A 57,127-nucleotide genomic window follows, 5' to 3' on the forward strand; every position below is an offset into this window, starting at 1 on the left:
GGGAGGTAAACATACCAGGTAGATGTCCATGCTAGAAGAAACAGAGGCTAAGGAGATAATATTAAGCACTAAAATACTGTAATTATATGTTTGAACAGACGATCCACTGGCACTTGCATCTCTTAGAGCTACTCTTTTGGACTATCTGAAAGTTCAAAGGTGTGACAAGGAACTGGTTCCCTGTAGGGTACTTTTCCTTACCTGCTCTCTTGGCAGGCCACAGTGTCAGCCCAGTCACTGAAAGAGTCTGAGGGAAGAAAAAAGGCAAAAACAACACACAAAAGAGAAAAGGGTGGGGCAGATAAGCAGGCTTTGCTGCTGAGGAAAAGGCAGGTGAGACTGCACCCAGATTTGACTTCTCAAGGTTGTCTTTGGAGCCGTGAAGTACTTGGTTTGTTCTAGCTTGTCTCGAACAAAAACTTAGGCTCTGCAGCAAATTTCTGCAGTCAGAGCTTATTTATGTCAAATCCAGTGACGACAGAATATGTGGGTTTCTAGTTAACACTATCTAAAATTTGAGATATAAATGCACATGTCATAAAATCTTGTGGCATCAACCTCCTTAGGTCCTACTCCTGCAAAATCCCCACCAAATTAGCTGCATAACTTGGTTTGCAGTTGGGGGGGGGGGGGAATGCTCATAGCACACATTCAGAATCCCACTTAAGGTGGGTCTCCAGAGGAGTCCTGCTGGCCCATACTGGGACTATTTATGTCATTACTATTTCCAGCTCCTACCTGTCCTTCAGCTGGAGGTTAGTCCTGCAGAAGCAGAGCCTGCAAAATGGGTGGCATGTCCTTTCTGTGGCCACCATAGTTCAGTGCCTGGAATATTAATGCAACCCGAAATAGTTGGCAGTTTAGATTAATGCGCTGGGCTGTGAACAGTGACGCACAGTCCCGCTGCCACCTCTGCTGCAGGACAGAAACCTCCGGCAGCGAGATCTAAAATCCGCCTGGAGCTGCTCGAGCTCTTTGGGAGACATCCCTGCTCTCACAGCTACCCTGGCACTTCAGCTCCAGGTATGCAGTTCTCGGTACCTACCAGGCAGAGCTGCCAGCCACAGTCTTGCACAGGGGTGGCTGTAGCGGAGTGGAGCAAGAAGCCTGAATGTGGCCTTTGGACCGAATGTTTTCACCCCTGGACAGGGGTTGGGTGGGGAGGGACAGCCACGCAGCTTCTGATAAACAACAGCTCATTTCACAAAACCATCACCACCATTTGCGCTAGTTGATATAGCAGTCTCTGTTAAAAGACAGAAAGATCTCAAGGATATATTTGGAAGGGGGAAAAAAAACTGATTATGTTAACTCCCAGTGTCTTAAGGGCATAATCCTAATATTGGGATATGCAGAGAAGCAAGCAGCCTAATTAGCCCTCGTCGTTTTACAAACTTGCCCTGAAATATCCCAAAAATGTACTCACTAAAATCCTGCTCCTCCCTGCTCTGCTAAAGAATTTTTTTTGTTGGTCCCTCGAGTGGTTGCTTAAGTCAGGTCTCGCTGTAATTACACACCTCGCAGCAGTGCGGGGAGATTTAATTAAGAGAGTCACTGTAGGTGTGCTGTCAGACAGACACAGCCGAGGCCTCTTGGAAAAGGGGCTCGGATGCAGCTGCAGGGGGGCATTTTGACTATGACAATAAAAGTTTGCAGAGGGTTTCGAGATGCTCCTGCAAAAAGCAGCACGGACACACCCAGCCGCCTCTGTTCAGAGCCCCTCCACTCCATCACCCCGGAGGCTGCGCTTTTCCAACCCTCTGCACTCACCAGGAGATGCTCCGCCACACCACAGGATTTCATATTCTCCCCCCCTCCCTTTCAAAAAGTGTGACTCACCAGTTTCAAACGGTGACATTTCATTCCCAAACTATTCCGGGAGCAGCTGGCTCCACGGCACACGGGGATGTGGGGAAAGGAGAGGAGGGAGGGAAGAGCCAGATTGCAAAGCGAAAACCACTCATTCACTCCCCAACACAGGTAGGTTGCTCTTAAATTTCGTAACCACATAATTTGGGACATGCTGGCCAAGTCCATAAGAGGAAAACGATAAACCAAAGCACATTTCAGAAAAAAAAATGTATCTGTCCTCAGGCAGGACAGGCTGGGAGAGCAGCTTGCTCTCAACATCTGAGAGACGTGAGGAAATCCGCTGTCCCCACTTCTCGTCCCGCTCATGAATGTGACCCTGCAGTTCTGGGTTGCTCTTGCAAACGGTTTCCCTGTGATGCAGACCCAAGTTTTAGTCATCAGCAACATCTCATTAACGACAAGCAAATGTATGTGCAGTGGGAAGACGACAACAGGGAGAATGACAAAGAAATCACTGTCAGCTCCCGATCCCGAGAGGAGTTTGGTGTCACGCTGCAGTTCAGCAGAGCTTGTGTCCCTGCTGTGGGGACGTCACTGTCGCAAGCATAACATCCAGCACGTGAGCACGGGGCCGCTGCGGGCACTGGCCTCATGGGCTTGTCGGCACACACATGAAATCACTGTCATTGGTGCGGTGCCAGAGGCAGAAGCATAATCTCTCCTGGCCTCAGACTATAAATCTGTGCATGGCTGGTTGGCGTCACAGCAGCAATCCAGCCCCATTCATTAATGTCTGCAAAATTCCACGGGGAGGGAGCGATCCGTGATGCAACGCCGCAGCCTCCCCGATGGGAGTGTCCGGATGCACGCTGGCAGCGGCAGCTCAGCCTGGCACCGCGACGCTGGCATCGCGGGCGGCACGCAATGCTGCGAGCGCGTGGACGCCGGCCAACGTCACCGCTGCGGACGAGTGCTGCTGTGGGCAGAGCCTCGGGGCGACCGCAGGGACCGGCGCCGGGGGCCGTCTCCCGGGTGCAGCAGGCTGGGGTGGCAGGACAGGCCCCCGGACTTGTCCCGTGGTCACGGATGGTGACAGCGCAGCACCGCACACCGTGCTGTGCCTCGCGCTGCACAAGCTAGTACCAGACCCCCGGGCATGCTCGCGCGGGAGATGTTCGACTACGCTCTCATCCAGCTCCTCCGCTGCCTTTATCAAAGCGAAGGCTGCTCTGCGGCTTCCTCTGCAGATTCCAGCCCGTTCCCATCTTTACCTGGGGAAGTCTTACGGAAATCAGGGCTCATTCAAAGCCGGCTGCTTCGCGTCGGTGTGCAGCAGCAATGACCTTGGCTAGGTAACCGTCTCCTGCATACAAAGATGGATATAAAAGCAGCAATTGCCTTTCTAAAAAGCAGCCAATGTTCTGCTAAGGTAGGAAAAGGCAGTGGTTTGTTAAATAAATGCATCTGTCAGAGCTAGATTTTTTTTTCCAGCTTCCCTAAATGCCCTTCACCAGCGGAGAGGGGGAGGGGACCTGCTCTTTGAAGCTTTTTCCTTATGGGAATAGAAAACACGGAAAGAATTCAATTCTCTGCCACAGCCCAGCACCACTGATAGACGCTTCAAAACCCAAAGCCCAGCAGACGAGCTGGCTGGTGGGTGCGGGTGCCTTGGAGCGTGTATTACCACCAGTTAGCCTTGCTCAATATCCAGCATCATTAAGTGTCCCCCGTAGTGGGAAAGCACAGAAAGAACAGGGGAAGGAATGGAGACGGGGAAGAAAAATAAGGAAATTCTGTGCAGAAGAGAACTGCAGCTACGGAAATCTTTGATCAAAAGCACCATCTAGTGAAAGAGGGGAGCACTGCAACTGAAATCGCTCAGAGAGGCAACTGCATCAACGACAAATGGAATTGGACTTTTACCACAGGTTAGCCTAGTAAAAATATATATATATCACAATATTCATGGCCAGGGCTACATCTGAGTGAACAAGAACATGCTCAGGATCGCCATCCCTCTGGGAATGCTGCTCCAGCAGCGTGTGTCCACCTCCCCCCGGAGAATCGCAGCTACCCTGAAACCAGCAGGGAAGGAGGCACCACAGGAAGAGAATTATTTCCATGTTATAATTTGGGAACTAAGGAAAAGAAAAGGTGAGTGACCAGTCCAAGGTCATGCAGGAAGTCAGAGGCAGATCCGGGAATAGAGCCCGGCAACCCTGGATCCAGGGCTCTGCCTGAACAATAGAGCAGCCACTCTCCCTCTGGTGTCACTTAACTCCTTCCTAGCTCACCAAAAAGCAAAAGCGGGGCAGGCTATACCCTTCCCTGCATGTGTGCTTGCTGCCTTACGGCTCTCAAACACTTTACCAGCTTTTACCACTCTAAAACAAAGAGGGAAGGCAACACGGAAAGACAGGATTTGGATATCCTGAGATCAGCGATGCTGCAGACAGGCAGCACCTCCTCTACACCAGGCCTGAGCTGTCCCCTCAGCAGCTGAGGCCACCACAGTTAGTAGCTTTTTATGGAAACAGCACTTCAGCTTTGCCATGTCTCCATTTCTCTGTGTGACAAAACATCGCTATCTCCCCTCGAGGCATCCGGTTCAGCTAAAAAGGTTGTGGTAGGTTCAGGTTCCAGACCGGACCCTTAGCTGCGGGAGGGGAGGATGTTGGTCCCTCCTCCCCAGCTTTTGGGTCAGCTGCAGAGGTTGGGGACTTGCAGCCAGACCATACAGCAGAAGTGCAGTCTCACTAACTCTACACTGTTTTCATACTGAGCTGGAAAATGCTGCAGTGCAGGGATCAGAGGAGACAATTATTAATTAGAGACGACTTGAACCAAACCACACAGGAATTAACTTAAAAAAAGAAAGAAGATTCAAGTAATGCAAAAACCTGTGAGTCCAGAGACCTGAACCTAGGGAAAAGTTCTCCCAGAGAGAAAAGGGGTGGGAGGCTGATGACCAGGTGTCCAGGAGCAGTTCTCTGACAGGAGTTCACGGTCCCTGCATTGGAGCCCAGATCCAAACCAGAACGACGCCTGGGACAAAAGTCAAGACCATCTTCGTAGGCCTGTTGCCTGGAAAGGAGACAGAGGACTGCTCTGCTTGCAGCTGCAGGGGCTAAGAACAGAAAAAGCCCCAAGATGTACTTTCTCTATTTTCCATCTCAGGTGTCTCTTTCTTCCCCTGCCTCCTAGTCTGTTTTCAGTCCTGTGAACCCAATCCATGCAAGCAGGGAGGGGAGGAGGAGACATCGCACTCTTACATCAGAGGCTGTGAAAAGAAAATCTCTAATCATGCCGCAGCCCTTTGAACATTCACATTTTCTAGCCAAAGGCACTGTGAAATTGGGAGCTTTCAGTTCAAACCAGTTCAAGGATGTCTTCCCTGGGGGAGGTTTTGTTACCCTATGGGGATCTTTGCACAGATCCATATTTCTTCTAGGGACTGTCTTGTGCTCTTAAGGTAAGCTACCAAAGGTTTTCTTAAGAGAGAAGCTACATCTTACAGTCCTTGAAAAAAGGCAACAAATAAAAGCCTGGAAGAACTAGAGCACAAAATTGTTGCCCTAGAGAATAGGGTTAAAAGGCTGTAGATCTGCACTCAGTGATGCTTGCAGCAAAGCAGATGTCACCAAACACAATTGTAAGTACGCCCTTGAGTTTGGAGATTTTTTCCCTCAAAAAACAGAGCTCCTGCGCTTCAGGAGGGCAGCAATAGAACAGCAGGATGTTTGTCAAGGAAGTGCTAAAATGCTAAAAGGATTCCAGCCCTTTGCAGCCCAATGCAGTGAGAAAGAAAAGCTAAGAGGAGAGACTGAGCGCTAATAAAAACAACAGGGGTAGCTTTAAAAGACTGTAACAACATTTACCAGTCAGGCCTGTACGGTCTCCAAAACAAAAGCACTAGATTGAGGATAAACACCTCTCTTGTGTTCCTGCTAACAAAGACATGTCGACATAAATTAGTCACCTAACTGCCTGCAGTGATCTGGGCCATGAAGTCCAACCGTGGGATGAGTGAATCAGGAGGTTTAAATCAAAGGTGAATTTGCTGCTAATTAAACTAACTTAACCTTAGAAAATAGAATCCCACAGCAACAAAATGGAGCCTTAGTTCACTGAATTTTCCCCTCTGATTGCAACTGTAGTTTAACCCTTTGCTATCTGAGTTGCTACTTGTACAGTCACTAAAGGGCACTTGGTTTCAATCAACTTTGCCCCACCTGGAGGACAGTCTGGTGGCACTAACTGGCAGAAGCCAGGTGAATAGGTTAGCAGAAGCCGTGCGAGTTACCAGGGGGGCTTGGATGTGGCTCTCAGGCAGATGCTCGTTGAGTGCCCTGTAAGAGATGGGCTACAGCCCATCCTACCTTGCTTTGGTAAGAAAGACGGTTCGAAATGGTTTTCCAGCTCTGAATTTTAGGAGTTTGTACTGACTACAACTTCCACTGGCATCACCATAACAAAAATCGTCTTTTTCTCCTCTTCGTATTTCAATTTTATTTGTATAAATAACATTATTGATTCTTGCCTTTCGTTTCACTTTGGCCCTGAAGCCAGAAAAAGGCATGGCCATCAGACCTCTCACTGTGATTTTTAGGAAGATTTTCAATCCTTTTCTCCTTTTTCCTGAAATACTGTTCCTTTAGTAAGGACAATTACAAACTAATTAAAATTAATTCATGGCTCCAGTGTATTTTCCTTATTGGAAGAGAGGACCAGAATGCTATTATCATATGTAAACTGTCCTGCAAATAGCTGTCCTGAAAAGCCATCTTTTATCTTGCTGCTGTACATGGGTAAACACACCTGAGATTAACTGCCTTTGTCTCTGGCAACGCTAAAGTATCCCCCACTGCTTCTGTAAACGTATCTTCTGCTCATGCACACAGCAGTGAATAGATGGAAAAGCTCCCGGTGCAGCGATGAAGCCACACGCCCCTCCCCAGTGCAAAAGCTCCTTACAGCACTGAGCCCGTTTGGACTTTGGGCTTTCGGGACCACGGGGACTTCGGCTTACCAGAGGCCTCGCCCGCCAGATCTGTGTGACAGCCTGGCAACCATCTATTGCCCCTTATCAGCGTTCATTACCTCAACAGGATTTAATTACTAGAGACTGCAGAACTTGTAGCACATTTGGGCCTCGTTTCCTCAGAGATAAGCTGAAACGCCCCCATACCACTATTGCAGTCTGTGAGCTTCACTGGAAAAAGCCTGTTAAAAAACTGGGAATCGTATTTCCTTTTATCGCGGCCTTGACTGGGGCTCTGCACGCATCCCTCCTGTTTGCCTTGTGCGGGCAGTCACCGTCCATTGCTCCTCGCGGTCACACACTGCACACGGTCCTGCCCCGCCATGTGCCGTTTCTCCAAACACAACGACAGCAGAAAAACAGAAGGGAATTTAGACCGCAGTAACGAGCGACGCACATGTAAAATCACGAGCACTGCAAACGGGAAAGCGCCTGAGTGCGTCAGGGATCCCAGCTGGAGGCCAAGTTGGTAATTACGCAACAGGGCCCAGGAGAAGCCAGGGGAGCCGCCTGCCCAGCCCCGCTGCTTCGGGGCAGCCACGTTTCTGTGTCTTGGTTCTGACTGGGGAAAACTGGGCCTGGCGGAAGGAGGCCGGGGAAGCCAGGCCAACCCCTAGCCCTTTCCGGCCTCCCCTATCCGAGCCCAGCGGCGTAGGGCGGCAGCCGTGGCGTCCCCAGCCCGGGGCAGGCCGCTCCGCGCTGCTGGGCCCGACGGCAGCGACACGGGCCGGGAAAACAGCGATGGCTCCTCCCGGCCCCGCCGCCTGGGGGAACCCTCCCCCGCGAGCGCCGCTCCCTGCCCGGGCCGTACCCGCGGGCTGACCGGCGAGGCGTAACATCCGGCCGGCACCACGTAGGAGCGGCCTGTCATTGGGCGCTGGCGCCAAGGCCCCGCCCCTACTCCGCGGCGCGTGCGCGGCGGCCGGCGCATTTCCGGCGGTGGCCATGGTGACGGCGGCGGTCAGGTAGGGCCTGGTGGTGCCCCTAGGCCTCGCCCCACGGCGGCCGCAGCCGGCGGCCCCGCGGTGGAGCCGGGCCGGGCGGAGCCGCCGCGGGGGGCGGCTGTGGGTGAGGGCGGCGCGGCCCCGGTGGGGCAGGGGGGCTGGGGGTTCCCTGTCACCATTTCAGCGCTGCTGCAGGTGTTGGAAACGTTGACAAAAACCAGCGAGGTGGGAGCAGCGCTGGTTTCCCCGGGCGCCCCAGGCGATCCCGGCTTGGCGAGCGGCTGCCTGCAGACTGCCGCGCTCTGGCGCCCCGAGCGCTGCCGTTTTCGGATGGCCTCACCCTGGTTATCCTCGCTTGCGCCCCAAACGCGTTTGGAGCGGAGGGGCTGGAAGGAGGTGTCGCTGAATAAAAGCGGCAGGAAGTTTTACGCGAAAGTAGTTTCTGAAAACGTATTTTTCCTCTCTCCTTGGAGCATGGAGCGAGACTGCTATTTTACATGATGATTATATAAAATCTTAAACGTGATGCTCTTAGGTGACTATTCAAATACAGGGGTTTGTTTTCTAGGGCAGAGTTTTATGAAATGCCTGCGAGATGACCAGCTGGTTCAAATTGCACTGGAAAAAGTAAACTCAAAGCACTATAACAGATACTTACATGCATAATAATAATAATAATCCCACCAGCAAATCTCAAGCCCTTGTTCATTGTTGTCAGCTGCATACAATGAAAATTGACCAGCCTCGTGTCCCAACTGCCGCTGGTCCCTAGCACTGCTGTTTCATTCTTCATAACGGAGCTTGCTGTCATTTGGTGGTAGAATCCCAGCTAGGTTCTTTCTCACAAATCCCTTCCCCATTTTCCATTTGAAATAGTTGCATTGTAATGAGAAGCTTTGTCCAGCTATTGAGGTTTTTCTTAGGCGTTTCAGTGATTTCTAATGACCTCAGCCTATTTTTGACATCATTTTTTTGTTCATGAAGTTTGGAATGAATGCTGGTTATGTAAGTGCAAACTAGCATTTCAGTAGTTTAATTGTTTGAATGAGTAATCACTGTAGAGCCTGTCTTGTTTTCTCATTAGATTTTGAATGAGTTTTTTGAAGTTTAACTTACTATTTGTGGACCTTGTGCATCAGATAAATTGTCAGCAAATTTTCTGTTTGCTTATATAAATTATTGATTTAATAGACAATACTATATTACCCTTTTTTTTCCTGCCTTAGATGTCTGTAAGTTTGATTTCAATTTCTTTCCAAAGCAGCTGGGTTGGTAAAACCGTTTAGCTAATATAAAATATAAGTAATGCTCTTTCTTCTCTCTCTCAAAAATGGTTTAGTGAATTTGGTCTGCTGGAGCAAATGCCCATTTCCTCAGTTAATACCAGGTTTTGATGCAGAGTGTGAGAGACTCATCTGTCAGTTGCTCAAAGTTCTGAAGAACCATAAGGAAGGAAATAAAAAAGGCTGCTTTTTTTAATTAGCATGATATCTATTTTAGAATGTGCACTATAAAATCAGAATATGTTCCAAAACTAAGTAAAATCATAATTGAGCAATCACAACTGATTCGTAAGTTGTCTTTTTTTATCCAAAGTGTATAAAGTCTACTTTTGGTCTTTATAGATGCTCTGGATTCAGTACTAGAAATTATTTGGTTAGTACTAGAAATAATCAAACAATCATCAGACATTTTGTATCACTTTGAATCCATGTCTGTCTTTTTAATCTGGAGGGATTAAGTTACCCCCACATTTCAAAGGTCACAGACTCTATTCCTGAGGTTTGTTTTTAGAGGCAGTTCTTGGCACTCTGTGCCAGCATCGGACTGAGTGTAGTTGCTTGGAGTGCTGCCATTTCCTAATTTAAGTGAGGTCTGTCCTGTGCTAAAAGACCAGAGGGAGACACCATCTCACAGAGTCACTGGCAAGTGAGTTCTTTTCAAAGGTAGGATATTGTGCTTTCTTCAGAATAAAGTTGGTAGCTAATAAAGCTTAGAGCTGCTGCGCTTCTGGACAAATGCTTCCTTAGAAAAAGTGATTTTTTCCTTCTCTTTTCCCCCCATCTTCTAAATGACACCTTTTGCTTTCTGAAAATAGCCTACCAGTTGCTGCCATGTGTCATTTAAAGAACAATGTTTTTCTAGGTGGCTGAAGCTAAAGGAGAATAGGTGTTGTTTAGGGAAACTATCATGTTTGTAGTATCTTTTTAGGACTTGAGCTCATCTTTGTTGCCTTTAGTGTGTTCTTGAGCTTATTAACTAAACTCCTTGTTCCTTCTGAAATACTCTCCTGTTTTTTACAGGGTAACATCCAGTTTTTGTTTTAAGGGGATTTTTTTCTTAATGGGCATATGTATAGATATAATTTATTTTATTATTAAGCCTTTTCAAAAAGATTCCAATCACCTGAATTTGCTTACATTATCAGTATTCTCATTTCTGCTCTCTAACACCCTAATCCTGCCTTTTGGGATGGGGAACTGAACATTACAGGTGTTTATCTGAGCCAGTAATGAGCAGTGTCTTCCCTCCCGCAGGTAATTTGGCATCATAAACATTATTTGTCAAGAACAAATAACAGATCCATGCTTTTTTCAGTACGTATAGCCAGGTCTTGGGACAAAGGTGGTAGTGGGGTCTTAGAGCTTTGAGCAGGTTGTCTGAGGATATCCAGTTCATCTTGAATTAGCTGTGGATCTTTTTTGCCCCCTCTTGTTTTTAATGTGCCATGGCCCTATCTGCCCTGAGATGCCTTTAGCTACTTCAGAACTTTATCAGTCTTAAGCTGGGTTTTATGCTTCTGATCTTCTTCTGCCAGCTTTTGTTTTGCGACTTACCATTTTTGTTATTGTTAGTCAAGTCCTTTTTATCAGCGGTCTATTTCATTCTCCTTCAGGTTGCCGCAATTCTTTCCTTTGGCCTTTCCACCAATAAATAACCTTAAAAACTGAACTGAGTATAACTGTCACCCTGTTGTGCCAGTAGCCCAGCATGGGGCTCCATGAAATGGATATTGTTGAACGTATTGCAGTATGCCTTGAGCTGATTTCCCTGCTCTGCTGGCATTCCCTTCCATATTTATTTTATCAATGGCTTTTTATTAAGCTTGTTCAATTTTACAAACTAAAATAAGGACTCATGGGTTTGTGATGTAAGCTGGTCCATGAATCAAATAAAAACTTGTTGCATTAGGTCTGAAGTGCTGCAGCAATTTTTTGATCTTTCCCAAACAGTTTAGTTCAGACAGTTCATCTTTGCTGTTTGTCCTCGTATTTCAAGCTTGACTGAACTGGGATTTTTTTTGTTCTGGGGCTCTTTTTAGTTGGTCATTTCTATACCTTCCTTGGAAGATATCTGTTACTGTATGACCTAAATAAAAAGGACCTGTATGTTTGATCAGTTATCCCTTCTCTCACTCGTTCCCCTCCTTCTATCTCTCCCTTTCTCATATCAAAGGGTGATGATACCTGTTGATTCAAACTCTAGCCTGGAAGCTGCAAAAGCAGGTTTCTCTTGCTGACTGTGCTCATGGCTGGCAGCAACCTTCAGGCAGAGATTGGGTAATTTGCCCTGTTCCCGTATATCATATGAAAGAACAAAAAGAGAAAGAAAAACCATAAAAGGCTTGGAAAGGTTGCCAAATGAAAAAGGATTAAAGGCAGAGCTTCTTTGTTTAGAAAGAAGATGAATAATAAGTAACATGATTAAGGAATAAAATGAATTAGCGTGTTGACAAAGTTAAGCAGGCGTAACTGGTTCATACTGATGAGCAATGGATGCTACATGACAAAAACCACATTTAGCTTTTAGTTGGTAGGCTTGGGGCTCTTTTCCACCAGCCTGTCTGGTGGAAAGTTCAGTGCTTGCAAACTCAACTTTTATTTTGCCAAGGACCTTGAAAGAACCATTCTCTAACCAACGCATGAGAATCACTCCCATCTCCTAGCGTGGTTTTGTTAGAAGAGGGGTCAGAAAAGTTCCCTCTTCACAGTTACTTCTTCATCTGCTTTATACTGTCATCTCCCTTTTACAGGAATTGGAGGCAAAGGTTTTCAGGGCCAGATTTTTAAAATGGCTCAGCTTCAACATGGGCTCATAAATCAAGTGACACCCTACCCATCACCTCTCACTTTGGAAATGATGAAAGGTCCTACATGGGAGCTGAAGAAAAATGGTCTCTAAGACACACTGATCAATATCAGTGCCTGTGGTCCCTGCCACCCACCTCTTGTCTTCTGAATCTCAAGAGATCCTTGAGAGCAAAGAAGGACAACAAAGAGAAGGCAGCTGCTTTATATGACTAGCCCAGCATGAACCAGTAAGGAGCACCTCCTGCTTATCCAGCCTGAAGAAGGCCAGTGGCTTTATGTCTTTCCCTGGAATTATTCTAGGGGTGATATGCACTCTTCTTATATGTTAAGTCAACTATTCAGTCCTCTGCTATAAAGCAGGAGACCTTCTGCACAAAGAGGTGGAAGAATAAGATGCCGATCTGACCAGCTGTGTGTTATACTCCTGCGCTGCTTTGCAACAGACTTGAGTTTACTCCTCCTCCTGGGTTTCTGCTCTCCCACTTTGGGCATACTCCCCGTGCCTGGGGGAACTTGAGGCCTGGATGTCTGTCTGCATCGTGCACAGTTATTACACAATAGAGTACTTTTGTAGAGATACTTGAGTTAGCTCAGGAATAGGAAGCTCCATAGTAGCTTGGGCAGAACTATGAACTAGCTCAACGGTTTTGTTTTTAGAACTAGTCGAGCTTTATTTAGAGCTAGCTCAGCTCTTTTTACATGGTGTTTTATTGTGTTCTAGCTATGCCTTCAGAAATACTTGTTTTATAACATTCACTAGTGGTTCAGCTAGCATGTTCACTGACCAGCTGCTTGAGGACTTCTGTCCAAACTCCTGATGGAAATCTGGGAGAGCCTGGCATTTTTCCAAACCAGCTCTGTCCTGGGGCGTGTAGTGCTACTACCATCCCTTCTGCTCCATACAAGCTGAGTATTACTTAGTAATGTTGAATTATAGCCTAGCATTATTAGTTACCTCCTTGTTTTGTTCTTATCATGCTATCCTTTTGTTTAAAGTATTATATGAGTTGTATGCCCAGACCCAGCCACTATCTTCCTGGTAAAGACTTAACTGTCAGTGTTCAAACTCTATCTGTGAAACAGAGGAAAGGTGCTAATACTTGGCTTTGGCTTTATATGCGACCCAAAAGATGTATAGATCCCAGAAAGACGTTATAACCGGCTTTACTTCACTACAACATTGAACATAAAAGCCTCAGGGTATAGAGTGGGAAACGTAGTGACCCTATTTACAGCAGAAGTATCGCTTACTCTTTGGCGATGTAATAGGTTGTAACATAAACTTCTCTCCTGAAGGCAAGGCTTAGCTAGGAGATTAGGGCTATGCATTGGAATCAGAATCCAATTCCAGGGTGAGTTAGGTCTTGTAGATACCTGTAGCTTAGGTTTCATTCACAGATTTAATTTCAGTATATCAGAACACAGGTTCTCATGCTGTTAACAAACTGCAGTTGATGTTGGCATAAAAGTAAAGATCATGAATGTAGGCTCCAGCGTACTAGATGGGACATGTGGTTAATTTAAATCAGGTAACTTGTCTCTGCTAACAGTTGTTGAGAGACACTGGAGTTGGAAGCACAGATTTCACTGCATTAAGCAAATAACGTGCTCAGAAGGAAAGCTTATTCTGAGCCCCTAGAAGTTAAAGTGGGTTATATCCATCTAGGATAATATACAGTAACTGGTCCCTGGCACTTACATACTGCGGTAATTGCAGTTTTAGAGAAATCTAAGAAGTTTTAATAGAATCATAGACATGTATAGACATTTCCTATCTCTGAAGAGCTTTCACTCTAAATACATCTTGTGCAAGAGAACAAGTTTAAAGCAAACTGGAAGAGCATCTGGAACAGCATCTCTGAAGCTAAGTTTGTCACACAACACCTGACAAGATCCAATGCCAAATGTCCTGCTGGGATGTTCAGAATAGCATTTAAATGCTTAAAACTGGATACTGATGTGATTTTTTGTAAGTCTAAATGAAGGATTGAGGAAATCTGTTGAAGATGCTGCTCTATGGAATTTGGTTTATTGGTGGTCTGAGAGTCTAAGGCAGTGGGTGGGAAAGAGGGTTGTGCTAATTTTAAATCTGGTGAGACTTCTTTTAAAGACGTATTTCCCTAGTTTTCAAGCCTCTGCTAAGTTTCTTGATGGTGAAATGCTCTCTTTGCTTTGACCCTGTGGTTCTAGGAAGACTGTTCAGAAAGGGAAGCTCATGGATTTCACAACCACAGTCATCATCCCGCTGCTTTTTGGCAGCTTGGGGATCTTCACCCTCTTCCGGCTGCTGCAGTGGATGCGGATGCGAGCTTACCTCCGGGAAGCGGTGGTGGTGGTCACTGGGGCTACTTCTGGCCTGGGAAAAGGTAGGTGTTGAAGGGTGGCAGAAAGGTGCTGTAAGGCAGGAGAAACAAAGGGATGTGGAAGAGAAACCTGTTGGAATAAAGCAATAATGATCAGAGAGTGTCCATTCTTTTGAATTTTGAAGAGAGGTACCTTGCACAGCCATATCAATTATAACCATCCCCAGTACAAATTTTGATGTAAAAACAAAACAAAACAGACCCCTCTAACAAATGTTGAGACGAACTTTAGCCATTCTGTATGAACTGGAGCTCATCAAAGCAAGTAAAAAGTCCTGCGTTGTCAGGCGTCTTTTCTGTAAGTCCTGGAAAAGTCAGGAAGTCAGATTGTTTCTCTAAGACTTGCCAGACAGAACTGCTGTTCTGAATTCATGTTTGCTGTTGTATTTCCAGATACCCGTCCTTTTTTCCACTTCTTATTCTCACCTCTCACCACAAGTTAAAGTACCTTTCCTCTTGTGGTACAAATCCCTCCATTTTAAATTCAGACTCTTGGTAATATTAATGGTAAGAGCAAGTGAGTAATCCAGTAGTTTTTTCCAAATAAATTTTAATTCTTTGCATGGATGGATATGTTTTCTAATTCTGCTTTCTATAATTGCTTTAAAAGCTTCTTGAAGAGAAGACAAGGTGCTCTCTGCCATCAAGGCCTATCATTAGGATGAGTACATTTATAGAACAAATAGAGCTTAAATTGATGCTGTCTTTGCATGTGAGCTTGTCCTTGAAGAGAGGGGTGTATGGCCAAAGGAGATGAAATGGTCCTCTCTGCCTGTCAGAACCAAAGAGCTGGGAGTGGTAAAAGAATTAGTATTTCATGTCCGGAAGAGGTGGAACTAGTATCTCAGGAGAGACCTTCCTGCCGTGATACACCAGGCAGATGAAACACTGTACACTGTTGGGTGTTCCTTCCCAGTGTTTTTCTTCTCATCTCATGAAAAGCTAAACCAGCACTGAAACCCAGACTGCTAATGCCTCAGTTTAGATCTCCACCACTGTGCAGTGTTACTGACTCATTAGCAAGGTCTATGCTATTCCTCCCATTCCCAGGTATTAATATTCTAGAGGACCTCTAATTACTGTGTGTTCTTCTGCACCCTTTGTTACCATCATGCAATAGTCTCTTGCACAAATAAGGAGTTTGTTTCACTAGATCACAGAGAAGTAGTTTAGAAGAACATGGGATTGCTTCAGCAGCTGGTAGCACTGAAAGGAGGACAATATCACAGCATCCATTCTTCTGACTTCTCTTGATGTAGATCACCTTGATGAAGCAGGTGTTTACTGAAACTGAAACCCCTAAGACCAGGCCCCCACTACATTAAATGACATATGCAAGATAACAGTGATTCCGCTTAAGAAAAGCATATGGTCAAAGATTAAGAGGCACAGGCAGATTCAACCAGCTGATGAGGGAGTATGTGTGAGCAGCACAGTAACCGCATAACCAGCGTAGTAACCGTGAACACGCCAGCTGCCTCACCATTGTCGTGTCTGTCAAAGTCACTGGAGAATTGCATCTTGCTGTGACTTCACTGTAACTCAGCCTACCACTCGGGGATAATAAGGCCGCCCTAGTTTTTAGCCTACCACCAGATATGATGTGGATCTGCTGCTGTTTGTGTTTGTCTGGCATTCAAATGTCTGCTTTTCTCTCTTCCTTGCTCCCTCCAAAGAATGCGCAAAAGCTTTCCATGCGGCTGGCTGCAAGCTGGTGCTGTGTGGCAGAGACAGCGAGAAACTCAAAGACGTGGTACAGGAGCTCTCTGCCATGACCAATCACCGAAAGAACGTGAGTGTGGGAGAGGAAAAGGCTTGTCTCACGCGTCTGGGATTTCTGCTCATGTTGTTATAGAAGATACAGAATTGCTTGTGGGTTGTTCTGGCTGTGTTGAGCAATAGGAAAGATGCAACTCCGTGGTTGGGAGTAGATATGGCTGTAGGAGTACACTGCACTGACATGTCATGTCTTGCAGAAACCATACAAAAATAAGGCAGCTGAAAAACTACCCTCGTCTTATAACGGAAATGCATGCATGTGAGAGCGCAGAGTCCTCAGACATCCTTTGCATCTGTACTTATATACAGTATCTGAAAGAGCGACCTTGCTTGTCTTAGCCTTTATTTTTGATGTCTACTTCTGATGACTGTATATAAGAAAGGTAGTGCTGGCTTCTAAAGGAGACACATGAGTTAAGGTTTGGACTACATCAGATGCATTTTCTTTAATGAAGCAATAGCAAAATTTAGTGCCCGAGGCGTATCTGGCTTGCCTCTTTCCTAGCCTCTGGTATAAGGAACAGGCTACAGGAGGGAGAAAGACCAGAGCACAGCCTGCCCCATGACATATTTTTTATCAGGTAACTGCTGCACTCTAATCAGACAAGGTCTGGATGGCCCTGCCTGTGCTCCCAAAACTGAGAAATCCCATCTCTCCTCTGAGTCACAGTTATGAACATACAGCACATCCAGAACGGGCCTTTTGCTAACTTTTGTTTATTCACAGACACACAAACCTCACACTGTGGTCTTCGACCTCTCGGACACCAGAACGGTCCTAAATGCTGCTGAAGAGATCCTGAAGTATTTGGGTCATGTGGACATACTGATCAACAACGCAGGGATCAGTTACCGAGGCACAGTTGTGGACACAGGACTGGATGTGGACAAGAAAGTTATGGAAACAAATTACTTTGGTCCTGTAGCCCTCACCAAAGGTATCTGTGATCAGGATTACTGGGGGCCAATGGATTTGGCTCATATCTCCTGCAGGCCAACGCAACTAAGCACAACTTAACTTCTGACTCTAATTGTATTTGGTATAATACAGTATAAGAGGGGAGGAGAGCTTTGTTTTATGGGCAGGCCTAGAGGATGCTTGGACATGACTGCATTGGAAGTACCTGATAAGAGATGATATCTTGTTTAAAACACCTCCTGACTCTAGTCTCGTGGGAGTTCATGGAGAGATACCTGGTTTGTCTGCTCTGATAAAACCCTAGAGAATGCAGTCTGGATTGTAGGTGAGACTGTACCTTTGCCAGGAGGCCTCTGGTTGTGTAGAAAGTTCAGCCTGGAGGGTGTCAGCTACATGAACTGGCAAGATGTACTGGTGGCAGAAAAGAACAAGTCCTGCTGACTATACTTGCGGGAGACCATAATGACTATAATGGCCTTTGTGTGGCCTCATTGGCATAAGGCAGTGTCCTGAGCACATTGGCAATTGTCTCCTGATACCTGAATGTCCCAGCTAGACTGCAGCCTCAGTTAGAGGCATCCTGGGCGCCATCCCGCTGCCTAAGCCCTACACTGAATGAGGATCCTCTCACTGCCCTCAAGCTTCCCTGAAGCACTGCTCTGAAAGCATTGATTCAGCAATGGCGGGACTGTTATCCTGAATGGGTCTTTTCTGTCTCTTGCTAGCACTTCTCCCCTCCATGATCAAGAGGAGACAAGGCCATATTGTGGCCATCAGCAGTATTCAAGGCAAAATAAGCATTCCTTTCAGATCAGCATGTAAGTACCTCCACAGAAGATGGGGAAGACATATTTGGGGCACTGGACTGAATGAACACTTGGCTACTGCTTCCATCTGTTGCTCCCCAGAGCTGGCAGCACGTGGGGAAGGCAGGGTTGTGCATCATTCTTGGTGTGGTCATAAGCCCCTGACAGCCATTGAGGAAGGTATTCTCAGATACAAAAATCTTAGCCCTGTCCTCAAGTTATTAGGGGATGGGAAAGGGAATCGAGAATGGGGCCCTTGCTTAGAATTCTGGTCTGAAAACTGTGTGATATTCCCATCTTAAAACTTGAGTCCTGTAAACTTGCTAGCCATTAGGATTAATTCCTTGATTTTACTACATTTTATCCTTGCCGGTCTGCCTGGTTAATCTCCTCTAGGAAAGTAAGGGCTTGTTCTTTGGTTTAATAAGTTCCATGGTACAACCAATACCAAAACAAAAGCCTAAACAGTTATCTTGAGTCAGCAAACTCTTATGATAAATCAGATATGATAAGAAATAACATTGGTGAGATTACTGGAAAAGCCTTATAAAAGATGGAGGAACTAAGAGGGGAGTGTTTGGCCTGCCAGCAACTGTAGATCATTGAAAATAAACAGCAAAATGGAAGGGTACAATGGGGATGGCATAAGAGTGGTAGAGCCTAATGAGAACCTGAATGTCGAGTAAAGGCAGCTGGAAAGTCTGGGCTGTCTTTGCTTGCAGATGTTGTGGGTATGACCGCACAAAGAAAACTGTTCCGAAGAGCTTTCAGAGTACCTGCACAGCAACCAAAGCAGGATAGGCCTGGCAACACAGAGCTCAGCTCAACCCCGCAGTCACACTCACAGCGACCAAGCACATGTGCAAAGGGAGCAAGGAAAAGGAATTGCTCAGCCATTTAGAAGGGGGAAATCCTGCCCTAGGCCACACAACTCCGCTCCTGCAGGCTTGCGTGATCAGGTTTTGACTTGTGTGCAGCCAGGCTCTGAACCTGCTCTGCAAGTCTGTAATGCTCAGTGCACGGAGGCGAGCAGGGTGCTGAAGAGCAAGTGTCAGCCCTGCCTTCCCGCACTGGGAATCCCATTCCCCCAGCCCCAGCTGGTCTTCTCAAATGCTTCCTGAGCCAGACTTCATGGCTCCTTTATCGTGAGTGGGAAGCAGCTTGGGCTCACTCCATAGTGCTTTGGCATGGCTGGGATATTAAGCTCAGGATCCTAGCCAGTTTCCAACTTGAGTATTCACATTTTGCCTTCCTAAATTGCCTCTCACTCCCACTACCTGTTGTTGCCATTCACTAAAAACAACTAGAAGTTGGCAAACAGCTGCTGTGTTCTTGCTGAGAAGTGGCTTCATTTCAGGGACAGATGCATTCGGGGGAATGGATCTTCCTTCAGCCCTGCTCTTTCTCCTTAGTACATAGCGCTTTCCTTGTTTTGCAGATGCTGCCTCTAAGCATGCTACCCAGGCCTTCTTTGACTGCCTGCGAGCAGAGGTAGAGCAGTATGACATCGATGTGACTGTTATAAGCCCTGGATACATTCAGACAAACCTCTCTCTCAATGCTGTAAGAGCAGATGGATCTCGCTATGGAGGTGAGATATGATTTTGTGTCCTATAACTAAAGTGTCTCCACCTGACCGAGATGTTGGCACTCCAAAGCGTGCTTGCAACACGTGACCTTTGGTGGGGACCTGGGTTAGCCCTAAAGTACTGAAAGACAACTTTAGATGCAGGGTAAGAAGAGTAATCCCCCAAATTGAGCCTTCCTAGACAGAAACTAATTTGGAGTTACTGAGACTTCAGGGTATTTTATAGCGCACATAAATCCAAGCATTTTCTTTGAAGGACAGTTCTGTACCCTCTGGCCTACAAAAGCCTCCTGCAACATACATGTCCTAGGAGAGATGCTAGGTCTCAGAGGGAAAAGGAGAAAACAAATTCCAACTACCAATCAGTAATTTCAGATGAGCAGTAGGATAGAGGAAGGGTGTATCTTTTTCCCCTCTCACTAACATCAATCACCAAATCATACATCTGGAACTGATGGTTATAACTAGAAGAACATATTGGAACATTCAGCTCTGAGTCTTAGCTCCTGAGATAAGCTACAAGGCTTGCGGAGCCACAGCCTGGGTATCAGGATGAGTGTATACTGATTTCTAGCTCAGTCATGAATTATACTGACCTGTGCTCCTATACACAACTGCTGTAAAATCCAGAACCATATAAAAGACCATGTATAGTTGGAGCAGAGCTTTCCCAGGAAAGGTACTTTTATGTGAGCTTACCTGCTGCTGTTGGTGCTTACGTGGCTTTGCTTTGGCAGTTATGGACAAGAACACCGCCGAAGGCCAGACAGCTGCAGAGGTCGCTCAGGTGGTTCTCAGTGCAGTGGGGCAGAAGAAGAAGGAAGTGCTTGTAGCTGGCCTCACACCCTCCTTGGCTGTCTACCTGCGAAACCTCTTCCCCAGACTCTTCTTCACCTTAATGGCATCTAGAGCAAAAAAGGAGAGAAAAGCAAAGGACTCTTAGAGCTCAGCCCGTTCGAGCAGTAACTGTAGGGAGAGGCTAACCCCTGCAGCTTGGCCGGGACATCAGCGGAAGTGCTCCCACAGGAAACACTTCTCGAAATGCTGCAACTTACCATTGCATGGAGAGTGGGAAGCTGCCCTCCCCGCACTAGGGTAGGCCTGTGTGACAGAAGGCAGCACCCAGACCTCACCTGAAGAAGGATGCTTGGAACAAAGGGAGAGAGCTGAGGCTGCAGGGGGGAGTGACTCAAGGGAACACACTTCACAGCAGGGGAGGCCCACGTGGAAGACAGCACCTTACTTTACCTCACCCCAGGCACACTCAGCTTTACTGGCCTGCTACAAGTAAAACCCACCTGGTTTGCCTGCATGCCAGCAGATCTTCGCTTTCCCCACCCCATGGCCCCTGTGAAATACAGCCCCCAGCTGGGTGCTCTCATGATTACTGTGATCTTCTCATTCCCTCCACTGTGCTCCAGAACACATTGCTTGGAGTGGAAAGCTTCACAGAGCTTCTGCTCGTTAACGTGCCAAGTCATCTGGTATGTTAAGCTGGAGTTAAGTCCAGTGCCATTTCAAAAAAAGTAACTGATATAGAATGCAAGTTTTATTTGGAAATGGTATTATCTATCTGAATCATGCTTTACTCAAGTACAGGGCCTTTTGACTCTGCACTACTTGACAGTACTGTATTAATCCCCAGCACAAATTAATGCAGGGGAAGTGCTGAGAAGATTAAAAAAAAACCAACAAAACCCCCCACAGCATAGCAAGGCATGGTGTTGAGTGTAAACACTGTGCAGCTGACAGCCCACCTGGCCCACCTGCAGGCCTGGAGCAGAGAGTAGCTGCGGTTCTTGAGACACCAGGCACTCTTGTCTCCTGGCAAGCAGAGGGGAATCTGTGCACAATAGATGGACACTAGATAAGACAGACCCTTAGTTCTCACCTGTTTTAAAGCAATCACAGATGCTAATTAGGATCCACTACTACCAGATCCGGCAGGGGGGAAGGATACCTGCTTGTTCAGGTATCACAGGCTTCAGCACTAAGGGTCGAGACAGTGCCATATTCCATCTTTCATCCCTTCTCTTGTTCTGGTGCTAAATAAGGCTTTTTTTCCCTCCAAAACAAGGGAGAGAAGACTTGCATCCTGCCTAGTCTGATCCCCAGACAACTCATGGTGTGAGGGCAACCAGCGATGCTGGAAATGGCTCCACAGTTACTGCAGTTTGTTCAGAAAGGACAGAAGTAAAAAAAAAAAAAAAAAAAAGTTAATTTAAATAAAGCCTCCTACTAGAAACTAAGGTCCAGATCCCTGCTGCCACCTCCATGCACTTACCAGCATTCTCTGTGTGTACTGCCCTGTGTCCTGCCTATGAGCGCATCTCTGATGACAAATAAATTGTATTGCCATGAAATGCATCCTTTGTCGTATTTAACCCCTTACAGCAGTTAATGTGAGAGAAAGGGAAAGCAGGAGGGTTTTTTTTTTTTTTTTTTTTAAAACATTCCTGCAAGGTGCTTTCTACCAGCAATAATTGCAGAACAACACACTTCATCCCAGCCCCCTTTATATGATCTGCTAGTTTACAGTAGACAGTGTGAATCTGCACACAAGATTAATCACACAAAAGAAAGTCTGTTGTAGATGTGCAGGGTTATAAGCATTTTCTCCCTCAAAAAGCCTTTTCCTGACCGCTGCAGAATCTCTAATCTCTAGGAATCTCAGCCCAAATGAGTGCCAGGACATGCTTAACGATCCTAGTTCTGCTCTGATGAGATATGCGCTACCATTATTACTATGGCTGAGGTGGTAGTTTTGTTATAGAAAGGCCTAGAGTTGAAATTAGAGATAGTTGAAGCTTTCAGATGCATGTGCTAAAGGCTGGGATCTTTTCTCCTGTTAAGATAGGAATACAAGGCATTACCTTCTCTCCTCAAGAAGAGCTTCTGCATTTGTTAGCTCTGCTTTTCCTTTCACATGCCCAGTCCTTGGGGTTTTTTTGGTGAAGTACAGTACTTCCTGCCAGCCTCGGCCAACTGCTCCATCTTCCGACGTTTCAAATCACGGCTGCTCAGGAAGGACCAGGTGGCCACTTGGCACTTCTGGAATTCCCATCCAGGGTGCCGAGGGGTGTAATACACCAGGCCTGAGGAAAAATCACACGTAGGGGAGTTACTGTTTGAACTACTGCTCCAAGCCAGAGAAGCTGAGGTTACGCACGCTCCTCTTTGAAAGTAAAGTCCCCTCTCCGTGTCAAGCGTGCCGCTGCATCCCCGAGCGCCTCCCCCCCGGGGCGGATGGGCAGTGAGGTGCACGGGGCTCCGGCAAAGGCAGCTTGCCCCAAGCCACTTTAACCCAACCACCACCAGCGGGAAGGCAGTAAATGACGCCGAAGCCTGGCATTCGGCAGCCATCCCACGTGATGCTGTGAAACATGCAGCCGCTAAGACTTCTCTCCCCCTCATTCTCCCATGTCATGTTTGCAGCATTACAGCACCGACTTCTCAATAGCCAGGATGTTACCAAGCACGTTAGCTAGGTTGTCGCTCGCTAATGTTTCTTAGAAAACACCCTCCCCACCTCCTCTCTGCCTCAGAATGGAGTGAAAGTTGTGCTTTTAAGCAGACCTACCTTTTGTGACAGCTAAGTTGCCTGTTCATCTCTCCTCCTGCAGTAAGTGCCCAGAGCAGCTCATGCCTTTTTTTTTTTTTTTTTTTTTTTTTTTTTTTAAACCTCCAGAGCCCTTGATGTAAGCCAGGCTCTCAGGCAGCCAGCTATGGCAAAGTCCTTCATGTCATACTGACTGTTCTGGGCAATGGAAAACTTAACACAACTAAATGCCAGGACCACAGAGGTTTGGTGAAGAAAAGGAGCTATTAGTCCTAACAGTTCTGCATTGATTAAAAAGAAAAAAAGAAAAAGGCACAGCAGAATGACTCCTGTGCAGCTAAGACAAGAATATTCTAAGGTCTTCTGCAGCAATACAACAGACATTAGCTAAGGCAGATCTGCCCCTAGTTTAAATTTATCCAGAAGATATGATGCTAGAAATGAGCAGCATCAGGGCTTGAAAAGCTCCCTCTCCCAAAGCCTCGGGCTGGCTGCAGAAGGATGGAGTGGCTGCATTTCTTCCCCTCCACTCTGCCAAGGCAACTGTACATCATTGCTATAAATAGAGCCGCTCTGGATCCTGGCTTCTTTTAACCTTGGAGGGAGGTAACTTAGCCACTGTACCAGCAAAAAGGCAAGGCCTTTAAACAGGCCATTGCCACCTCACAAAGCCTTGGTGCCACGGGAGCTCCCTCCAGCCCACGTGCCGGCTCCGAAGCAGAAGCGTATGTAAAGGTGCTGAAAGCACTTGTTCAGAGTTCCTAGCAAACGCCATTTGCCCAATTCGCACGCAACTGGGATGTACGTGCTGCTAATGTAAAAGCTGCATCAGCAGAGAAAAAACACAAGTTGCAGCCTTCAGCCAGCAAACCCTGCTGCAATCAGGATGTGAGGGGGAGCTCTTACTGCCTGCTTTTGCAATTTGAAAAGATAAAGATAGAACTGAACTTGGTTGCTGACCTCAAGAGACTCCCTCCAAGGTCAGTGCTTCAGCTGGGGAGGTCAGATTGCCACTACCATTTAAGCAAGCAGTACACCTGTACGCAGGCAGTTTGTATTACAGGCTTTTGCTCTTGTATTCCGATCAGACACTTGAAGCTGTGCCAGCTGCCCTTCTAACTGCACACCATGCCTGTTTTCCATCTGGTATAAGGAGATTAGAGAGCAATCTTCAAGAAGTAACTGGAGGATCTTGCAAAACAGTAAACAGTTTCTCTTCAAAGAGCAAGATTTTGACAATTTTGAGCTAAAAGATGAATTCCTGCATAAGACTGAATTCTAAAGTTTCAGATTATAACACAGCTACAAGATACAGTCATGCAGACACTCGGATGCCTCCTGCAGCAGTAGCAGGAGCTCTAGCTTTCCAAGCAAGACCGTGGAATTGCAGAGTCAGGGCACAGCTGTCCACACGCCAGCTCCAGTAACGAAACACAAAGGCAAGCTGGACTCTGGCCTCCGAGTCCTCGCTGCACGTGGCACAGCACATCTCGGCAGAGCACTTGTACAGTGACTAAGCAGAACGTGTTTGACTGTAGCTGGAAACATACAGTCTTATTTCCATTGTGCAGAGAAGTAACAGTTGGAGGTGGCAGGACAGCACAGGATTTGGACACCTTTAGCCCCAAGGATCAATGCTGAAGAAATTACTGGAAGATACAAACAGTGGGATAACTAGTATTCCCTCTTCCAAAAACACATCTAGTCAAGTGAGAGGAAGAGCACTGCTCTGCAGCTATCCCTTCAATAGACAGCTGTGAAGCAGCGTGGGCACTGGTGCCATGTGCAGTGGACAAGAGGAGCGGCAGGTCTGTGTGCGTGTGTGTGCGAGTATATAACCATAACCACTCAGGTCCTCATAGCAAAGAGCAGCACCTCCGTCCCCTGGCAACACACTATAAAAAGGAACTATGTTAACAGTAAAGAAAATGCAAAAGTATTTGAAATTCTCATCCTTTAATGGTCAATGATAACTTCTGGCTGGTTCTGTGTAATACAATTAAACAATATACTTAAATGTTTCCAAAAAAGAAAAAAAAAAAAAGCTCTCGCCCCTCCCCCCCCTTTCTTTATATAGCTTGCTTTCTTTCACTGACTTTCCACTGCTGGATTAGACTCCCATGGCCCAACATACAGCTCTCGCAAGTCACCGCACATCCACATTTTAAGTGTAATGAAGAACTGAAAAACCTTGGTGCACCTGTGATGTGTTATTTTAAAAATAACAGCTCTATTAAACCAACTCCTTCCCAGTCTCCACTGCTTCTCAAAGAGGAAAAACAAAACGTTACTGTGGGAGTCTTAATACACTTGTCTTTGTGGGTTTCTCTCTTCCCCGCTGAAGTCATACAGCGTAGAGTTCATAGATCTTCTTTACACAGTACACCAGGGCAGCGAGTGCTATCGTGTTATGCAGTCTCTTTCTGTGCAGGTCGTCCTTCCTCACCAGCACCACCGGCGTGGAGGAGGTGAGCGTATGCAGGGGCAGGCGGGAAAGTTTATAGGCATCGTACTCTACTTGGTACTTGCAGCAAGGATCAAACTGCCAGGAGATACCATAAAGGGTGCAGCAAGCCATGCTCAGCACACCAGCAGGCAGCGAGATGTAGTGGGAATAATCTACTGGAAGCGCCAAAGGGGTGAAGAGACAGGTGGTGCCCGCTAACACGGCCGTCTTGTGCAGGCAGTTCCCAACAGTGATCCAGCGGGCCGTCTCGTCGCCGATGCGCGTGGGCTCTATCACGATGTATTTGTACTGGGCTTCCAGGGCCTGCTCCAGCTCATACTCAAACTGGTCCTGAGCATTCTCTCCGTTGTAGATCTCGTGCACGATGTAACAGTCCGTGGAGGACAAGGTGACCCTGTTAACAGGAAACACAGGATTAAAACGACAGAGTCTAAGGACAGACTTTCCATCAACCCAGTTTTAAGAGCATGAAGGAAAAAATGACTGAAGTCAGGGCAGCCCCTCAAGGTCACTCAGCCTCTGTTTAGCAACAAGCAGCTTTTACAAATCCAGATTCATTTCACATCAGCTAATTATGCTTTTTATGTAAGAGCAGTCATCCTACAATGAAGCAACTTACCTTTTGTTGAATTTTCCTAGCTTGGAGGAACTAAGAACATTTTGAGAAAACAGGATCTTGTTTTCAGTTCAGTTCTCCCAAAATGGTTCCTCACACTCACACCCAAGTAGCTGCTCTAGAGGTGCTGTAAATATCACACCTCGCTGACCACACTGGATAAATGAATGAACCACAGAGACTCGAGGGGTTTTTATAAAAAATAAGACTAAGAGCTCATTCGCTGAGAGGGCAAGTTGCATTGGGCCTTTGAGAGAAAGCACCTTCAAACGCATTTGCTCTCTCTCCACAATAACCACCTCTGCCCTCTATGCAGCTTGCTGTTTAGGCTTCCCTGTTAAACCCAACCTACGAGGATGGCAGAGAAACACTGCTGGAAGTGAAGATGAGAAAGGCAGCAGAACACTCAGGACTTGTTGCAGAACAGTTCAGCCCCTCTGCAGAAACAGGGGGCAGCAAGAAAGAAAGCTTTTAACCAAAACAGGTTTTGGCAAGGAAGAAAGATGTTTGCTTTACCCTGGAGCAGGCTCCCTGCTGACAGGCAATTCACAACAGACCTGAACACCCCCCATTTGAGTACCAGCTTTCAGCTACCTAAAATCACATCAGTTTCCAGCTTCCCTCCACCCCCTGCATCCACAGCAAGCACCACCTTGTTTTATAAAGCAGGCTGTCGCAGCTAGTTACAGCTAGAAAAAAGGATTAGGACTGTTTACCTGCACTGAAAAAGGGTAAAAACTATCCATTAGCACGCAGCAAAATACCCCCTTCTAAACAGAAGAAATAACTGTTACTGACATACTTGTGCTTAACCAGAGCAAAAACTAAACACGTGGCTTCCCAAGGATAAAAATATCTGGCAGATTCCTCTAGCAGAAGGAGAACAAACTGCACACATATTTGACCTAAGCGCAGCAGACAAAACAACCTCATCCCAACAGCATTTAGACCCTCCTCATACTGGGAGGCAAGAGACTGCTAAAATGGAGAATGAAACCAGCACTTTATGCTCCACTAGTACAATGGTACTCGTGTGCATGCACTGGAAAATAAGGGAGAGAAAATACACATTCATGAGCTGCTGTGTTACCAGACATTACCCTTAATGTGCAGCTTCGTTCACGCTGTAAAGGGTATCGTGCAGTGGCCATCTGTAATCAAGAATATTGTTAAATTACAAGTCGGTGCCAGAAGTAGCTGCTTTTGTGAATAGCGGCAAACATATCAAACAGCAGGAACTAAGATGCACCAATCTCTCTCAAAGCAGAATAATAAGCAGTTTCTATAAAAGTCTGGGTGGTATTTATACAAACCTACAAGGAAAACTCCACTTACAAGCTAGTCATCGGGTTCTCTGCAGTACACTTCCCTTCGGCCTGTTCACCAGTAGAAGGGGAAATAAAAATCCACCTGAACGCTGCGTATGCCAGGGGCTGGTTTGAGGCCATCATCTTGTCAAACATCATTAGGAAAATGGAGCAAGACTCTTCACCTCGATTTTTAAGGCAACCTTTCCAACCGAAGGATGCATCCTCTACACGATTAACCCCTTCAGCACAGGATGTGATGGGCTCTGGTGTTCAGCAGTGAATTGGCAAATATTTAAAGAAAAATTTGAAAGGACAGCACTTGCATAAAAATTTAACACAGTACTGTATTTTTAACACAACTGTTACACCCGGAATTAGTTAATCAGATGTTGCACTAGTATGTTAAGGAGATAGCTGGTAACGGTTTCTGCCAGGGATTTTTTTCTTGACCAGACCAAATGCAGCCTCAGCCAAAACCAAGAATTCCAGTTTCATTTCGGAAGACATGCTGAGACTTAAGGTAGCTCTGTAAAACACCACCAATAACTACGTGAAACCACTTACTAAGCCATAATGACTTCAGTGAAAAACTATTGCTGAAAGGCAATTTTAGCACTGGGTCAAGCTTCCAGCTTAACATGACTCTCCAGTTAAAATTATTATTTCCTTTAAAGTAGTATTTTTCAGGTCGAGAGAAGAATTCAACAGCGTTTAGTTTTCTGTAACACCTAGGGCCATGCAGTGTGGGTCTGCAAAACAGAGAATTATAAACGAAATTCAGCTTACATAACCAAGAACTCAACTGAGGCTTAGAAACAGCATGACAGCCTAGTCACCCTAGGACCTCTCTACAGTCAGTGGGAAAATAAGGAGGGAACAAACCCCTTTCTCCCTGCCTGCAGAAGAGCCTTGGGCAGCTGGGCGTCTCAGTCTAGAAACTTAAGTGAGGTAACTACATTACATGGGATGACTCCAGACGTTGGCCACAGACGCTACTGTCCATCTCTCCTGGAGTCTTGGGCACTGCCAGGCTCTGGGGCCTCATAAAAATGAAACTGAAGCACAATCCTTCCGAGCCAGAACAAGCATAACTTAAAATATTTTCCATTTAAAAATCACTGTGAACTAATTGCACAAAAGCTTCTTCCCTGACAGAGCCTGGCCCCCAAACTGCGCTGTTTCTTCAAACTAAGTCCCTTATTAAGGGACTAAATTGCTGTCACAGTGCTCAAGTTGCAGCTGGCAGAATAGACAGTCCCAAAAACAAAGGACCAGGAATGAAAAATTAGCTGCTCAAACAATAGGACACATGAAGAGCCAGTAACGCTAGCAGCCCCGACACGAGAGAAAGCCTCTGCTTTGTAACAGAGGAAGTGGAGTTTATCACGTATTATTTCCACGCAAGAAGCGGCTGCTTCTGGAGGAAGGGAATCCAAAAGCAGAGTTGTTTTAAGAAGACACAGAAGGAGATGCAGTCGAGATGCACAGACTGAAAACAGGCTTCAGAAGGTTTCAGACCATCTCAGGATGCAGGGTAGGATTGAGGACTTTGACTATGAAAACCCACAGGCACAGTCTCTCCTGACACAGCCTTTCAATTGAACAACAGTTGCACATGAACAAACCCAATCAAAGCAACTGGATTTGCTCTAGCCCTGGAGGCTGTGGAGTTTGCCTTTTGGAACTTGTCCCCCCCGCCACCCTTCCCAGCAATGACAAATAAAAAGGCAGAACTATGCAAATCAATTCCAAGCTGGCATCCACCAGTTGTGAAGTACCGCTAATTTTACATAAACTCCATTTCACTTAAAAGCACAGTAAATAACCCATGACAGAGATAATCTAGTTCCAGACGTCATAAAATACTGCCACATGTTCAGAAGTCCAGCGTGCTATTTACTAGACAGACCAGAACATACAAAAAGCAGGCATTAACACTATTCAGTCAAATGATCTCCCAAGACCCACCCCCTGCTGCCACAAAAAGAGGGCTATGTTAATTCCCCCGCCTCCTCCCCCCAAAAACACCCACAAAAAAGTTGTACAACTGTTCTGCAGGAACAGCTCTGGAGCTTCCAGCCAAATCGTTTACTCTACCGCAGCTCCATGCGTCCCATTCTTGAGAACTTTTTGAACGCCTCATTCCTGGTGCCAGCTGCACACACACGTGGTGAAATGTGGCAGTACTCAACTATTTTTATATACGCATATCTAAAAATCAAGACAAAATTCTTTTAAAAATCACTAATGTCGAATTTTGGTAATGTCAAGACTAGAAATAAGGAATCAGCTGTTAACAGAGCTACTACCAGCAGGAGGGACAGAAGGGTCTGTCCTAGCCATAGGGCAAGTTTCAAGTTACATTTGGAATATCTTCCTAACATGGGAATATCAGCGAGCACCAGGAGAAGGATACTGCAGCTGGCTGAACAATGGAAACTTCAGCAGTTTCCCTCGTTACAAGCCTCAACGCAGCTCCGTTTCTCTGCCTCCAACTTGGAGGGAGTCTTCTAGCTGCCTCTTGAAAACACCAGCCTGCCTGGTTAAATATAAGTTTCAGCTGGACAATATTTATGGATGAAGAAAGAAATACCCCTCTGAGGAGGGACAATAAGAGGCACAATGCCACTCAATGTGAAAAGACTGTAAATTTTGCCAGGTGCCAACTGGCAAAGGGAGGAACAAAGGAACAGACTGCTGAAAACAGGGCATATGACAACATGCTGGAGTAAATCCCAGCATCTTCCTACCACTGTCCACTTGGAGGGGAGAACGACTGAGCCTCGTGAGTGTGTTGTCTTTGGCCTAATGGTGTTCCTCAATCTGCCAGAGGTACTTTCAGCTAGGATTTCAAGTCCTCCAACTATCTCAACTCTGCAAAATGCCCAGAATCACAGTTAGAAACAATCTCAACCTGCATAGAGGCATCAAGCACTGGTACAGTTTTGAGCAAAAAAGGGTTTTTTTTAGACCCCTTGCTTAACATGTAGGTCTTTAAAAAAGATGTTCCTGGACAACAATAGTGCGCACAGCACCAAAAAGACATTCAGCTGATCTATAAATGAAGACAGACCTGCTAGATTTGTACTTAAAAAAGAAAGAAAAAGGAAGGAAAGCCTTGCAGTAGTGTGATAGACAATGCCTGTGACTCCAGAAGTCTGTCACATGCAGCACACGCACATAAAATCTGGTTTAGCAATACAACTAGGGACTCGAGGCTGGTTGTGTGAATGGTTCCAGAAGAGGCACATTACAGATGGTCAGAGCACACAGTGTCTGGAGTCATTATCGGCATCTCAGCTAAGCCTGAGTAAGTTAAGAAAGTCTGGACAAGATGAATTCAAGCGCTGTAACAGACTAAGCTTCCCTCCCCCACATAAATCCTCCTCAAAATTTCATTTAATTTCAACATGAAAAATGAGTTGTGGTCTGGCTTTAATTTCCACTGGAAATACTCCACCTCAAAGTCTCATTCGACAAGAATCTATTTTTCTGCTCAGGAGAGCTCCATGATACACTGTACAGGAAGGGCTACAGATCCAAGCTAAAATATGTGGACAATTGTTTCTCTATCAAACCTCTCCATTTTCTGCCAGTCTCAGGCCATCGGCCACCACTACCAAGCCTGTGGCTTTCAGAAGGCCCTTCTCAAAAGTCTGCCAATGCACACGTTAAAGTAGAGGGGAAAAAAGTGAAAAAAGCATGCAATAAAGCAAGATATCCAACAAAAAGATGCACCTTCCCATACAATTGGGAAAAAGATCTCGAGAACATAGGTAAGATCTTCAAACAGCCTTGGCAAATGAAGACAACATCTACTAAGGAAAACACAACCAGGCCATAACGAAAAACACCAGCCATGTGAGCAAAGTGAGGTGTCAATTTTAAGTCAACTAATGATTAGCCAGGCTAATGGAAACAGGTCAATCATTCCTCTAAGCAAACAGACTACCAGAAATCCGAGCAGTACAGGTAGTGTGAGATCTTTAAGGGTGCAGAGAAGCCAATACAAGCTAGCGGTGATGACATTAAAGCTAGTCTTTCTGGAGTTTGTTAGAACATCTCCCCAGGGAACAAGCGGCATTCTGTTTTGCATTCTGGCGGTCATTGTGCTGAATTTTATACACGAACTCCAAATACAATTCAGTGTCTGTTCTGTATAAAAAGTTGTTTTGGTCTACAGATTAACAATTGCCTTTAGACAGTCTCCATTAAAGAGTCTATCCAGAAGGAAGAAAAAACAAGTATTTATTGGTTTCTTTTCAGTGTTTTGGGCTGTTCTTTTTAACCTTATTATTCCACCATGGCAGAGTAAACTGGAGTTCACAGCCAACATAAATGTAAAGATATTAATTTCAAAGTATTTCTAGTCAGAAAAGTACTTTTCAACCAATTACAGAATCCCTTTTATCAATAAAGTCATCCACAACAGGATGCAGTCTCCACAGACATAGTTGCCTTTTTTTTTTCTTTAAATGAAAGCTAGTCTAGTCTAATAGCAGACAGTATTTTATTCACTACCAAGTCCCCTGATGCCACCTCCCAACACAGATGCCTTTCAGACTAGCTGGCTGACAAATACAAAAATACCTTGAAGCAGTTCATTTATGAGAAAGCTGGATTAGTATATTCAGTCTGAAGGAACACGTCTTTGGACAAGAATCCTCCTCAGTGTAAGAAAACTGTACTCGCATATAAAAAGCGTATGTCATCATTTGATGACATCAGCTCTGTCAGCCTTGCCTTTTACACAACTTGCATCGCCAGCAGCCAAACAAGATGGGCAGGTATGATTTAAGATTAGACACTGACTGAGAGAGACAGAGGCCCAGTCATCTCCATCTCCAGCTCTGCAATTGCAAGGAGTGAGTACTGCCCGAGTGACATCACCTGACCCTCATTAAAAGCACAACGTCGTGCTACGTTCACGTGGCTATGTTCACGGTGGCACGACACCTAACAGAACAAGCATCTTCTGATAGGGATCGTGAGGCACTGGTCAACAGTGCATCATAGTCACAGATCAGCTATTGTCTTGCTGTGTCACGTCTGTCCTTACACACAGCTACATACTTCTCATTGCAAAAGGAAAGCTAATACATGCTGAAGGTCAGTGAAGCAGGTAACTCATGTTTATGAATAAGTATTTTTGATCATAAGATGAAGAACAATCAAACCAAAAAAATACTTTAAATTACAGTTAGATTATTTTACAGTTCCCAGATTAAGTTACACAGCAACAACTCGTTTTTAAATCTGCACGAATTTTCATCCTGGTAGGGTAATTTTCACTGAAGTTATTAAGTACTTTTTCATGTTTTTCCGTCACTCCCATTGGGAGGAAAGGTCTGCCACATGAAAGCTCTTCATGTGTTTAGTTCTGGGGCAGGTGCCAGCACTGGGTGCAGACAGTTTTACCACTATGCCACTGAGCTCCCTGGTATTCTTAGTTGTTTATATAAACTACACTGATGCAGTAATTCCATCAGCTCTTCCAATTCAATCACTTCAAAATTCCCTGAACACAGACAGCATTCCTGCATTTCGCACTGGCAACAGGATTTAAGCACTACTTGCAACTCTCCTTGGCTGCGTAGACTCAGCACCATCAAAAAACGATACTCTTGAAATACAGCAAGGGAGCAAAATGAAGCAAAAACCGCCATAAAAAGTAACAGGGAGATCAGAGTCGCTAGGTAAAGCAGCAGAACAAAAGGAAATTTCTGTTCTCCATAAAAATGCAGCTGCTTTCAGAAGCTTCTGGTTGCATTAGTTGGCCCCAGGGCAAAACAGGGAAAATGCCAGCGTAAGGAAATACAGGATTTAGCTACAGATTTTAAGCAGACAGAGAACTGTGCATAGAGGTTTTGAAGCAACTCAACAGGATTTTTTTTTTCCTTCTCTCTCTTTTTCCTGCCTTTAAAAGTTAGGTGTCCCCAACTTCCACAGCCACTCCGCAGGCAGCTCCGGCGCGTCCCAGCTGCTCCTGCGCCCTGGCAGAGGCAAAGGCAGAGCCGCGGCCCGACAGGCGCCTCGGGGAGCCCCACGCGGACCGGAGCTGAGCGGCCCGAGCCACCCTGGGCTCCGGGCAGCGCCGCGGGAACCCCTCGGCAGCCGGGGCCGCCCGCGGGAGCAGGGAGGGAAGAAGGGAGGGAGGGAAGGAGGGAGGTCACCCTGGCGGACTGGCTGCTGCCCGGTAAAAATAGCCGCGGAAGGAGCCTCCCCGGGGCTGGCCCTCCTCCATCGCGGCCCCGAGCGCCGCATCCCCGCGCCGGCAGGGCTGCGGCCGCCGCATGGGCCGTGCTGACCTCCCCCTTTGCCTCCCTCTTCCCGGCCGCCGCTCCGGCCCCGCTCCCGCTCCGCCGCTCCGGCCCCCTCAGCGGCGCCGCGGCCGCCGCCCGCCCCTCAGCGGGGCGCCCCTGCCCTTGTCCAGGGGTCGCGGGGAGCCCCGGGGGGCATCGGCCCGGCCCCCCGCCGCTCCCTCCCCGACCGGGGAGCCCCGGCTCCCCCCGCGGCCTTCGCCCCGGCCCCGGCTCACCTCTCCCGGCCGCCGCCGCTGTTGGTGCTGCCGGGGCCAGCGCGCCTCCTTCCCCAAGCCGCCATCTTGGAGACACTCGGCTCGCAAATGTCTCCGCCAAGGGGGCCCAGGCCAGCCCCGCCGCCCGACGGGAAATGTAGTGCGCGGCGCGGCGGAGGAGCCGCTCCGCGGGTGGGGCGGCCCGCACGCTCGGACTACAACCCCCACAATGCCCCGCGCCGCCGCCCGGGCGCCGCCGCGCGGGGACCGCTGGGACATGTAGTCCTCTTGGCAGGGGAAGGGGCGGCGAGGGGAGCACGGTACAGCTCCGACCCCCGGCCGCGGCTGCCGGGAGGCAGCGAAACCCCGCGGCCGCCAGCTCCCCCCTTGTCCCCGCTCCCCCGCGCGCCCCGGAGGCAACGGGCCTGGCGGGGGAGGAGCGCGACTACGATTCCCGGCGTGCCCCGCGGCGCCGCCATGAGGGCGGCGGCGGGCCGCGAGCGGGGCGCGTGGCTGCGGCGGCGGGCGGCGGGGACGGCCGGGCCTGCGCTGCTCGGCCTGGGGTCCAGGTCCCCCCGTCCCGTCCTCAGCCTCCGGCGCAGGGGGTCCTTCCCCCAGCACAACACGCTTTCTGGCCTCAGACGTCTTTCACGGCTCGCCCAAGGGGACCTGTGCCTACATCCTAGGTGGCTGTATCTTCTGGGATCTGGCAGGCCTCTCTGGAGCAGCCTCTGGCTCTCGGTTCTTCCATGGCTTCTCCAAGGAGAGGAGCTTTTTCTCTCAGGAATTCCTTTTCCCGTAACAAACAGCTGCTCCCTTGCTCTGCAGCCTCCCCGGTCCCGGAGGTACGCTTCCTGCCTGCCCGCCAGCTGCGCCCAGCACATGTCACAGAGCACCGCCAGCCCTCCCCTAGCCCCGGCTCTCCTCCCATACCATTTCCCATCTCCCGTTCATTCCAAATATCCTTCTCTTGGTGTTTCTTCCTCAGGAGACACTAAACCTCCAGGGAGAAGGGGCAGGGAGCACTTCAGCGTGCACAGCGGGGATGAGCAGGGGAAGTGATAGTGCATTTCAGAAGCGAGTGAAGCTGTCTTTGTACCTCCCCTTCCTAGAAAATGCCTTTTTTATATATAACAATATCTACAAGCAATGTAATATGACTAAAGAGAGCAAAACCGCAGTTACCTTCACCTTCTTGGGCATTGCGAGGCTGTGCATCTGGGCTGCTGGGCTCTCCCGCAGCCCTGCTTTCTCAGCCCCAGTCTGAGGCTGGGCTCTTGCAGGGGTGGCTAATGGTGCATTGGCATCCTGGCTAGGTCCTGATGAACAAGAGGTGCTTGGGAAATGCTCCCAGCATGGCAGAGCGTGCTGCCAAGCGGAGGCATTGCTGGGGCAGGCCGGAGCATCGGACTTTCTGGAATGTGGAATGTAAACAGAAAGCGTTACCAGCAACAGCTCGGCTTTGTGTTATAACCCACAGCCACAGCTCCGCATTTCGGGAGGAGCAAAAACCCAAACTCCTGCCTGCTCGAACTGCAACCCAAGGGCCACATGTCACTTTTCACATTCGGTCAAATCATAGCTGTAAATAAGCCATGCCCCTGCTCCCCTCGACACTCCCAACCCCGGGATTTTCAATTCTCGAGAGTCTGCCCTCAGCCCCTGTGGCTGGCACCCAGCTTTAGGAAGCAATGTAAACACGCTGTGCTGAGAGCCCCAGCAAGGAGGGCTCGAGCTGCATTCCCCAGGCTTAGGAGCACAGGGGCCCCAGGAGGGCACTTCCTTGTGTTTTTCTGAGTCACCTGCCCACCTGCCCTGCTCTGGATGAGCACAGCAGGAAAAAACTCCACTTGCCAGCTATTTAAATAGCCTTAACGTTTTCCAACATCCTAAACCAATGAACACAAGCATTTAGTGCTGCTTCACAAGAGGCTGCGTTTGCAGGATTACTCCTGATGACTATCTGGCCCTAACTCTAGAGGGAGGACCAGCTAGCGTGAGCAGGGGAAGACTGGCGAGCAAAGGAGAAGAACGAGTTGGAATGCCACTCACCCCAAGCTCTACACAGTCATCACCAGGTCAGCCAGCCCTCAACAAGGCCTGAAATAAAATTCAATAGCTTCAGCCCATGCCTCCTTATGCGTTTGCAAGGGGAACATCTCACACTTGCCTGGGATTTGGCTCTGAAGTGCTCCGCTGTGGGAGAGCTGATCTGTGCGGCGTACGCAAAGGTGCAGTGCAGTATGTCTCCCCTCTGCCTTTTTCTCTCACCTTCTCCAAGATACAGACACATGCGTAGTATATATTTTATGAGATTCAGGGCCAGAATTGTTAGAGGATTTGTTTGTTTCTAGGGTTATTTGACAGGAGCTTGTGAAACAGGCTCTCTGCTGAAGTGACCCAGCCCAGCTGTAACGTAGCTGGGGATGCCCCGAGGTCCCCCTGGTCCTGCAGGCACGTCCTCCTGCCACACACGGAGCAGTGAACCACTACAGGTCAGTTAAGCCACACTTTTTATTGTATTGTATTCCATGCAATATGTTCATGTTTTATAGTATGACAGAGGGAAGGATAAAGATAAATGTTAGACATAAACAAAAGCAGAAAGGTCATTTGTAACAGGTCCTGAGAAGGAAAGGCACATTGTAACCACCGAATTCAAAAGAATGGAAACCTCGGACAGAGGAAGACAACTCTGGAAAGCAGACGAGAAAGGAGGAGTTCAAGTTGGGCGATGTGGAAGCAAGTTTGACAGCATCTGTATTTCCCCACCTCCCGAAGTCTGTAGTTCAAACGGGCTTGGGGACCTCGATATTCAACCAAACCACTTCCACACTCCCATTGCTGGAGAGAGTCCAGGATCCCCAACTCCTCCAGGCTTGGTCAGCACCGTGGAGCAGCCCGGGGCAGCAGAGGGCTCAGAAAGCTCCTTCCTGCACGGACAAGCGAGGAAAGGGCGGCTGGCGGAGAGGCAGGAGGGAGGACCGTCCAACGCCACACGAGCCCCCAGCCGTCTCCCGCCTGACGGCGCCAGATCATGGGAGCACGGAGGGCTGCAGCATCGCTGGTGACCTGTGGGTATTGCTATTTGCCGACATCGGAGACCAGGGGAAGGAAAGGCCAGGGTGGAGGATGGATACAGCAGTAGAACGGTTGGCACAGACACTGGCAAATGTCTCCGTCAGGACAGAAACCGAAGGGATTGTAGCACCTCAAAGGGAAGCAGCAGCAGAACCGTGTGCTGTGCCTGATTTAAGGCGGTGATTGCCACTTGTGATCCAGGGCCAGAAAGCACGAGGTTCCTGCCAAAACAGCACAAAGGGCTCCACGGCCAGGCTTGGATGCGTGGACCCTGCCAATGCGGCGACCACAGCCCATCTCTAGCGAGCCATCTTCACGCAGCAGACACAGCGTGGTTCTCCTGGAAACCATCACACAGTGGAAACTAGCACAAGACCAGGGCCAAGACTTTCAGTGGCAGGCACAAGCTCCTACGAGAGCTCTTCCAAGCACCCGGCCCTGCTGCATCGCATATACAGTGGTGTCTTTTTACCTTGGCTTGCAGGAGAGGAGGTGGTTCAGCTTCACTTTGGGACCAAGAGTAGGGACGGTTCTGTCACTACTCAGCTACAACAGAGCCAACCTTGCTCCTGTAACTAGATGTTGAAGTGTATTTTGCCTGTTGAGGAGCTAGTATTTTGCAGGCTAGATTTCTTCTTGAGCCCCTTTTCTTTGTTTCTCTACCCATGACACTTTCCCAGTCCCTCTAAGACATCCTGAAGGCAGCAGCCAGGCTGAAGTAGGCAGCAAGAGGGCAGAGACATGAGGCAGAGGCAAGGCTGAAGCCTGATGCTTCTCCTGAGCAGCACAAGCCGGCGATGGGGCTGCCACCCAGCCCAGCCTCGGGGACAGGGCACGGGCCCCTCCCAAGCTGGGCAGGGGGTTTCATGGCCCGCAGCAGGGCAGGGATGGCATTTGGGAAGGTTTTACTGGAGCCCATGCGCCTGCATCACATCAGTGGTGGGAATCCCCCGAGCAGCAGGGCAGGGGCTTTGCCTCGACCGGGCGGCCAGGAAGAACACACTGGGACCTTCCTGGCTGAGGCCGCACATGGGTCTCCGTCTCTTACTGATCCAGCTGGGAGCAAAGGCTGTAGGAGCTGTTGCCTTTACCTCTGTGGACTTTGCACTGGGCTCTGGGAGAGGGCTGAGCTCTCTCTTGGCCAGGGCTTCGGTCAGTCCACAACACAGGTTGTAAACTTTATTCCCTACTGAGATAAACTAGATTTGGATTTGGCCTCCAAGTGAAAGGCTCTTTATCTCGTTCTGCCTGGCTACAGCCCCTCAGCTGAGCTAGCAGCTGCTCCAAGACAGCATGCCAGGAGCGCTGCCGCCCACAGCCCGGCCCTGACGGCTCGCGGGGATCTCCCATTCTCCGGGGTCTAGCTCAGGCCCCGAAAAACCTGGGCAAGGCAGGACAGGCAACAATCCAGAGCCAGTGTGCGCCCCACTCTCAGCACTACCGCGACGGTGTTACCTCTGCGTCTGACAGTGCTGAGCTGTGCTACGGGGTCATCATCCGCGGAGGCAGCACGCGATGCGAGAGTGCTTGGCTGCATTCAGAGTGAGAGCCCAGCGTTCCTGCTCGCCGCTGGTCAAGGACCCTGTGGTGCCACCATCGCCTGGGGACACGGCAGGGCTCAGAGCTGTGAGGAGAGGCAGCGAGCAGATGTGCGATGCCCCAAGTCAGAGTTTGTTTCCAAAGGCTGCAAGGAGGGGAAGTGAACGGCTGTAACAGCCAGCATCCATGCAGAGGCGGGCGGCTCTAGCGTCAAACCCCGGAGGCGGGACAGGACCAGATCCTGGAAGCCTTGCTCCCCCGTTGCTCCTGGGATGCGGCAAGGGCTCGGACCCCTAGGTTCTGGAGCAGAGACCCAGAGCGTGAGCCGAGGAAGATGGGAGGATCCTTCCTCTTCAGCCGTAGGCAGCAAAAGGAGACCACCCAGCCACTTGCAAAAGCCTGGGACATTCCCTCATCGCTTCGGCCGTGCGGGGACGCCAGGCCTGGCTGGGGAGGGCCGGTGCTCTCCTCCTGAGCCCGCTGGGTCCACACCAGCATGAACAATACTGACTCCAGGGAGCAGAGATGGGAACGGCAGCCTGGGCCTGCGGGGCTCCCGCGGCTGGGGCAGGAGGCAGCGCCTGCAACTCAGCCCCATTTCTTCCTCTGCGCAGTCATGCTGCATCCACTCTGCTGCAGCCCTCGAGGACGAAGGCTGCTGCTGAAGGCCGCTTCTTGTTCGACTCCTCCCTCTCTAGGCTCGCAGGTCTCACCGTCCCAGTGCCACCACGGCCCACAAGTTCTCACCTGCGCACCACGAGGCTTTGGGCAAGGCTCAGCGCTCAGCAGATGCTCCTGCCATGGGGGATGAACCTGCCAAGGGGCCTGGGCTCCTCCACCACCTCCCTCCAGCCCATGAGGCTTAATCCACAGCATTTCCCCAGCAGCTGGGAGGGAAGGGGGGCTGGTACACTGCAGCCGCCCCTAACCAACATCCCCCTGCAAGTTCATGGCCATTGCCAAGCAGAGGGGAAAGGGCGAGATACAGACCGAGCCGTCCCCTGGTCTTGTGATGGAGTTTGGTGGAAAAACCATCCTCTTCCACCCCCTGGCTCGAGAAGAGTGCCAGGGGGAACGTGTGCCCGGAGCCAGCCCAGCCCAAGGGCCGTAGCCATGCTCACACACGGGCAGAGGGGAGGAGGTCGAGCCCACACTCATGCACCACATGGACACACGTAAAAAAATGGGAATTGTGAGTGTGGGAGCGGGAGGGGGATTTCCTGAGACCGCAGAGAAGCGAAGGCCGCGTTGAACAGTCAGGGACAGGCGCGCTGGTGTCAGAGCAGTCCTGCCTTAAGGCTGTAAGTGTTCCAGGTACTGCGGCAGGGGGTTCTCCTTGACGTATTTCTGAATATACCAGCACGTCAGATGAGCTTTCAGGTCCTCCTCTACCACGAAGTCCAGGGCTGCCTGCAACCAACCAAAACACAGATGGGTTACAAACAGCACCCGCGGCTGATGCTCTCCTCGGGGCTTGCCAGGATGCTTACAGGAGGCCACTGGATGAGCACGGCACAGGGCAGCCCTGCTCCTGGGAACCGGCTCCCACGGTGCCTTTGCACCGCTCTAGAGAGCTGGGGCTCTGCTGTCCTGCTTGTGCTGGCCATCCCTGCAGCCCACACAGGAGAGGCCTCGACTGCCAGCCTCCAGGACATGGTGCCCCACATCTCACCTCCTTTACGGGCAGGAGAAACCAGAGGGCTGCTCCTGAGGGACCCTGCATCCCGCATCCTCTCCCCACGAGCAGCCTCTCACGTCACGGAGCAGCCATCCGTGCACCAGAGGACATGGTCAGCCGAGGCTGTGCCATCTCCCTTCCCCATGGACCCTAATGCCACCTCCAAAACCTCCCAATGGGCAGAGACTCCCCTGTCCCCACACAGAGCCAGGGGATGCATCAGGTTGTCCTGATGTCCCCTTGGCATGAAACAGATGGAGGGAGAAAGCTGGCGAGGGAGGGGAGGGGAGTGCAGCCATCCTGCCATGGCCTCTGTAGCACCACATGGTCCCCAATTCAACCAGGGGCATGCGGAGACTCCCCGTCAGCCCCAACACACATTGGCTGGCAGGAACGGCCCGGTGGATGCCGTGTTGTGGGCAGCCCAGCTGCATCACGTGAAGGCCACCGTTGTCACAGCCTGCCCTGCCTTACAGGGGTCAGGGAGCAGTCATAACCCCGAAGCATCACCCCACAGTCTCCACCGCCACCACACTCAGCAGCTCCTCAGCCCCTCCTGCATGGCTCCAGATCTGAAAAACAGGACCCCAGGAGGCAAAAGGGCTCACAAGAGTCTTGAAGCCTTGAGGTGAGGGACACCAGTGCCAGGGAGAGATGGGGAACGAGCTTCTGAGCAGAAGTGGGGGTGGGAGCAAGGGCTTTTTGCTGGAAGGAGGAAAGGGCCAAATTTGGGCTAACAGCTGGACATGCTGGAACTCACCCAGCCCCTCTTGTGGCTAGAAATAGGAACGTCTGATCACAGATTTCCATCTCTTCTGCCAGTGCCTGGGAAAGGGACACAGCAGCCCTTCCACCCGGACACGGCCTCAGTGGCACTGAGCCCGCAGGGCAGCTGCTGCCACCACCGTGAGCCCAGCACGGAGCAGGCGGAGGAGCTGCTGCCTCCCAGCAAGAGAGGTTGCTCACCCCTGTGTCCCCAGCACAGCGGCATCGCTGCCACACCGAGCCATCTCGCAGCACCCAAACGAGGCCCCAGGTGCCGGAGGGCTCCTTCTGTGAGGAGCTAACCTCAAGGGGCAGGGGGTGCCCAGCCTCTGCGCCAGAGGAGTTTGGAGTTTGGTCCACCCCTGTGGACCTCTCCAACTTTCTGTCTGGAAGAAGGTCCAGGGCTGGGTTTGGAGAAGGTGGATCCCTGCAGCAGATGTGTCCTTCTGCCAGTGGAAACCTCAGCCCAATGGGGAGGCTTTAATACAGCAAAGAAATGCCACTCAGGGACCCCAGAGAATGTGGGAGATGCTGCTCGTGGACCCCAGTGAGTGCACGGACCTCCAAGAGCTTCAGCCTCTTGCATTTCACCAGGTCCCCAAACCACCTCTTCCTTCCCATCAGCTCCAGACAGGCCATCCTGTCATGGGACAAACTGCTCTTGGGTGCGGAAGACTTGGGGACACTCAGCAGCCCACAGCCCCTTTTTCCCACAGCCCTCAGATCTGATAGAAATGAGAGAGGAGCTAGAGGAAGCAAAAGGATCAGCAGCTTTCTATCAGTAAATGCACAGCCCTGCTCACAGGGGAAGGGGCTGAGGAAGGGGAAGGTCAGACCAGCCAAGACCCAAGATGCAGCTGGCCAGGAGGGGAAACAGCCCTGAGATGAGCCCATGTGTGGGAGGAAAGAGACCACCAAAGCCTGTGTACATGCCACATAAACCAGACTCTGCTAAGGCAGCTGCTAAGGGGGACACGAGCGATGCCTGCAGTGACTGTGCCGGGGGACCCTTTAGGGGACGAATGGGTTTGGGATGAAGCAGAGGACTGAAACTTCAACTCCATCCTGCGGCAGGAGTGCTGAGACAGCAAACTCTCCCCCAGCCCCAAAGCTGACAGCCACCCCTACCTGTGACTGCAGCAGAAAACTCGCCAGGAAGGAAGCAGTGCAGGATTGGGGCCATTTATCAGAACTGATCCCACCAGGCTGTCACTGGCCGTATGGCCTGCACCTGGCTCCAAAAGCTGCTCTTGGTGTCTCCCTGCCATCACTTTATGGCTCGGTCCTCGCTGCTTTTTCTTTGGAGGGGATCTCAGCCCACCCGACCGGCTCCCCGTCCCTCTGAGGCCCTGGGAAGGCCCCGTCCTTTCCCAGCACGAGCCCTGGGGAGCAAGAGGAGCCACGTTGCAGGGGACAAACAACCTGGACTCACCTTGGCACAAACCCCGGGAACACACCCCGCATCCCAGCGTCCCCCAGGCACCAGTTCTGCCCATGGCTGTGTCAGGACCAGTTTAACACGTCCCTCGCGAGTCTGGGGATGACAAAACCCTCACTCCTTTTCCTCTGGAAACTCACTTCACCGCTCTGTGCCTCTCTTTCCTATCGGAGCAGGGGCGATTTCCATGGGGCATGCACACAGCGCTGACTGCCGAGGCCCCAACCGCGGCCGTGACGGCAACAGCTTCTCCCGAGGGAAAAGAGGGAGCTCCAGCCGTACCTTGGCGAGGTGCTTGGCTATTCCTCTTCCTCGATAGGCGTCTGGTACCTCCGTGTGCTGCAAGTCCACGATCCGCTTCCCCACGTATTCATAGAGCAGCACTGCCCGGTCGTGGCAACCTGGGGGAGGCAAGAGAGCGGTGAGGCTCTGGGTGTCCCCGGTGGGACGGTGCAGCTCGCCGGGGAAGCCCGCAGCCCGGGCAGGGAGACGCGCTGCTCGCGGGGCTGCTGGGATGGTCCCTGCACAGCTCCTGGTGCCTGTGACCCTCGGGGATCTGCCCACAGGAACGGCTGTGGCCTCGGGGAGGTCGCACGTGCTGGAACAGCCTAGCTGAGATGTTGCTTTCGGTGACGCTCGGACATCCCTGTTGAGCCCCTGAGGTGTAAGCAGGGACAGGCTTGCTTGGCATTTCCAAATCCCTGAGCTAGGGGCACATTTTCTACCCATCCCTGTATATATCAAATGCCGATACAAAACATTTCGGGCAGGAAAGTAGCTAGCAGTGGAGGGGTGAGGTGTATCAAGTGGAAAGCAAGCAAAAAGAGGAGGGGGAAGCTGACCCAGGTATAAGTCAATTCTTTTCTCTGTACAGCATGCAGTTTTTTTTTTTTTTTTACCACGGTACATAAAACAAGACAGGATTTCTTGGTGTGGTATTGCAGCACCTGGGACCTAGCAAGGACAGACGCTTTCTGGGGAAGATGCTGTGAGAGACAGATGTCTCAAATTCACAGGAAAAAGTATGCACAGCATGCATGGGTACCTGTGTGCACACATGCATTTACATACACACACACACGCTTCCTGTTGCAACACCCTGACATCTCACAGCCTTTCAGATACAAGGAGAAAAAAAAGTTTCAGTGCACATGTAAAACACAGGAGAGCTAATAATATCCCTCCAGCTTCATCTGCAGAACCTGAACTTCTGTCTTCAGCTCAAAAGCAAACATTTCATTTCTGGAGGGTTTTTTATATTTAAAAATGACTTTCAGAAACAAAAGTTTCCAATTACAATAACAGAGACCTTTTCTTGCCCTCTAATGTTTATTGGAAGGTGAAGGGCCACAAGTTCACCTGCATTTACTAAATATTTCAGCTGAGCTCAGTCTGCTTTATTGCATTGCATTTTGAGAGACAACCGCAGCCCAGTCTCCCAGACCCCTGTATTTGACAGGCCCGCTTGAATTTTGCATTTTGAGAGCAGCCATCGTGCCCTGATCAGCCTGGCAGCACAGCCACGGGCATTTACCAAACCCGTGCAGAGGCTCAGGACGTTTGAAGTTGTTAGACGAGAGAGGCCCTAGCTGCTTGGATGCAGCCCTGCCACGAGCCATCCGACCCCATGCTTGTCTGTGCGGACAACAACCAAGCTCCCGCTGAGGAGCGGTTCAAATTTTTGTTCCTGCTCCTTTCAGGGAAAGATTCATCCTTCCTACTCCATCTCTCATCATCCTTTCCTGGATGGAAACCTTTGCCTTCCCAGCCTGAATTTATTCATGCTGGTTTCCTACTCACTCATTCTTGTGCCAATATCATCCTTGGGTGTACATAAGTCTTTTCCTTTCCTAAATCCTTTTCCTTGGCATACCTGCCATCCCCCCAGGTAGTTTTAGACAGCAATCCTGCCCCTCAGCCTCCAGTCTGCCAAAAAGCCAAGCTCTTTCAGTCCCCCTAGGGCTCCCGTGCCTCTGTGATTAATGCACAACTGAGCCTCCATCCCTGCCACAGCCCCTTCCCAAATCCCGTTTTCTCAGATGGGGCTGACCCCAGTCACGCTCTGCCATCCAGCAAAGGTCTCCTTGGAGCCCCGGGAGCCGTCCTGCTGTTTTGCAAACACTGCGATCCCAGAAATCCTGTCTTGCACATGCCTTTTTCCGCAGGCGTATCATTTCGGGGATCCATCACCACCAGCAAGTCAGTAAGCAGCCCAGGTTTTCTTCCTCCGCAGGAGAGGATGCATCGGGTGCAGACACATCCCGAGCCACATGCAAGTCCTGGCTGGTAACTCCTAACCCTGCGGCTCCTCCCCGAGAAGGCGATGGAGCAAGCCTGGCACACCCCTGCGCTGCCGGCCCTTCTTGCACATCCACGGAAAATGCATTCGTCTCCCAGCACTCACTCCCCAGCACTACCGCAGGCCAGGCTACGGCAGAGGCACTAAGGGTGCTTCCATCCACGGCAGCCCCCGTGCACACCCCCACGAGGGCTTTGCGAGCTCCCGTTTCGGCTATCCCCGCTTCTCTCCGGCCGCAGAATCTCTCCTCCTGCGGGACCCACGTGCCACGCGTGGCCGGCCCATCTACCACTGAAAGGTGATCGATCACCTCTCCCCGTTAGCAAGGCCACTGCGGCACACGATCCTACAGCCTGATTTTACAGCTGCAAGTCTCTGCGGGGAGAACTGCAGCGTTTCTCCACGTGGATCCAGGTGGCCACGGGAAAGCCGAGAAGCAAAGCAAGCAGCCGCGAGGCCCGTCTGCCTCAAGGGAAAGTCCACCCAGGTCGGAGCCCAGCGCCGCTTCCCAGAGCCTCGGGAGGGAGGCGGCTGGTGGAAACCGTCCGCTGGGGAGGCAGCAGCAGTGCCGGCAGCACTGAAGGTCATAAAATGCTGTTATAATGGCAGCTTTCACAGGCTCCAAATTCTCTGCTCCCCTCTCCTCGTGGGCTGGAGCCTTCCCTAGCCTCTGCCTGAAGTTTTGTAAAGTTTAGAGTTAAATCCTTCTCCGAGTCATGGCAGGTGTTTTTTTTTTTTTTTTTTTTTTTTTTAGAAAAATATGCAGTCTGTATAAAAGTATCACACAGACATGCATCTTAAGGCAAAGACAATGCAGTGTTTGGAAAAAAACCCGAGATCTGCCCCAGACAGTTTTTCCTCAATATTTGCCGTTTGTGTTTCAGAGGCACCACGAAACGCAGTGGGGACGGGAGGTGCAGGGTGCCACACGGATGAACACACGCAGAGCCCAGAGGATTTCACGATTGAAACAGGCTCTGCAGAGAACGCAAGTGCCTCCCACATGGTGGGAAACGGAGGTCCCAGTTCGGAAGACATCCCGATTGAGCCACAGTAGGTAAGTGCATCTTCAAGCGATTTCCTCGCTGCTTTGGTGGTCAGTCGAGCCCTGCCTTGCTCTGGCGGCCAGGCTGGGAGCCCGGCTGCCCCTCCGCCCATCACGCACCGCTTTGGCTCTCCTTGGGGGAAACGACAGCTGAAGACCGGACTGGGGCTTCGCTCCATCGCTCGTACCGCAGGCACCACGCTCACTCGGCTCGGGTCCCCGACCGCTGCTGGTGGTGGTGGACATGGCCCTCCCCAGGCTGGGAAGCGCGGCCTCAATCTGCCCCTCCTAAAGATGCACCTGGGGTGGGGAAGAGCCATCCAGCACTCGTGCCACAGGCTTTGGGGACCAGCCGGGATGGATGCCCACGTCCGGCTCCCCACTGCGAGACGGCAGGTGATGCAGAGCCCCGGCACACGCCTGCAAACCAAGCACCAGGGCTGCGAGAGGAGCGGTGTATGGGGACAACCAGAGACAAATCACGACGCTGAAGGGTCACCAACGTCCCCTGCAGCCTCTCTGGGCAAGGATATGCCAAGCCGAATCCGTAAGCTGGGCGCTGCTGGACTCACCGGATTGCACTGCCACAGGGGCTGGAGGTGGGAAAAAAAGCTCCGATCTCTAGAGGAGAAACAAGCTGGGAGCCAAGCGGATTTCAGCCTTGTGAAACAGCTCCCCGCCTGGATTCTCCGCTGTCTGCGCCCGCTGCAGCCCTGCCTCCCCGCGGAGGCCGTCGCACGCGCAGGTCTCGCAGGAACATCCTGTCCTGGACGCCTCTCCCTGCCTCCGGCGCGCCTGAGGTTAGCGAACAGCTTGTGGAGGGAGGGGAAGGACCGGCCAGCGGAAAACGCCATCGCAGATGCCTCGTTTCCTTCGAAACATCCTCTCCGGGACTCGGAGCCTCCAGGAAGAGCAGGGCGAAGTGGGCTGTCCCCTCCACGAGCGATTCAGGGCACTTGTTTTCCAACCAAGGGCCTCTCCAAGGGCTGGGAAGGAGGAAATATGGGAGCAGAGGGGCCTCGCTGCGATAACGATGCTGGAGGCAGCCTTGCTGCTACGCAGCCCCTTGGTCCCGGGGGGCTGCAGGGTGCCCCCAGGCCCCTGTTACCTTTCCCCATCCGAAGGGGGAGGAAATATTGCAAAGCTGAAACAGTTTCACACAAAGCAGGAAAACAGGGAGGAGGGAAAGGGAAAAAGAAACTCAAACCAAACAAAAAAAACCACAAGGAGAGCAAAGCAAGCACACGGGGAGTCAAAGGCAGTGCTAAGCCCTTACGGTGACCCACCAGGAGCAACCTGGCCCCAGGCTCATCACCCGGGGATTCATCTCAAGTCTGAGAACCTGGAGGAGCCCCCCCAAACAAACATGGGGAAGCAGCAGCGTTACCTGCATATTTACACCCCTGCTTCTCCTCTCTGCACCATCTGGACCCCTTCCATGCCTTGACCCCGACATCCCAGGGTCTCAGATCCAAGCTCACTTCTACAACAGTGCATTTGACTCCCTTTAGCAGGGCTTTGCACCCTGATCCCACCCATTCCTGGGGATGCAATTCCCTCCGGATAAGAGGGCACTCAAGCAGGCTCCACGCCAAAGCGTGGCTCGAGAGGGACGCCACAAGCCAGCCTCTCACCTTTACCTCGTCCCTTTAGACTTTGGGGCATGGATTTTATTAGCCTGCCAAGACGGCACTTAGCAAAACAGTCTCAGGTCTTGGCCGGCTCCAGCAGTGCCCCAGTAAGCCCGATAATGATGTTTGACTTGCAGACACTCCCTCGTGCATCACCTCGGCTTCGAGACTACCGCGAGCGAGGAAGTCTGAGTCAATGCAAATCGGCGCCGGGCAGAAAGGAGCACAGCAAGAAAAGCGAGCGAGAGGCGGCCGTGCGATAAAAACAGCAGAGCAGCTGGTCCCCAGCCCTCCCTTAAATTGCCATGTGCACGAGGAACTAGAATCTGTTCCAGGAGGTGGGAAAGGGCCAGAGGAGAGGGCCCAGGTCTAAATTTGCTCTCCATGGATGGCTTGTACCAGGACCGCAAGAACCAGACACTTCCCAAGCAGGCCAGACAGCTTTGAGCAGCAAATGAGGCTCATGAGCTGCAGCCAGGGCTCAGCGGCACCCCCAGACAGGAGTCCCCAAGCCAGGCAGCTCACAGCGAGCTTGATCCAGGGAAGGGACAGGGCAGGCGTTAGGGGAGGCCTGCGGGCAGAGCGCGACGCAGTGCTGGTCCAGTGGATGCTGGTCAGAGATGCCCCAAGGGCTGCCCCGACCCCTCCAGCCCATCCTTCGCTGACCACCTCTCCTGGGGGATGGCTGCCGGGGCGCACGTGGTACCCACCAGGCAAGCGGATACCGTAGCATCGGCAGCAAGGCAGAGCGGAGGGAACCGCAGCCCCGAGCACCCAGGGCTCTCTCCTTTCTCCTCTGCGCTGGCGCCGGCTCCAGCCCACAATACGCCATTGTGCGCACGGGACCGGGAGCAAAGCAGGGGCCAGGAGCCGGCTGGCTGCTCCGTGCCGCTGCCTTGGGGCCAATTTCTGAGCTCAGTCACCAGCCTGTGGAGACAGCGCCCAGGATGCAGAGCCCCGGATCCTGCAGGTACTGTTCCTGCAAAGCAAGATACAGCCCCTTCTCCTGCCCTCAGAGCAGGGAAGCCCGGAGGCAGGTCGGCTCTCCCGGCTGCCGAGCTGAAAGGTGACCGCGGAAAGCTCGCAGGCCAGCTAAGAGGAACGAGATGTGCCGAGGAGCGCTTGCACCCTGGGCTGGGGGCCACCGCGTGCCGCGAGCTGGCCTTGCTCCCCACCAAGCAACTGGCATGTTACTACGGAGAGAAAACACAACAGACCACAACAGAGAGCGCTGAGCGGAGACAGCGCAGGCGACGGGCCTCACTTGCGAAACGGTGGCGGCGGGGGCGGCGGTGGGGCACGTCTCTGGCTGAAAGCAGCTACCTGGTGTTGGGGTCTCCCGGGATGACTGTGGCAGGGGAAGAGTGGTGCCACTTCGATGCAAAGCACCCAGTGAACAGATCTCCTCGCCTCCGCCGCAAACAGAGCAGCTTTCCCCCCAGCAAGCACCTGCCACGGTGGGGTAGAAAGCATGAAGGCAGGACCTGTGCGAACTTCCCTGCACAAAGCCAAGCCCAGGCTCTCTATAAAGAGCTGCCGGCTCTCGAGACTCAAGTCAGGAGTCTGTATCAGGCAAAACATGAGCTTCAAACAACTGGATCCCGCCCAAACCCAGCAGCTGGGGAAGGAGCGGGATGTTTGGGAAGCGGGGCTTGCTGCACCCACGTGCTGAATGAACAGGAGCACATGTGTGCGAGAAGCCTGGGACATCGTGGAGAAGACGGAGCCACTCGGTGCGTGCCATGAGCCCATCTCCCAACCACAGAGAGCCTGATGTACTGGATGGACACTCTGAAATCCAACAGATCACTGCTAAAAGCACAGTTCCCCTGCCCCAAACAGCTGTGCCAGCAGGCAGAATGAGCTGTTGGCTACTTTGGGGTGGGAGTCTCTTTTGGTTTCTTGCTTTGACCAGAAGTTTTATCTTGTATCCCAAAAAAGAACTTTTCCTGACAAAAACTGGCCTATAAGATTCCTGCAGAAATTTTCAGTTTTAACAAACTGATGCTTTCCAACAAAGTCATTGCATTGGGAGTTTTCTGGCTAGTTCATGTTGTTAGCCACATCTTAGCTGACTACAAACCCAGCTGGGCTTCTTGCTTTCTACCCTGCTCTCAGAAGGGATAACAAAGCTCAGTGAGGTCTGGTTATAATCAGCTTTGCTTTCAGCTTCTCAGTGCTTCTGCATGTGGGACACAAAGAAGAAAAGGGAATGTGTTAAAAGGAAACAGCTGTTTATCAGTTTTAGAAACCTGGTGTAGCAACGAAGGCTTAGAAGAAGGGAAAGACAGGGGCAACTGAGAACACACCAAATGCAATTAATATTTCTCGCATACAAGAAGGTAGCTCTGACAGGGGCTTACACGGAAGCACAAAAAGAACACAAAGCTGAAGCAGAGGTGATGCTGAGCACTAACACTTTCATAACCATTTTACAGCTTTTGTGGTGTCTCAGGCCTGTTACAGGGGTTTCCTTAAGGATACCACCATGGAAACTTCTCTAACCCCAGCATCACACTACTGCAGACCACCAAGCCATCAACCAAGAGATCAGCAGAGCCCGACTCCTTGGTCCATGAGCCACGACCCACCTGTATTTCCTCACAGCATCACACACACTCACCATCTAGCAGGTCACAGTGGAGCTACAACCTGGGGACTGGCCCATTTCTTATGGTTCCCTGCAGAACAGCGAGGAAAACCTGCAGCAGCATTCAGTCCCACTGATATCCATCATGCCAGGAACAGGAGCGATGAACGGGGCTACCAAGCCAACACCAACCCCTGCACTCCCATGGGGACGGTTATCTTCTGACCACACTCTAGAGTTTGGTCGCTATCAGCAAATGCCTATCAGGAACGAGGAAGGACAGACTACCCACACCGCCTGGATGTTAGTCAACCCCGCGGTCAGAATACCTCCACGCCAGGGCTGCGGTCCTTGCCCAGCTCTGCTTCGTTACGCAGCCGGCACGGAATCACCGGGTGGCTCTAACGATGCTCCATTTCTGCAAGCTATCCCGAGCCGCACAGAGACACGGAGATGGTACCCAGCAGCATCCCCCGCTCGCTATCAAGAGCTGATGTTTGAAACGTCAAATCAAGCTTTTGGACCGCCACTCAGTCGCTGAGCTCCCCAAAAAGCAGCCTGATCCGTGGGATCTGTCTGCAGCCCTGGGGAAGCCCACGACTTCCCCAAGACAAGGCAGTCCCCCCCAGAAGGGGAGTTTTGTGCTGGCTGAAACCAACTGACTCACCTCAAGAACATCAACAGGTGATTTTTCCCCACTTTGAAGCTCACCCTCTCCGAGACCCCACTATTCCCTGCCCAGCCACTGAAGGTCACTCAGCCAATGGTTTGACTGGCAGAGATATTCTTTGGCAAACCATGATAAAAAGATCACGTTTCCCTAGTAACTTTTGGTCCTTAGCTTTCCTCTATCTTTTTTTTTTTTTTGTGCACATATAAGTTTTTCCAGCGGGGCATTGCTTTATGGCTCTTGCTACGTCGAGCAGGGACCCATCACCTGGGACCTAGTCTGAACTCTTCCCATTTGAAATAACCAGCTGGTGAAATAGTTTTCTCCGCACCCTGCGTACACGTCTCCTCCTTCCTTGTTCCACCATTGCTGAGCCTCGAGCCTACACTTTGTAATTAGTGGTTGAAGAAGGGGAAAAAAAATGTCTAAAATAAAATCCAGACTATTCTTGTTGTTTTATTGAGAATGCCTCCTACTGTGGGTATAATTTCTGAACTAACTACCCCCCCCTTTCTTTTTGTCTTAAAAAAAGGCAACTACCCTGCAATTTCTGTAGAGCAGTAAAATAGCCTATTTTCCCCAGAGTGGCTTTCCACATGACAAAGGGACAAGAAGGAGACCTTGGGATCTTTGAATATTTGGGATTAACCAGTAAAAGAACGGCTGGAAAAGAATCAGCCTGCTAAAAAGAAATTTCAGCAGCACCTACTTTTTTATTCAGCCTTTCCAATAAGCGACACGAGGCTGCTCAGAGGGGTTGTCGTGTCGTTCACTGACAGCACCTCCAGAGGCACGGGCTGGCCGGCGGGACGGGGCGATGCTGGTGCCCCGTCACCCGTTTGCACCCCGGGGGACGGACGCGAACTCGTGGGTTGCAGTCGGAGCCACGTACGGGGGTGGCGCAGACCCTGCCCCAGGCCCATAAACGGCTCTGCCGGAGCTCCCCGAGAGCTCATGAGACGCTGGGCAGACCTGGCATCGCCCAGGCCGTCCCGGTACCTGCCGGGTGGGAACGTCCACCCGGGCACCAGCCGCGAGCGCTCGGCTCACGCACCTTTCCTTTGCTGCGAGCACAGAGGGTCCCAGTCCCGGCCGCCCCCACCTCCGAGGGGTTTCCCAGCACAACCCCCCATCCTGCCCGAGAAGCAGCCGAGCGGCTCAGGCGCGGAGGAACCCTCACGCCACCCCCCAAGGGTGCCCGCGGCCCTGGGGTGCCCAGCCGGCCCCCAAGCTTACCCGCGTGGGGCTGTGCGCCCCACCACCAGGGAGCTGAGAGCCCTGGGACCTCCTGGGGGTGGGACAGGGAGGGGACAGGGCAGAAGGGGACCGGGGGGGGCAGCCCAGGGGGGACAAGGGGGAGAAACTGGGGCGAGCCAGAGGGGGCAGCGGGGGAAGCGGGGCAAAGGGGTACTGGGAGGAAACCAGGGGCCGCCTGGGGAGGGGGGTACGAGGCGGGGGATACCGGGGGGGGGGTGCGGGGCGCCCCGTCCCTCACCGTTCAGCCGCACGGTGAACTGCCGCCGCTTGCGATCGTGCTCCACCTGGATGGGGCAGCTCTGCTCCAGGAGGCCGAGCGGGGCCGAGTGCGCCATGGTGCCGGGACGGGCGCCGCGCGCTGCTACCGCCGCTCCAACGCCGCCGCCGCCGCGGCCGGGCCCGGGCCCGCCCCGAGGAGCCGCCGGCGGGGGGAGCCGGGGTGGCGGTGGCGGTGCCGGGGGGTGTCGGGCCCCGGGCGGGCGCCGCTGCCGCCCGCTGGAGCTGACACCGCCGCGCCGCGGCCGCAGGAAACCAGCTGTGCGGCCACGTGCCCGCGCCGCAGCCAATGGCGGCGCCGCCCGTTTGTTTTGATACAGCCCGGGCGGCTCTTAAAGGCGCCGCGCGCCCCCGGCCGCCCCACGCGCGCTCCCCGCGCGACCCACGCGCGGAAAGGGGTGGGGTGGAGGGCGGCCGGGGCCGGCCCTGCCCGCAGTCCCCCCGGGGACCTAAGCACCCCTGCGCTAGTGTGCTGTGCTGGTATAGTACTGGTGCTGCATGGGTGTACTGGTGCTGCACTGGTACTCTGCACTGGTGTGCTGGTGTTGGGCTGGTACAGTACTGGTGTACCAGTGCTCCACTGGGACTCCACTGGTGTACTGGTGCTGTACTGGGTGCTCTGCACTCGTGTACTGGTCCTGCATGGTTGCACTGGTATTCTGCACTGGTGTACTGGTCCTGCATGGTTGCACTGGGGATGCACTGGTATTCTGCACTGGCACTCTGCACTGGCATAGTGGTAGAGTACTGGTCCTGCACAGCTGTACTGGTGCTGCACTGGCACTCTGCACCGATGTTATGGTGCTGTGCTGGCACTGCACAGGTATACTGGTACTGCACAAGTATACTGTACTGGTGCTGCACTGGTACTCTACACTGGTGTGCTGGGTTGGTATGGTGTGGTGTAGTGGTTGGGTACTGGTCCTGCACAGCTGTACTGGTGCTGCACTGGTACTCTGCACCGATGTTGTGGCACTGTGCTGGTACTGCACTCGTGTACTGGTACCACACGAGCACGTGTACTGGTGCCGCACTGCTTTGCAGCACTAGTGCACTCACTCTTACTCTGGGGGACGGTGCAAACCCCAAACTGCCGCACCCACACAGCACCCCTCCCGGAGACGCGGTGCCTTGCCCACGCTGGTGGGCTGCGGGAACCCCCGCTGCAGGCAGCGCCGAGCTGCATTTCCAGGCAGCACCGAAAGCCCCCGAACACCCCGAGGCTTGTCACCCAGCTACGAAACAACACTGCCGCGTGCGCAGCCGGCTTCTTGGGGCGCTTGTCCCAAGAGGCAAGTCAGCCCCGAATGCAGGGGAAGCCGCGTGTGCTGGCTTTTATGGGATACCACAGACGCCTGTGTGTGTGTGGCGAGCACAGATGCCATAGGCAGTGTACTCGGGATGGCTGCATTAACTGCATCCCCTAAAACACAAGGAACCTGAGTTTCCATGCACCATGTTGTGTACATTGTCCAATCAAATCGGTGCATCCACTATACACAAAACTGGGTGACAAAATAGGCCGTCTGTCTCCACGTTTGTCAAGCCATAGCAGCAAAACCTCGGTATCTTCAAACTGAAAGCACTCTGAGGTAGGAGCTGCGTCTATACAAAGTGTCTGCACAACAGCTAGCGCAGTGGGGCAGGTGGTGGCTGCCTGTATAAGAGGGAAAAACAACAATATTTAGAATTAGTCTATGAATTGTAATAACTGATTATAAGCATAGTCTGCACTTAAATAGCATCTTGTGAAGTTAGGCCTTTATTTACTAATCCCTTTTGTTCCTGCTCCCTGAAGTTAGAGTTTATGGACCGACTGATTCATCGGGCCACCAGGTTTATTTGGTTTACACTGCTCCGTGGACCCGGGCCGATGCCAGGCAGGGCGCTGGCGTCGTGCCGTCGCAGGCTCCGGAGCCGCGCGCTGCCATTCGGCAGAGTCCACGGAGCTGCAGAACCTGCCACGGTGCGGAAACAGGCCGGCTCTGATGGGAGGCGGCTTTGTTACCTTCCCGGTACCTGAAAGGCTGGAAAATATCAATGATGCGATGCTGTCCTTCTCCTGGGCTCTTTAGCTGGAGACCTTGAGAAATTTAACAAGTGTAAGTTAGCCGCTTCCACGGTGTGCCCATGCAGTCTCCTTTGTAAGCCACAAAGCAGTTAAGGGATGTGTCCCACGTCGCTAGGCAGATCCACGGTGGGTTGGCAGGGAGAAAGGAAGCCGACGGCTGAGGTTCAAGTCCTTCCTTTGTCGTGGGCTCGCTGGGAAGCAATTGCTCCCTCCCGGCAGCCGTCGCCAAGCCCCTGCTTCCAGGCCGTATGGCAGTGCTGAAAGATGAAGACAGCAAAACATTGTGAGCATGTGAATGCAAGGGAAGCCAAAAGAAAAAAAAAAAAAGGCTGTAAAGAGCAGGGCCCAGCACAGCTGTGATTTCATGGGGAGGAAGGAGACAAGTAGCACAAGCCCAAGGGCACAGGGGAGCTGGGCCAAATCCAGCTCCTGGCTCCGAGGGGATGTGGATGCCCTTGAACATGCAGGAGATGCTCGTGGGAAACGCGTGGCTGGGATCCTGAGGAGGGATGGAAAGGAGAAGCGTATTTGGCATGGATGAAGGGGAGGTGCTCCTCGCTGGTCTGCCCCGCTCTGCGGTGACAGGGGACGCGGTGGGTGCTCTGTCTGGCCACGTGCTGCTGCGCGCTTGGTGGCTCTCATACCAGCCAGGCTGGGGACAGTCCCCAGCGAGGCTGCCAGCCCCTGAAGCCGAGGACCACAGCATGTTCAGCGAGATCCGACCCATGCCTCCCTCCTTTTCCCTCTGTCCTTCCACAGCCTACAAATCCACAGATTTACTTACAACATCCTAGAAGTGTGGAACAGCCTTCCAGGAATGCTAAAAATCCACCACCTGTGCAGGAATTTCTGGGAACGCTGGAGCTCTGCTGGGTCATCTTGCTCAGCCTTTGCCTGTGATGATTACCTCCGCCTCGGGCCAGCAATTACAGCTACCTCTGATCTTTCAGATACACTTATCCAGCAAGGAGCTGGTTGGATCTGATGTTGAGCAGCTTAGACAGGAGAAGTCGCAGGCAAAAGAAACAACTCCGGCAGACACTTAGAGGCTGTAAAATAAAGAGAAAGGTGCCCATGAGACACAACTGGACCCTGGCTCCAAAGAGGAGATGACCAACCCTCAAACGCTGCCTGTGGTCCCGTTCCTGCCCTCCAGGCCACAGTGTTCCTGCCTGCTGCTTCTCCTTGCTGCAGCGAGCAGAGGGTCACGGGTTTTCCTCTTCCCTAGCCCCAGTGCCTTGCCACCCTGTCCGATTTTCATGCTGAGGGCACCCAAATTCCCATTCACACCTCTGCAACGCTTCTGAAGATCTCAGAGCAGGTTACAAGCACCTGCTGGTTAAACTCCCTGGTGATTCAAGGAGGAGGAATAAAGCGAGGTGGTTGTCTCATCCACCCCTTTAATTGCAGCCCCAGCTGGAGCAGGCAGCGATCTCCAGCCGTGCCTGGTGGTGAGAGGAGGAGGAACTGCACAGCGTGAAATGCGCTCGGAGATGCTCCCGGGCTCCCGCGAGCACGGCGGCCGAGGCATCCCGGCGTCACGCAGCCGGAGCCAGCCCCACCAGCCCTTGCAGGTGCGCTTCCAGCTGGAGGCAAGAAGTCTCCTCTTCGCCGAGGTGCAAATGAGCACTCTTCCCTCCGCGGTGGCACCCAGCGCACCTCACACCCAAATACTGACCCAGCCCAAACCTGTTTGCATCAGCCAGCCTGGGGCTCAAACCCGACTGCTGATTCAGGGCTAAGAGCCAGGAAGGTCCACGATGAGCCGAGCTCCTGCTCACCCAGCCCAGAGTGTGACATCGGCAGCTCTTGCTTCACCGCTAATCACCTTGCGGTTGAACGGGAGCATATTTTTCGGAAAGACTCCTCGTCTGTGTTGAAAGACTCGAAAGGTGGGGAAGCTGCTACGTCCCTCGGGAAGGTGATTGCTCTCACTGTGAAAAACCTGTGATTTATTTCCCATTTGAACTTTTCCAGCTGCAGTTTCCCATTGCTAGGTCTTACACCACCGGGGCCAGACTAAAGGTCTATTTGAGGTGGGATATCTTCCCTTTGCATAGACACAGCCCGCAGTCCCCCAGCTCCCCCAAGCTGTCTGTTCCTGAGATGGGTTTTTCAGCCTGTGAACCCATTCAAAATGGTGTACAGAACACGAACCTCTGCACGGGGCTTGCTAGGAGCTGTGATTTCACCAGGGCTGCCACCTCTCCGACCCCACTTCCCTACCTGTATGGACCACGCTGGGAATTCCTGCCGGGAAACCGCATTCCCCACCTGCTTTCTGCTCGCTTCCACTGCATCACCCATGTCCCACGCAGCCCCTGCTTTCCGCAGCCCGGCCGGAGGAGGAGGAGGATGAGGAGGAGGATGAGGAGGAGGATGAGGAGGAGGATGAGGAGGAGGATGAGGAGGAGGAGGATGAGGAGGAGGATGAGGAGCGCCTGCGCTCTGCAACATGCCCTGGCACATTGCTGGGCTCGAAGGAATTTCGCGGCGTCTCGGAGGGGGACGGGTTCCCGGTGGCGTCCCAGCCAGGCCCGCGCCCTCCGCTCTTCCCCAGTGCCCCGATAAACACGGCCCCTCCGCAGGGATCAGGCCACAGCGCGAGCTGGGACAGGCATCATGTCGGGCAGCTGAGCACGGGACCCCATGGAAAGCGTGATGAGCTGGCCGGTCTCAGCCACGCAGAGTTTCCCCTCGGTGGGTCAGTCCAGCATCGCCATGGTTGTCGCCCTCCGTGCTGGGCGATGCCAGCAGAGGTGACCAGGGGTTTCTGGGCTCCAACAGCAGCAGCAGGTTGCATGAACCAGGGGACGAGCTGGACACACCAGGGCTGCAGGGCCACAGGCACCCTCCATGGGGCACCAGGCCTCAGGGGGGGCTCCAGGCAAGGAGGGTGATGGCCTCCCTGAAGGGGGGAGGAAGGCGCTGGGCCCTCCCTGCGCTCGGGGTGCGAGGCCGCCAGGGAGGCCCCG

The 57,127-nt window shown here is 51.2% G+C and overlaps 3 protein-coding genes across 4 annotated transcripts; 1 reads left to right on the top strand and 2 right to left on the bottom strand.

Annotated features, from left to right (window-relative positions):
- The first annotated feature begins 7,729 nt into the window (after positions 1-7,729).
- On the top strand, positions 7,730-21,706 carry DHRS7B (dehydrogenase/reductase 7B). Its single transcript, XM_026095229.2, has 7 exons — positions 7,730-7,818; positions 14,079-14,254; positions 15,928-16,043; positions 16,758-16,968; positions 17,675-17,767; positions 19,194-19,346; positions 20,081-21,706. The coding sequence occupies exons 1-7, from the start codon at positions 7,799-7,801 to the stop codon at positions 20,284-20,286; spliced, it is 975 nt and encodes a 324-aa protein (XP_025951014.1). The 5' UTR covers positions 7,730-7,798; the 3' UTR covers positions 20,287-21,706.
- A 3,133-nt stretch (positions 21,707-24,839) lies between these two features.
- On the bottom strand, positions 24,840-33,984 carry TMEM11 (transmembrane protein 11). Of its 2 annotated transcripts, none has more exons than XM_026095276.2 (2): positions 33,834-33,984; positions 24,840-25,763 (listed from the first exon to the last, which is right to left on the bottom strand). In XM_026095276.2, exons 1-2 carry the CDS (start codon positions 33,896-33,898, stop codon positions 25,247-25,249), a joined length of 582 nt encoding a protein of 193 aa, XP_025951061.1. In that variant the 5' UTR covers positions 33,899-33,984; the 3' UTR covers positions 24,840-25,246. The 2 variants fall into 2 exon arrangements, with proteins under 2 accessions (XP_025951061.1, XP_064376188.1); XM_064520118.1 differs by lacking the exon at positions 33,834-33,984 and adding an exon at positions 27,321-27,642.
- Positions 33,985-36,308: 2,324 nt separating this feature from the next.
- Positions 36,309-52,363, bottom strand: NATD1 (N-acetyltransferase domain containing 1). The gene is made up of 3 exons (XM_064520119.1): positions 52,044-52,363; positions 42,596-42,714; positions 36,309-39,842 (listed from the first exon to the last, which is right to left on the bottom strand). The coding sequence occupies exons 1-3, from the start codon at positions 52,138-52,140 to the stop codon at positions 39,726-39,728; spliced, it is 333 nt and encodes a 110-aa protein (XP_064376189.1). The 5' UTR covers positions 52,141-52,363; the 3' UTR covers positions 36,309-39,725.
- Between the last annotated feature and the right edge of the window lie 4,764 nt (positions 52,364-57,127).

The sequence above is a fragment of the Dromaius novaehollandiae genome, chromosome 14, assembly GCF_036370855.1.
Source record: "Dromaius novaehollandiae isolate bDroNov1 chromosome 14, bDroNov1.hap1, whole genome shotgun sequence".
Classification (NCBI taxonomy): Eukaryota; Metazoa; Chordata; class Aves; order Casuariiformes; family Dromaiidae; genus Dromaius; species Dromaius novaehollandiae.

Bases quoted from the DNA above. Each gene is read 5' to 3' on its own strand.
- NATD1 (XM_064520119.1), bottom strand. From the start codon at position 52,140: ATGGCGCACTCGGCCCCGCTCGGCCTCCTGGAGCAGAGCTGCCCCATC. The intron at 42,715-52,043 runs GTGAGGGACGGG...TGCCTCCCCCAG, and splicing joins GTTCACCGTGCGGCTGAACG to GTTGCCACGACCGGGCAGTG. The intron at 39,843-42,595 runs GTACGGCTGGAG...GGTTGGTTGCAG, and splicing joins TAGCCAAGCACCTCGCCAAG to GCAGCCCTGGACTTCGTGGT.
- TMEM11 (XM_064520118.1), bottom strand. From the start codon at position 27,451: ATGATGTTTGACAAGATGATGGCCTCAAACCAGCCCCTGGCATACGCA. The intron at 25,764-27,320 runs GTAAGTGGAGTT...TCCTGTTAACAG, and splicing joins GAGAACCCGATGACTAGCTT to GGTCACCTTGTCCTCCACGG.
- DHRS7B (XM_026095229.2), top strand. From the start codon at position 7,799: ATGGTGACGGCGGCGGTCAG. The intron at 7,819-14,078 runs GTAGGGCCTGGT...CTGTGGTTCTAG, and splicing joins ATGGTGACGGCGGCGGTCAG to GAAGACTGTTCAGAAAGGGA. The intron at 19,347-20,080 runs GTGAGATATGAT...TTGCTTTGGCAG, and splicing joins AGATGGATCTCGCTATGGAG to TTATGGACAAGAACACCGCC.